This window comes from Dendrobates tinctorius, unplaced genomic scaffold (genome assembly GCF_039654945.1).
Source record: "Dendrobates tinctorius isolate UK_male_01 unplaced genomic scaffold, ASM3965494v1 ptg000051l, whole genome shotgun sequence".
Lineage (NCBI taxonomy): Eukaryota > Metazoa > Chordata > Amphibia > Anura > Dendrobatidae > Dendrobates > Dendrobates tinctorius.
In genome coordinates, this window is record NW_027361719.1 from 26,820,771 (window position 1) to 26,892,859 (window position 72,089).

Below are 72,089 nucleotides of genomic sequence, written 5' to 3' on the forward strand. Positions count from 1 at the left end.
AGAGTATCAGTACGCGGCAGGCACAGGCCACATCTAGCTCCATCGTGTCTAGAATGGAGTTACTCCTGTGAGGCATGACGTCAAGGGAAAGGGAGGAGCCTCATGGATTACACCGCTGTGCACTTGTGAGGGGAAAATGAGAGGAGTGGGGGGGGGAAGTGAGAGGAGTGAATGCGGCGGAACCACAGTTAGTTACTATTCCCGGGCAACGGCGGGCTCTTCAAGTAGTATTGTATAATCTTACAAAATACTAGTACATATTACTACAGTACTATATACATGCCAAATACTAGTGTATAATGCTTAAAAAAGCCACACAAAAAAACTTTTGAGTAATGTGAAAACTATATAGACTTTTGGCATTTTCACACGTTTGAAGCAACTTTGTGCTTACTGGTATTGCTACATGTTACATGTACTACTTCATGTATGTTATGGTACTGATACCCCTTCTGGGTATTACCATTGCTTTGTTTCCATGTTCTTTATTGTATAGAGTATGATAATGTTTCACTATGTTTTGTGCACAGTATAGGGAAAGCGTAGTGCTCTTAGTTGGACAATAGAGGGGGGCACTCTAGTACACAGAACAGTTAGTAGATAGTATAGGGTTAAGGGTAGGGGGCTGTCGGGAGTTAAGGTTAGAGCAGAAGGGAAGTTAATCAGAAGAGGCCAGGGTGCCCGAAGTGTCCACATGGGCTATAGGCCCAGGATGGCTCGGTAGCCACGCAACGTTAAGCAGCTGCAGCCCACTTTATCCATGGGCCCTGGGCATCATTGCAGTGGGCCAGTACAGTAGGGAGAAGAGTGGATTGGAGTGAGGAATAGAGGGAGGTTGAGGCTTCGTGGGGAGTGGTATAGATGGGCCGCATGCTTATCCAGAGGCAACTAAACCGGGTGGCAGATGATTTGAAGTCTGGGGAGAAACAGGCAGAAGGAGTTGTCATCATGGTGAGGTTAGGCCAGGAAGAATCCGGGAAGCAGTCTGGGACGGTCTGGTCCGGATGTGTGCCGTATGGAAGTGTCAGCGGAGTGGGGAAAGCTGAGGAGGCGAGTACAGCTGAATGTGGATTCCATGATGTGCCATCTGTGGATATAATGTGTGAGGTTCTAAATGGAGAAAACGTTCCTTTCCTGGACTGTGTCTCCATTGCTGGGGATCGCCTGGGAAGCGGCCAGGGGGATCTGAACCTGGAGACGCAGGTATGCTGAGCATTGGATTGCAGTTTTCTGTGAGAGAAGGTTGGGACCAGGATACTGCGGTGTCTCTGGCCATGACTACAGTCCTGGCCTCTCCTTACACGGAGGCGGTGAAATTCAGCATGAGGGTCGGCGATATTTCCTGCAGAAATGCTATGCCCGCTCCGGACCGGAGTAACACTTCTGGCGAGGAGCATGGAGACGATGCCACGAAGATGTGATGAAGTCATTACGTGGCGCCCCCTAACAAGTTTGGGTCATCACTTCATACTCAGACAAGTCCTTCAGTAGGAATGGCGTGTGCAACACCAGTCTGAATCAGTCCCAAAATTTCACCCAAAAGTCCCTCATCAGCCCATGACTACAGGCCACATGGTGTGAAATAACTGAACGAGAACTAAAATGACAGCTCTTAAAACCGCATCTGTCATTATCAGCGGTTTATAGAGTACGAGGCCTCGGTGTGAACAGACTGCAGTCATGAGAAAGAAGACGCTCACTGCTCGCATGGTAGTAATATAGCGCCATCTTGTGGAGAATCGCTTCACCCCGCGCGGCGCCATCATCTGCTCAATACTGCTGAGATCGCCGATTACCCTATTGGCGGCCAATATCCTGTTCTGTGGCCTCTCACGTATGAGCCACTGAGGGACTAACACCGACCATGTTCCGGTGATGGGGTTAATAAAACCCGCTGAGAGCGCAGTGCCAGTTAGAGCTAAGGAAGGAGATAAAACTACATTTCCCATAATGCCAATAGTAGGAACCGGAAGTGACGTCAGAGCGATGGCAGGATGCGTGGGCGTGGCCTGCTGTTTCCCGCGTAGTTTGTGTTGCTGCTGTCAGAATCGCTAGGTCCGGGCCGCAGCATGGATTTGTCGGTGTATGACCCGGCCAGTCTGCCGGACCTGCTGCCGCTCTACTACCGGAGGCTGTTCCCCTTCTACCAGTACTACCGGTGGCTGAACTACGGGGGCGGTGAGAAGAAGGCTTAGATTATAGCGGGCTGCAGCCGTCTGCGCTGGTTCTCCCACGTCGGGGCTTCCAGTGTTGGCGCGGTACCCGCCTCACCCTCTCTATGTTTCTGAGCTTTCAGATCTGGTGATAAGTGCTGGACAGAGGCGGCAGTGTACAGAGGACGCTTGGCGACGGCGTGCAGGGGGACGTGTGGCGCTTGGCCACGGCGTGCAGGGGGACGTGTGGCGCTTGGCCACGGCGTGCAGGGGGACGTGTGGCGCTTGGCCACGGCGTGCAGGGGGACGTGTGGCGCTTGGCCACGGCGTGCAGGGGGACGCGTGGCGACAGCGTGCAGGGGGACGCGCGGCGCTGTCCCTAAAATGTGGCTATACATCTTGCACATACCCCGCTGACCTGTGCTCCCACCATGCTGTGCGGTAATAAGTCTACACCAGGCGTCCTCTGCCTTTCAGGTGCTGATGGACACGTGCTGATGACATGTATCCCCGCCTGTAGCTCTGACTTAAGCACCGTGCCGTCCTCCGCACACCGTCCTCTTCACTATATGGACTCTCTTAATCGCTGAATTTGGATTTTGTGTTCAGTCCCATTGCCACAGGTGTATAAAATTCCGCTTCTGCCACAGTCTGCCCTTACTGATGTGTGAAAGGACACGTTCAGTATTTGGTCCGTATTCTACATCAGTGTTTATAAGCTGAAATCAGGAGTGGAGCAATCAGAGAAGTATAATAGGAACCCGTCACCACTTCTGGATTTATCACCCACTCCTGGTTTTGGCTTACAGATACTGAGGTAGAATACTGACCGTGGGCAGAGAATGGGTCGGTCTATAAAGCTTACTGATCCCAGCGCGGTTCTGTAAGACTCTGTTCACATGTCCATTTTGGAGTTCAGGTTTCCTGCTCCCTTTTAATACACAATTTCCATCCGTTTGCTAAGTGATGTGAACTGAGCAGCGGAGCTGAGTGTGAAGCAGAAGAGATGTCATCTATGGAGTGACGGATCGTACGTCTCAGTCTGATGGATGGGTTTGGCACATATGAGTGTTACCTGCCAGACTGCATAAAGTTTGCAGAACACCCTCTTCTGCTCCCAGTGCACAATTTAAGGGCTTGGTTGGGGAAGTTTGTTGTGGAAGAACTTGACCAACTGCACAGATCACTGACCTCATCCTATCGAAATCCCTTGGCATGAACTATAAAGGTGCTCTGTTGTGAATTCTCTCTCTGGCTTCCATCTGGTGATTACTGAAGGGAGTGGAGCTGGTCAGATTGACAGAGGGGTTGCCAATTCTCTTTCTGGGCTCCCTCTGGTGGTTACTGGAGGTAATGGAGCTGATCTGATTGACAGAGGCTTGCCACCTGATAATGAGGATGACGATTGGAGATCTGTGGTTTCTGATTGGGATTTAAGACAGCCGACTCCCTATATTCCTGCTGGTGATTTTCTTCCTGTGCCTCCTGAGGTCTGATGTCTCCTGCTCTTTCCCTGCATGATCAGCTAAGTGGTTCATTTGTTATTCTGTTTGCATTTGATCTGACTTTGTTAATCTCTGCTTTGTGCGGGTCAGCTAGCTCCGGCTAGGGCTGTGCTGAATCACCGCCCATATGTTACTGCATGTGCCAGTTTGTTTTGTCCCCTGTTATATTGGTCTCTTTTTGCTTTGCTTTCAGAACATACCAGAGTGCTGATATAGTGGGGGCGAAGTCGTGCGACTTCAGTGTTTTTTGTGCATCAGACATGTTGGTCTTTTTGCAGGTTTTTTTGCGTGATTGCAGACAGTGTCTTTCCTGTCCTGTCTAGTCAGTGTGGGCCCCATCGTTTTCTCAGTCTATTTTTCCGCCTGCGTTTGTGTTTTCATCTTGTCTCACCGACAATATATTTGGGGGCTATCTATTCCTTCGGGGTCTGCTCCGGGGCATTTTAGATTTCCCCTTTCTTGCGTTAGGCTTAGTTAGCTCTCTGGCTGTGCCGAGGCGTCTAGGATCATCGTAGGCTACTGCTAGTTGTGTGGACAGGATCAGGGGTCTGCATCCGCTTAGTTACCAACCTTTCTGGTTTTCTGTGGCATAGCTTGGGCCTGCTATCCTCCTTGGTGCCCACTCATAACAGTGCTCGCTCTTGTGGATGAATGAGCAGAGATTCCCACACACTCAAGAATCTTGCACACAGTGGGTTTGGGGTGGTGCTCTTGGTCACCCCTGTATATAGTTTTCTGTAATGCTCTAATAATATAGTTGCTGTATATGTAATAAACCTGTCGGTTTGTTTTTTAGTTGTAAAGAACTACTTCCCAAACAGAGAGTTCAGTTTCACCCTGAAAGATGACATATACGTGCGCTATCAGTCCTTTAATAACATGAACGAGCTGGAGAAGGAGATGCAGAAGATGAATCCCTACAAAATCGACATAGGCGCCGTGTATTCCCACAAGGTCATTACTATGTGTCATTACTATGTGTGTCATTACTAAAACACGTTATCTAGTCACCACGGCACAAGGCGCATGGCCGATTTTAATAAAAGACCTAAAAACAGCTCGCAGGTCACTGCTCCCAATAGTCAAACATGTGACTGCTACGCCAGTCAGCCATAACATTACAACATAGCATTGTCATCTAAAACGACAAGTCTGTAGTCAGTATATGTGTCTCCAGACTTGTAAATCCTCACAGTGCATGCACTTTCAGGACTCTGTCGTCACCACCGTGTATGGTGGTCATGTGACCGCACGTATACGATATGCACACTCCCGGTCAGCGTTCAACTATATTGTTTCCAGCACACTCAGTGCACAACTGTATTGTGTGAGGCTTGAAACAGTCTAGTCAGATTGTGGCCGGACATGTGCATATCGTATACGTACGACCACTGGTACCGACACCGTGCACTGTGAGGATTTACAAGTCTGTAGTCACATAGAGTGCAGACCACTCTTGCTGCCAGTACAGCGCTGACCCTTTTAGCAGTAGACTCCCTAAGACTTCTAAAGTTGACGTGGAACATCTGGCACCAACACACTAGCAGCAGATCCTGAGTTGCCAGATGGGTTCTTTATGGATTGGACTTATTTTTCCAACACATCCTACAGATTCTCAGTTGGATTGAGATCTGTAAGATTTTGGGGTTGACACCTTGACCTCTTGGTTATTGTTGAACAATGTTTTCCGTGAGGCAGGATGACTTATCCTTCTAATTGAGATCACTGCGTAGAATCCTATTGCACCTTATGGGGTGTACTTAGTTTACTGCAATCTTTAGATAAATGGTATGTCGCAGATGTCCTGTGATGTAGAAGAAAATGAGACCAGGGACCTCCTTCACTCCTTTGCGGTCCATTGTAGGTTCTTTTGGTGGTGGGCAGGGGTCGGCATGGGCACATCCATACACAGCTGCTATGCTCGTGTGTTCTGACATCTTTTTTGTAATAGCCAGAAACTTTTTCAGCAATTTTTGCTACAGTAGCTCCTCTGTGGGATCGGACCACTCGAGCTAGTTTTTTCTCCCAGGACATCAGTGAGGCATGTTCACCTGTCCTTTATGTACTAACCACTGCTTCCACTCCCATGACCTGCTGTTTAGAGATTCTCTCACCTGTTGCATACCTAATTACTATTTGTCTCATCTTCTTACATTTATCCATTTACCTACTTCCATCAAATCATTTTCAAGATCGGACTGTTCATTTGCAGCCTAATATATCCCACTCCATGACAGATGCCATGGGATACCCCATTGTACTCTTCATTGGTTTTAATATTGTGGGTGATCAGGGTATGTGGTTTTTAAACTACTGCCTGTCCAGGAAACGCCACATAATGTTTGTGAATCATTTCCACAGCCCAGTATGCACAACTCTGTGAAATCTGGAACCTTTCAAGCTCAGGAGAAGGAACTGGTGTTTGATATCGATATGACCGATTATGACGATGTGCGGAGATGCTGCAGGTAATCTAATCCTGACTCTGTGCCATCTCCACCTTTAAATCCGGTGTCACGTTTTCTTTACTTTTAGTTTATATCTGACCTTGTGTTTTGTATTTGCACTAAACTTTTAATGGGTTTGGGGACTATATTGCTTATGTAAATCAATGTTATTGATAATTATCAATGCTACTTACTAATATGCATATTGTTTCCCATTTTTTAGATTCAGGTCACACCCATTTTCTTAGCCATGTTTTTGTGAAATCTGGATGGCACTCCCATCTATAAGATGACGATGGTGGACCATGTGACTTTTTTTTTTTTAACCTTCTCCATATCTGTTTTACTCCCCTAGGAGCATTACGTGGCTTAGAAGTCTTCTTACACATTTTGGTACTGTTCAAAAGTAGTGATGAGCGAGTACACTCGTTGCTCGGGTTTTCCCGAGCATGCTTGGGTGATCTCCGAGTATTTGGAAGTGCTCGGAGATTTAGTTTTCGTCATCTCAGCTGCATGATTTGCGGCTACTTGACAGCCTGATGACGTGGGGAATGCCTGTTAGGGAATTCCCACATGTATTCCGACTGTCAAGTAGCCGCAAATCATGCAGCTGCGGCAACAGATTCTAAATCTCCGAGCACTTCCAAATACTCGGAGATCACCCAAGCATGCTCAGGAAAACCCAAGCAACGAGTGTACTCGCTCATCACTATTCAAAAGGAGAAACTTTACTCTCTAAACATCTATTGACAGCCTCTCACCCACCCTGCCAGTGTCCTATCTAGTACTGACAAGCTGCAGAGATCTACAGATGGAGGGAGGTCTTTCCCTTCGGTGAAGACTCTTGAATGGCTAAATAACCTAACTAATGTGGGAAACTTGTTATACTCGTATGGTCAGCTACCTCCAATAAATGGCACGAGAGAGCACTTCCTTCCTTTCTTTCTTACAAGAGGGCTAATTTGCAGACCTTTTTTTCCATAAGTCTCCCTATGCCAGCTTGGTGTTCTTCGTGGGAGAAACCTTACCCCCTAAGCCGCCTACATACGTATGTAGTATTATGCAATGTGTCCATAGGAAGCTAGCGCAGGCACTAGCAGGATGAATTGTGTGTGGTCAGATGTTCCTCCACTGGCGGCCACTTTACGGATGAAAGCGCATTCCTGGCAGGAAAAAAATGTCTCAAAAGGGCCCAACTTCAGAAATATAAAAATGTATATATTAGTAGTTAGCATGTAATCCTCATCCATATACGATATATTAGCTATAAAGGTGCGTTTTGGAATCGGTACTTTTGATGTCTGTTCTAAATGACGTTTCTAATCAATATGTCATGTCTAGTTCTGCAGATATCTGCAATAAATGCTGGACATTGATGACCATTGCTATTCGTATCCTGGATCGATCCCTCTATGGTAGGCATTTTATTAAATGTATTATAGGGCTGATGTGTGCTTACACCATTTGAACTGTATGAAGAAGACATCTGATGCTTGTCTTTCATTGTGAGAAGCTTCACAGGACTGTCAGTCATTTGACTTTTGGTAACACCACCACTGATATGTCAGCTGATTCCCGCAGGCTTGTGTAATTTCCTGATATCCCAAATAGTCTGCATTGCCTAATAATATGGGATTATGCCACTAAACTTTGTATCCAATATTTCCTTCTTAGACGACTTTGGCTTTGAACACCGATTATGGGTTTACTCTGGAAGAAGAGGTGTTCACTGCTGGGTGTGTGATGAGTCTGCAAGGAAACTTTCTCAAGCGGAGAGGTCAGCGGTGGCTGAGTATTTAACTGTTGTGAAGGTACAATGATGTCTGTTATAGTCTTCTGGATTAAGAAAACAGTGCGCCATACAGGGGAATGTAAAAGTTTGGACGCAGTCCAAAACAAATTACTGTGATTTTTTTGACCCCAAGTCATAATGGCGACATTTCTTCCAAGTGTGGACATTTCTCAAGCCGCTTGAGAGAGTTCCACATTATGACTTGGTGTCAATTAATCACAGTGAGGCTATGCCCCCACGTATGCAGAAAATTTCTGCTTCAGAAACGGACTCCTTCCCAGAAAACGCGCGTTTTTTTCCGTGCGTTTTTTGCACGTCTTCAGCGTGTTTTTGATGCGTTTTTTTCCGCGCGCCTTCTGGACTCAAAGGAAATGGCTAAAAACGCGTACTTTTCTGCAAAATTAATGAGCATGCTGCGTTTTTAACCGCTAAGCGTTTCCTATGCGGAAAAAAACGCATCCATTGGCACAAAAGGCCAAAATGCATTAAAATGAATGGGATGCTTATTTTAAGCGTTTTTGAAGCGGATTGACCCCGAAAAATGCTTCAAAAACGTTTACGTGGGCACACAGCCTAATTCTTGTTGGATATTTGGAGTGCTGCCTTTTCTTCATTGTATCTATACAAGGCTTGGTAATACATGTGTGGCCCTGCACCTGCTATCTCATTCCTGTGCTGCATCAAATATTTGTTAAAAATGATATATATTAATCTTTTACATTTTAAAAAGGAAAAGGGCCAGTGCAAAAGTTTGGGCACCCTTGGAGATTTGTGTGCTCAGATAACTTTGGCCAAGGTTTCAAACCTTAATTAGCCTGGTAGGCTTTTTGACTTGTTCAATCATTAGCAAAGGCCAGATGATGCAAATTTCGCAGCTTCATAAAAACCCAGCAACCTCTAACCTTGTGCCAAAGCACAGCAGCCATGGGTTCTTCTAAGCAGCTGCCTAGCACTTTGAAAATAGAAATGGTGGAGGCCCACAAAGCAGGAGAAGGCTATAAGAAAATGGCAACGCATTTTCAAGTTGACCTTTCCTCAGTTCGAAATGTAATTAAGAAAAGGAAGTTAACAGTAACAATGGAGGTCAAGATAGTCTAGAAGCACAATTTCAGTGTGAGCTGCTCTTAGGATTGCTAGAGAGGCAAATCAGAACCCCCCAGTTGACTGCAAAAGACCCTCAAAGATTTAGGCTTCTTTTGCACTTGCCGTGTTTTTCCTGGCTGTTTATGGGGCCGTGAAAACGGCCTGCAAAAATTAGTAGGAAGGCCGTGTTCCGTATGGCCGTGAGGGCCGTATTTGCGTCCGTAAAAAAATATCGAGCTTGCTTGATATTTTTCATGGCTTACGGACACAGCTGCAATGCATTTCAATAGTACAGCAAAAACGTTAAGTTTTTGCGGTACACCGTATTTGCGGATTGCTGTTTTTTTTCCCTGCTATTTGTTATAATAGGGAAAAACGGTCAACCGATGAAGGTTTTTTGCGGCCCGTTTTTGCAGAATACCGTGAAAATCATGGCAATATGGCCCTCAAAAACGTCTCGTAAAAACTGGCTGCAAAAAGCATGGCAAGTGTAAAAGCAGCCTAAGCAGACTCGGGAGTTGTGGTACATTGTTTTACTGTTCAGACACACCTGCACAAAAATAGCCTTTATGGAAGAGTCATCAGAAAAAAACCTGTGTCCTCCGCTTAAAATTCAGTGTCAGAAGTACTGATATATCTTAGAAACAAGTCCTGTGGACTGATGAGGTTAAAGTAGAATTCATTGGTCACAATGATTAAAGTTATGTATGGAGAAAAAGGGCACAGAAATTCTGGAAAAGAATTCTCACCAACCGTTAAGCATAGGGGTGGATCAATCATGCTCTGGCGTTGTGTTGCAGTCAATTGCACAGTAAACATTTCATGAGTAGAGGGAAGAGTGGATGCAATGAAATTTCAATAAATTCTTGATGCAAACATAACTCCATCTGTAAAAAAGATGAAGTTGAAAAGAGGATGGCTTCTACAAATGGATAATGATCCTAAACACATGTCAAAATCCACAATAGACTACTTCAAAGTTGTACAATGGTCCTACTTCAAAATGCGCAATCTGAAAGTTGTACACTGGCCGTCACAGTCCCTTGATCTGAACATCATTGAAAATCTGTGGCTAGACCTCAAAATAGCAGTGCATGCAAGACAGCCCAGGAATCTCAGAGCTGGAAGAATTTTCCAAGGAAGAATAGATGAAAATCCATCAAACAAGGATTGAAAGACTCTTGTCTGGCTACAAAAAGTGTTTACAAGCTGTGATACTTTCAAAAGGGAGTGCTATCAGGTACTAACTATGCAGGGTGCCCAAACTTTGGCATCAGCCCTTTTTCCTTTTTGGAATTTTTAAAATGTAAACAATGAAAATATATTTTACTTTTGCCTAAAATACAAAGGAAATGTGTCATCTTTAACTTTAGGCCTTTTAGAGATCACTTCTTATTAAACTTGCTTAAAGGTGCCCAGACTGTTACATGCCACTGGATACACCCTTAGAAATTGTAACTTACTGATGCTTTTTACATTTTGTTTGTTTCTCTGGCATTTTTAAGGTTTTTTTTTTTTTCTTTTTTCTTTTTTTTTATTCTTTTGCAAAGATGAATATAATGTATAAAAATCTGTTAACCGTTCACTGGTCTTTTGAATTATCTGGACAGTGCCACAATAGATCTGTTTCTGTAAGATATTGCAGTTTAGCCCCATTCCTTGTAATAGAGCCAAGCTTTAATATCTGATACAGTCTGGAAAGAAAGCTGCCATATTTTCTTACTCTGGACAATTTCTTTCAATAATATACACACATGGTAAAAATTGTTGGTACCCCTCATTTAATGACAGAAAACCCCACAATGGTCACAGAAATAACTTGAACCTGACAAAAGTAATAAATCAAACATCTATGAAAATGAACAAATGAAAGTCAGACATTGTTTTTCAACCATACTTCCACAGAATTAAAAAAAAAAAAAAACCTCATGAAATAGGCCTGGACAGAAATGATGGTACCCTTAACTTAATATTTTGTTGCACAACCTTTTGAGGCAATCACTGCAATCAAACGATTCCTGTAACTGTCAATGAGACTTCTGCACCTCTCGACAGGTAGTTTGGCCCACTCCTCAAAAGCAAACTGCTCTAGTTGTCTCATGCTTGAAAGTTGCCTTTTCCAAACGGCATGTTTCAGCTCTTCCAAAGATGCTCAATAGGATTTAGGTCAGGGCTCATAGAAGGCCACTTCAGAATACTCCAATGATTTCCTCTTAGCCATTCTTGGGTGTTTTTAGCTGTGTGTTTTGGGTCATTAACTTGCAAGACCCATGACCTGTGACTGAGACCAAGCTTTCTGACACTGGGCAGCACATTTCTCTCTAGAATCCCTTGATAGTCTTGAGATTTCATTGTACCTGGGGCAGATGCAGCCAAGCAGCACCAGAACATAACAGAGCCTCCTCCATGTTTCACAGCAGGAACAGTGTTTTTGTGATATGCTTAATTTTCCTCCTACGCCTCATTGGGGGACACAGACAGTGGGTGTTATGCTGCTGCCACTAGGAGGACACTAAGTAATCCAGAAAAAGTTAGCTCCTCCCCTGCAGTATACACCCTCTTACTGGCTGGGATTTCTCCAGTTCTTTGCTTAGTTTCTGTAGGAGGCACTTGGGTCTGGTTTCAGACCCCACCGTTTTTATTTTATTTTTGAATTTTCTGTAAATGTTTATTTTTTAATTAGCAGAGTGAAGGGGGCGACAGTTCCTTTCTACGTCCCGCTCTTCCCCGAACCAACAACAGGCAACCACGTGGAGTAACTCTTCACGTACACTTTCCTGCGACGAATGAGGCTGATTCCTCTGATGATGGTTCCATTATGGTCGGTACTCCACGGATATGAGGGCTAGCGCAAAAGGAACGAAGCACAGGAGTGCATGGAGAAGGACTTGAGCAGCGCTTTCTGATGCCCTGAATCAGCCCCACAGCTTTCCATCCCCCTACCACAGGGTGGATCGATTGAGCAGTACCCCTTTAAGACCTCCTTCAGCCCTGCTGCATCGCCTGGAGGATGAAGACCCTGCAGCTGGAAGAACGTGGAGCGTGACCTGCCTGAGCTCAGAGTGGAGGTATGGAGTCGGGTCCTTACCCCCGGGAGAAGCGCTGACTGGTGCATGTGCGTGGGTATGTTGCATCTGCCCTCAGATTAAAGCTTAACCCCTTCCCGGCACATTCTCTGCAGCTGCAGGCAGACTGCCGTTAACCCTTTCAGGAGCGCTATGCCTCAATCTAAGGAGGCTAAACAGGCGGTTAATGAGCACACTGCGTTTTTATACCATGTGCACCATTTGCACGTCTGCATTACCCAGTGGACAGACTAATCCGTTATACACGGACTGTGACCCAGCCTGCGCCCCGACCTGCGCTCCAACAACCCTCGCCGCGCTGCTGATGGGCCTCCTGCGCTTAGTTCCCCTGAGGTGGCCGCGTCCCTCTCACGGTCGGTGAAGTCTCTGACCCAGGGTATATTCTCCCTCCGGGAGGACTCTTTAAGTCAAAACCACCAGCAGGGGCCATCCTCGTTCAAGGGATGGTCAGGTCTCTGGAAAGTGGACCCATGACGCGTCCCCTAGTCACGTTCGCACCTCAGCATCGTCGCCTCCTGTCTCTAGCTCGCCTTTTTCTGAGGTTCACAGCGAGCACGACACTTAATTCGAATCTGACTCATCAGCCCCTCAGAATCCCCCATCTGATCAGGAGTCGCTTGATTCTCTTATAGAATCAGTCAACAGGATTCTGAAGCTGGATGAGGAAAATATTCCCGCTCCAGCACATGCTATCTCATTAAGAAAACCAAGCGTGTGCGTAGGTTGTTTACCAGCCGTCCAGAAACATAGGAACCGGCCACATAAATGGTTCTCAGGGCAACAGTCTACTCAGGCTAAAAACCCTATTGATACAGACCTAATGAAGGATTGGTTAGTCCCCTCCGGTGGACCCTCCTGTATTGTGTCTTGCTTCTAAAAAGCTCCTATCTGTTTCTGAGGGTTCCTCAGTCAGAAACTCCTCTGATCGTCACATTGACTATCTTGCCTTCTTTCGCTGCAATTTGGGTCTCTAAGGCAATGGCCGCTTAGGCAGAAGCCTAAATTGCTTCTCTCCAGGGCACCATTCTTCCGGAGGCAACCACTGTCGCCAGGCAGATAATTCACGCAGCGGACTTTGTAGTAGACGCTTCTGGTGATGCCGCCAACTGTGCAGCTCAAACTGCCGCTAATGCGACCTCCATTATAAGAGCCTTATGGCTCCGCGGCTGGCGGATGCCACATCTAAAAGAGCATTGTCTTCTCCCCCCTTTCAAACGGGTCGTCCTTTTGGGGACAAACTGGACTAGCTCTTTTCTGATACTACCGGAGGGAAAAGTAAATTCCTTCCTCAACACAAGGGCTGTTCGGCCGTTTCGCAACCAACAGCTGACGCGTCTTCGATCTTCTCGCAACAATTCCGGTTGGTCCTCCTCTTCTTTCGCTTCCAGATCAGGTCGGTCCCCGCGAGGAGACAGAGGCTCCCTGGTCTCATACAGGCCTAACCCTTCTTGGAAACCCAGGTCTAGGGCTTCTGGATCTAGGGGAGCCAGATCTCATAGATCTACCCAATGGCTTGTTGCGGTTTCCTGCAGGCACCGACAAAGTTGGATGCCGCCTACTTTCTTTCAGCCACACTTGCCTCACAGTTGCCCACGACAAGTGGGTCAGGTAGTTGGTGTTCTCCGGATACAAGATAGAAGTTTCTCCCCTCCAACTCGGTTTTGTCTTTTCCTTGGGGGATAGGAAAGGAAAGAGCCTTCCTTCGGGCTGTTCAGGCTCTGATAAGGGACGGAGTCATCATTCCGGGCCCTCATCACGAGAGGTTCATGGGTTTTTATTCAAACCTTTTTTTGTGGTTCCCAAAAAGGATGCGATGATCTGACTCATTCTGGATCCCAAACTGTTAAATCAGTTTGTCAAAGTACGGCGACTCCGAATGGAATCCCTCCGGTCAGTTGTCACTGCCATGGAAAAAGGAAAAGTTCCTAGCATCCATCGACATCAAGGACGCTTACTTTCACATGCCGGATCTGCCCGTCTCACCAGCAGTTCCTGCGTTTTTTGCAATTCACAAGCAACACTTCCAGTTCCTTGCCTTGCCCGTCGGACTCGCCAACGCCCCCAGGATCTTTACTAAGGTCATGGCGGCTGTCATGGCCATTCTCCACTCGCGGGGAGTGGCGGTGTTACCGTATCTGGACGGCCTGCTCATCAAGGGCCCGTCCCTTCCAGCCTGCGAGGAATCCGTGGACACAAGTGATACACTTTCTCGCCTGGGCTGGAACATAATTTTTGAAAAGTCTTTCCCAAAACCGGCTCAGCAGATTGTCCTTTTTAGGAATGATCTTGGACACTTCCTGCAAGTTGGTCATTCTCCCTCCAGAAAGAGCCCAAGCCTTACTACAGGCAGCGTGGACTCTTTAACTACCGGTTTCTCGCTCTATTCATTTCAGCATGGGAGTTCTCGGAAAAATGGTGGCAGCGATGGAAGCAGTTCCATTGGCACGGTTCCACCTCCGTTCCTTACAACATGCGTTGCTGTTAGCTTGGAACAAGAACCCGTTCTCCCTGGATCGTCGGATCCTTCTGTCCCTGTGGGTCAGGCAAGCCCTCAGGTGGTGGACACTGAGGTCCTCCCTGAATCAGGGGAAGTCTCTTCTCCCAGTAAAATGGTTGGTAGTAACCACCAACGCAAATCTTCTCGACTGGGGTGCGGTCTTTTGTCACCACACGGCACAAGGGTCACTGGTCGACCCGAGAGTCACGTCTCCCCGTCAACATCTTGGAAATACGAGCCATCAGATTAGCTCTACGGCGTTTACACCATCTCCTCGCAGATCACCCCATCAGGATCCAATCCAACAACGCCACAGCTGTAGCGTATATCAACCGCCAGGGAGGTATCCGTAGCAGGATGGCCATGCACGAAGTGAGTCACATCCTCCATTGGGCAGAGTAGAAAATTGGACGGCAGATTTTCTCAGTCGCCAAGGCATCACCTCGGGAGAGTGGTCCCTTCATCCGGAAGTCTTTCAGCAGATTTGTCATTGTTGGGGGACTCCGGATGTGGATCTCATGGCCTCAAGACTAAACAACAAGGTTTGTTGCGCGATCCATGCGCCATCAGAGCGGACGCCCTAGTTCTGCCATGGCTCCGGTTCCCGTACATCTTCTCCCTCTTTCCTTGCTTCCGAGGGTCATCAAAAAGATCAGAGCGGAGGGAGTACCAGTGATCCCAGTCGCGCCAGATTGGCCGCGCCGAGCATGGTATGCAGAACTAATACAACTGGTCGCCGACGTCTCCTGGCGACTTTCAGATCGCATGGATCTACTTTCGCAGGACCCGAGTTTCCACCAGAACTCCGAGGTCCTGTCTTTGACGGCGTGGCCGTTGAATCTTGGTTTTTACCACAGGCTCAGTTCTCTCACGACGTGATTTCCACCATGATTAGTGCTAGGAAGCCTGTGTCCATGCGCATCTATCACCGCACCTGGCAAAACCTTCTTTTCGCGGTGTAAGGATCATGGTCGATCACCTCTGGTGTTTTTTCATTCGGGCCATATTGGAATTCCTTCAATCCGAATTAAAATCAAGCCTTGCGCTTAGCTCGCTCAAAGGCCAAGGTTCGGCCTTGTCAGTACTTTTCCAACACATAATTGCCTCCAAACTTCAGGTCAAGACGCTGATTCTGGGAGTTTCCCATGTGGCGCCTCCTTATAGAAGGCCATTGGAATCATGGGACCTTAACCTGGTTCTTGGGGCCTTACAGGAGGCTCCTTTCGAACCGCTGCAGGATGTGTCACTGTCCGTCCTCTCTTGGAAGGTGGTCTTCTACTGGCAATTACGTCAGACGAGTTTCAGAATTGGCAGCCCTGTCCTGCTGTTCTCCGTTCCTGAATTTTCATCAGGAAAAGGTAGTTCTCATGACGTCCCCCGTCCTTCCTGCCCAAGGTCATCTCCTCTTTCCATCTCGACGAGGAAATTGTTTTGCCTTCCGTTTTGTCCGGCGCCAGTCCATCACATTCAGAAAGCCCTCCACACCCTGGATGTGGTTAAGGCGATGAGATGGTATATCTCACGGACAGCTCCCTTTCATAAGTCAGATACCCTGCTCATGGTTCCAGAGGGGCATAGGAAGGGTCTAGCAGTGTCAAAACCATGCTAGCCAAGTGGATTCGCTTGGCAATTCATGAATCCTACTGTGTCAGGAACGCGCCTGTCCCAGCGGGGATTAAGGCGCACTCTACCCGGTCAGTGGGCGCCTCTTCGGCCATTCGGCACCAGGCCTCGACAGAACAAGCCTGCAAGGCTGCGACTTGGTCCAGTCTGCATACTTTTTACAAAACATTACCAAATTCATTCTCGGGCCTGTCCACAAGGCTGTGACTTGGTCCAGCCTGCATACCTTTACAAACATTGCTTAATTCATTCTCAGGCCTCTGCGGATGCAGCTCTCGGCAGATGCAGCCGGCAATCGGCAGTACCTCAGTGGTACATGGGGTATTAGCAGATGTATGCTCCCCACCCAGGGACTGCTTTAGGACGTCCCACTGTCTGTGTCCCCCAATGAGGCGTAGGAGAAATAGTGATTTTTGTGTACTCACCGTAAAATCCTTTTCTCCGAGCCAATCATTGGGGGACACAGCACCCACCCTGTATTAGCCTATTGGCTCACTGTAGCATTCTTAGGCTTTGACTTAGTTATGGTTATTGTTGACTGTTTATGCTCCTACTGCTTTTTTCACCGAACTGGAGAAATCTCAGCCAGCGAGAGGGTGTATACTGGAGGGGAGGAGATAACTTTTTTTTCTGGTTTACTTTGTGTCCTCCTAGTGGCAGCAGCATAACACCCACTGTCTCTGTATCCCCCAATGAGGCGTAGGAGAAAAGGATTTTACGGTGAGTACACAAAAATCCCTATTTCTGTCTGTGAACATAGAGCTGATGTGCCTTGCCCAAAAGTTCATTTTTGTCTCATCTGTCCATAGGACATTCTCGCAGAACCTTTGTGGCTTGTCAACGTGTAGTTTAGCAAATTTCAATCTGGCTTTTTTATGGGTTTTTTTTTTTTTTTTTTCTTCACAATGGTGTCCTCCTTGGTCGTCTCCCATGAAGTCCACTTTGGCTCATACAATGATGGATGGTGCAATCCATCTGACACTGATGTTCCTTGAGCTTGATGTTCACCTTTAGTCTGGTTAGAAGTTTTTCTGGGGTCTTTGTTACCATTCGTATTATCCGCTTCTTTGATTTTGTCATTAATTTTCCTCTTGCGGCCACGTCCAGGGTGGTTGGCTACAGTCCCATGGAGGTTAGATTTCTGAATAATATGTGCAACTGTAGTCACAGAAACATCAAGCTGCTTGGAGATGGTCTTATAACGTTTACCTTTTAACATGTTTCTTTCTAATCTCCTAAGACAAGTCTTTCCTTCGCTTCCTCTGGTCCATGTTGATTGTGGAACACACCATGTCACCAAACAGCACAGTGGTAACTGTGGCCCTCTATATAGGCCCACTCACTGATTCCAAGATTGTTGACACCTGTGATGCTAATTAGTGGACACACCGCGATTTAACATGTCCCTTTTGTCACATTATTTTCAGGGGTACCATCATTTTTGTCCAGGCCTATTCAATGAGTTTTTTACTTTTTAAAAAAATTCTGTGGAAGCATGGTTGAAAAGCAATGTCTGACTTTCATTTGTTCATTTTCATAGATTTTTGATTCATTCTTTCTTTTTGTCAGATTCAAGTTGTTTCTGTCACCATTGTGGGTTTTCTGTCATTAAACGAGGGGTACCAACAATTTTGACCAAGTGTGTACATTACAAGGTAACACAAAGCATCATTCCAGCTAATAATGAAGACTGTGACATTCACCATTCTGTTGTCTGGAGCAGACTCTTGGTTGAATCTATTACTTTGTTTTATAAGAAAGAAGAGACCATTAGCCATTCCTTCTTTTTATCAAATATGCAACCATTCACCTATATGTATATCCTTACCCTTCATGTCCACTGCTCAACATTGAAATTGCAAAATCAAGAAGGAAAAGTCATGGAATTATGGAAAGAACATGATCGCTAGACATGTTAGTGATATGCAAATGATAGAAGAAGAAAAAAGACATTAGGGAAAATTTCAAAATGTTTATTCAGCATAGAATGAGTGCATCACACAGAAATCCCTGCACTTACACTCCTTGGTTGCCATCAGTGAGATTAATAATGGGTCTCTGCTGATTGTTCTGCCATGGTGAATGCACTTGGGCAGAAAATCATCAAGATCCACTGTTGGCAGCTAGATTTGCAGTTGACAACCAATGATATCCCAGATATGCTCAATGGGGAGACCATTCAAGAGATTTTGCTGGCCGTGGTAGCACGTCTAGCCCACACAGCCTGCTCCCAGTAGTATGAGCAACATGTAGCCTGGCTTGTGACTGTATAATTCTGCACGTGGCGCTCATGCTCAAAACTCAATAAAAGATGTTTTTAAAAGGTTCAATTTCTTCATCATTTGCATATTAGTAACATGTCTAGCCATCCTGTGGGTTACGTACTTGCACAACTTTACCTCCTGATGTGGTCATTTAAATTTTTAGGAGAGTATAAAGGTAGATAAATGTAAGTCTCATTGAATGCACAACATTTGGAGGGATTTTACAGGGCTTCATTGTTTTAAACAGAAACCCTAAAAATGAGATTTTTGCATATATATTCAAGTCGTCACTTTATCCACTGTTCACTGACCCTCCTACAAAATATGCCAATGTCTCATCATCTTTCTGCCATGTATCCTAATAATGGTACTGCGTGATCACCAGTTTTGTAAAAAATAATCTCCTTTGGTCGCTAAAACTCATTAATTTTTTTTTCCTTGCAGGGAGGAGAAGAAACCATAAAGAAAGTACAGCTTTCTGATCCAATTCATCCATTCATAAAGTATGTTCATCATTCTTCATTAACCCTGCTGATATTAGGGCCACATTTACTGATGGTCAAGTGCCAAGGAAGAAAAACAAATCCAGGGGTGCACCAAGTGACACAGACATCTGTGTCACTCTACAAATCACCACTGAGAAGAGACCAAATGTTTTGTACAGTTTTCGGCATCGGTGCACATGAACATATTAGAGCTTGAGCAGGTTCAAAGACATGAAACTAAAAATAAAAAAAAGTACTACAGTACCATAAAAAATACAGCTGAAGGGTGTACTAACTGTCTAAATGTATCAAAGATCAATACAGAGATCTTATAGTTTATAACAAGTCAACAAGATATAGTTCTCTAGGTTTCTCCACCAACATAGAAGGGTTTTTTACTCAAACAGCAGTGAAACTATGATTAACTCTTCTATAGAAAATTGTCATAGTAAATGCTCTAATAGAGTTCAGAACTGTTCCAGATGTCTTTCCCGAGTGCAGTGACTATTGGAGATGCATTTCAGACCCAAGGATCGAGCCACCATTTATATGTTTGGGTTCATTTTTTTTTCTCGTATGCGATAGCAATGGATGTATTTTCCTCCGTGTGCTGAAACAAGTTTTTAGCATTTGGTCAGTGTTTTTGTTTCCCCTTTAGTTTTAATAAGTTTTTTTTTTTTCTTTTTTGTGTGTGCCAAAAAAAACCCCCCCCCGAAGATTTCTCAAGTTTCTCCTATCAAATAGTGTGTGCCGTCTGAGTTTTTCTTGTACCCACAAGCTTGCATGGGAGAGTTTATCCATGACTCCGATCAAATCTTTATTTTTTTTAATTTATTTTTTCTGGACTCTCGATCTTCAAAAAAAAAAATCAGCCTTAGATTATAATGAGCTAGAGTAACTAAGTGAAAGAAGGACATGTGAGTGAGGCCTCTGCTGTGTATGAAGCTGAGAGTACCAAAAATCTACTTTTTCTGTCACCCATGACGGCGCCACGAGAGGGGGCATCCGCCCTTCAAAGACAGGAAACCTTCAAGATAAAAAGGGGCGGCTCCTCTGCATCAGTTGGTTTCCTGTCCTTGATGGGGAATCCTCAAGATAAGATCTGCTGTGTATGAAGCTGAGAGTACCAAAAATCTACTTTCTCTATCGCTTCATTGGGGGACACAGAGACCATGGGTGTATGCTGCTGCCACTAGGAGGCTGACACTATGCACAAAAAAGGTTAGCTCCTCCTCCGCAGTGTACACCCCACTGACCGGCAGGAAATTCCCCAGTTTAGCTTAGTGTCAGTAGGAGGTGGACACGGGTCTTTCATTAGACCCATATCTACCTCGATGTGCGTCGTTCCTTTTCAGGTTTCCGGAGGGATACAGTGTGAAGAGTCACAACTGTACTCCCACAAAGAGACTTAGTACGGCGTGTAGTGTTCTGCCACCCCGTGTCCTCATAGCTCTCCGTGCGGACCAGAAGCTCAGCGCAGATGCGTGCCAGCGACGGATGGTCCTTGCCAAACGCCTCCCACCCACTCGCCCACCAGAGCAGCGCAGCAGGCTCTTAGACGCGGCCCGACTGCGGGGCGGGCCTTGTTCCCCCCCCCCCCTGTATTCATCGGGGACTACATCTTACAGCGCGGTTCTGGCGGCGTCTTCCTTCTGGGTGGCCGCGGCAGCGTTGCGGGACTTCCGCGTCGCCCAGTGCTGACAGGCGGCCGCCGTCTCAAATTTAGTCCCTGGCTTCATTTTAGGCCTTCGCGCCCGTCGTGGCCACGCCCCCCGCTCACTCTCATAGGCCGGCTGCGCTCCCGCCCCTTCCTAGGCCCTTCCACCGCCTCTCTTGGCCTGTGGCTGGGTAGGGGGGGCGGTTTCCTTTACTTCAGGCGGCTAACTCCGCCCTTTTTGTCCCTCCTGAACCGCGTTTTTTTCCTCCACCTCAGGCTGCCGCCATCTTGGCAGCCTGTCAGCCGGAGACTATAGACGGATGTCAGCTATCCCCTGCTGGGGCCCTGCAATTTTCACGAGCCTGGTACATCGCTTTGAGGGACACCGGACCGTGAGTAGTTCTGCAACTGCAGACTGACACCCTCCTCAGCCTTTCTGTCCCCCAACCTTCCGGCTTTTCTTCAGGGTCCTTCTGTTCCTCCTTCATTATGTCTAACTCTAAGTCTGAGCGTAGCCGTCCGCCTGCCCCCACGGGCTCTCTAGTCCAGTTCTTCGCATGCTCCTCTTGCAATCGCAAACTTCCCTCAGGTCAGCCTACTCCCCTCTGCCTGGACTGCAGCAATCCCATTCAGCATGACCCCGTTCAGGAGCCATCTGTTGTGCCACGTGAAAGTGAACCCCCCCATCCCTGGCTGGGCCTCGTCTCTTTCACAATCTGTGGCAGACCTCACCAGAGTGTTTCAGTCCCTAGTGGCCATTCTTGATAAGTTGCCCCTGGACACTTCTGCAGGGTCCAGCAGGTCGCAAGACATTCCATCTGAGCCAGCCAGCAGAAGCCGCAAAAGACCCAGGCAGGATCTCCGGCCGGAATCCTCTCCTGGCCTCACATCCCCACATAGTCCTTCCCAGCAGTCGCCCTCCCGTGCCTCCTCACCCGAGTCAGGTGAAGCGTTTTCGAATGTGTCATCCAAAGGGTTCTTAGAGCTGGATTCGGACCAGGACACGGACATGAAAGTTACAGTACAGAACCTCATTGCTGCAATTAACCACACCTTCGAAATCTCAGACTCCCCTGCGAAATCCTCAGATCAGGAGGTTTCGTTCAGACGGGCAGAAACACCTTCCAGGGTCTTCGCCTCCCACTCTGAGTTTGGCAAGATTCTTACCAGGGAAAGAGAAAATCCAACCAGGCGCTTTCAAAGAGGGAAGCGCCTCGGCATGCTGTACCCGTTTGCCAAAGAGCTCACGACAACTGGTCTGCTTCCCCCTCGGTAGACGCACCCGTGTCCAGACTTTCTAACAACACGGTCCTCCCAATTTCAGGTGTGGCGTCACTAAAGGATTCTAATGATAGAATTATAGAATCTTTAGCAAAGTCAGCATTTGAAGCGGCTGCAGCGGTGCTAAGCCCAGCCTTCGCTTCATCTTGGGTGGCGAAGGCCATAGCCACTTGGGCAGAGGATCTCCACAAGGGCATCCTAGATAAGGCCCAACCAGAGCATTTGGCCGCCAGGATAGGAGGAAAAAAGTGTCTTTCAGACCCATTCCCTCCTGGCGATCTCACTCCTCCCAGGGCAGATCCTCCATGTCCAGATCTGGACGGTCCACATCAGCATGACTATCCACGAACTCCCGGGGGTCCTTCCCAATTGGGAGGTCGACTCCTTTTCTTCAGAGACGTCTGGCTTGCCTCAGTAGACAACGCTTGGGTCAGGGAAGTTGTATCATCAGGATACAAGATAGTTTGTTTCTCATCCCCGAGATCGTTTCTTCGAGTCCCGACCTCCAAAAGATCCTGCCTTAGTTCCGGGGTTCTTTGCGTCCATCGCCTCTCTCCTCAGTTCTGGAGTGATTGTGCCCGTTCCCGAATCAGAACGTTTCACAGGGTTTTATTCAAACCTGTTTGTGGTGCCGGAAAAAGGCGGGACAGTTCGCCCCATCTTGGACCTCAAGTTACTCAACAAGAGAGTCCGACTGCGTCATTTCCGAATGGAGTCTCTTCGGTCGGTAATCGCTTCCATGGAGACGCAGGAGTTCATGTGTTAAATAGACATTCAAGATGCCTATCTACATGTTCCCATATTCTCCGGGCATCAGAAATTCCTGCGTTTCGCGACTTGCCAGGAACATTACCAGTTTGTTGCACTGCCTTTCGGTCTCGCCACCGCACGCAGAGTATTTACAAAGATCATGGCGGCGTTGATGGCCTTGTTGAGAATCAGAGGTCTCGTTCTTTTTCCGTACCTCGACGACATTCTGATCAAAGCTCCATCCTTTCATCAAGCTCGCCAAAGTCTTACCCTCGTCCTAGACACCCTGTCCAATTTCGGGTGGCTCATCAACAAAAAGAAGTCATGTCTTGTCCCGACACAACGTCTTGTGTTTCTGGGTCTATTGTTCGACAAGAGAAAATTGGCTCCCTGCAGCGGGATGTACGATCGCTACAGATCATACGACTTCCATCTCTCCGGACAACCATGAAAGTCCTGGGAAAGATGGTGGCGGCGACAGAGGCGGTTCCCTTTGCCCAATTTCACTCCAGACCTCTCCAACACGCCATCCTGTCTCGGTGGAACAGGTCTGTCCTTTCCCTGGATCACCCATTTCGTCTTTCATACCGGGTCAAGCAGTCCCTCAATTGGTGGCTGACGTCTCCTCTCATCTCCCTAGGACGGTCATTCCTTCCCATTCCCTGGCAGATTGTGACAACGGATGCCTGCCTCCTCGGCTGGGGGGGGCAGTGTTCCGCAATCATACTGTTCAGGGTCGATGGTCGACTCAGGAGTCAGCCCTGCCGACCGACGTCCTAGAGATACGAGCGATTTATCTGTCTCTTGTTCACTGGGAGAGACTTCTCAGGGGCCTGCCTATCCGGATTCAGACAGACAATGCCACAGCAGTGGCATATGTCAACCGCCAGGGGGGGGACACGGAGCGTCTTAGCCCTGGCAGAAGTGTCCAAGATTCTTCATTGGGCAGAGGTTTCAGTCCCGGCAATATCCGCGGTGCACATTCCCGGCGTGGACAACTGGGCCGCCGATTTTCTCAGCCGCGAGGGTCTTGCGGCGGGAGAGTGGTCCCTACATCCGGAGGTATTTCTTCAGCTTTGCCGTCGTTGGGGAACCCCGGACGTAGATCTGCTAGCTTCTCGTCTCAACAGGAAAGTCCCACAGTTTGTATCCAGGTCTCGAGATCCTCTCGCAGTGGGCGCCGACGCTCTGGCCATTCCTTGGTCGCAGTTCCAGCTCCCCTACCTTCTCCCTCCCCTGCCTCTTCTTCCCAGGCTGTTGAAGAAAATCAAGGCGGAAGGAATTCCATTCATCCTCATCGCCCCAAATTGGCCCAGAAGGTCTTGTTTCGTGGACATCGTCAACCTTCTCTCGGACGCCCCCTGGAAGCTCCCAGACAGGGCTGATCTGCTGTCTCAAGGTCCGATTTGCCACCCCAATTCTCGACCGCTCAATTTAACGGCGTAGCTGTTGAGACAGGTTTTGAAACGATCAGGCTTTTCGGATCGAGTTATTCATACCATGATCCGGGCCAGAAAGCCATCGTCTTCCAAAATTTATTACCGTACTTGGAAGGCCTATTTCACTTGGTGCGAGGCCAACGACATTCCGCCCATGCTTTTTTCGCTCCCTTCTGTCCTGGCGTTTCTTCAGGCAGGGCTTGATGCAGGCCTTGCCCTCAGCTCTTTAAAAGGTCAAGTTTCGGCGCTGTCCATTTTATTTCAGAAGACGTTGGCCTCCCGTCCTCAGGTCAAGACCTTCCTTCAAGGAGTGGCTCATACGGCTCCTCCGTACCGAGCACCCGTAGATCCTTGGGATCTTAATCTGGTTCTCGAGGTTCTGCAAGGCCCTCCCTTTGAACCTCTTAGGGAAGTTTTCCTAGCTCTCTTTTCATGGAAAGTAGCCTTCCTAGTAGCCATCACCTCCATCCGGCGCGTGTCGGAATTGGCGGCCCTCTCTTGCTGCTCTCCTTTCTTGGTACTCCACCAGGACAAGGTAGTTCTGCGGCCTCCGCCCTCTTTCCTTCCTAAAGTGGTGTCCACTTTCCACCTGAATGAGGATATTGTTCTCCCGTCCTTTTGTCCGGGTCCAACTCACCCTCGGGAGCGCTCCTTGAACAAGCTGGACTTGGTCAGGGCGATGAAGGTCTACCTAGCTAGGACGACTCCTTTGCGGAAGACAGACTCTCTCTTCATCATTCCAGATGGGGCGCGAAAAGGTCAGCCGGCCTCCAAAGCTACTATTGCTCGCTGGATCAGATCGACAATTTTGGAAGCCAACTGGGTCAAACATCGATTGGCCCCTCCGGGAATTAGAGCTCACTCTACCCGGGCAGTGGGTGCCTCCTGGGCGGTGCGCCACAGAGCTTCCGCGCTGCAGCTTTGCAAAGCTGCAACCTGGTCATCGCTTCACACGTTTGTGAAATTCTGCAAAGTCCACACCTACGCTTCGGCGGATGCCAGCCTAGGTAGAAGGATCCTGCAGGCAGCGGTGGTGAGTCCGCTGGCCTGATGGAAGTTTGTTCTCCCTCCCCAGGGACTGCTTTGGGACCTCCCATGGTCTCTGTGTCCCCCAATGAAGCGATAGAGAAAACAGGATTTTTGGGTTGCTTACCGTAAAATCTGTTTCTCGGAGCCTTCATTGGGGGACACAGCACCCTCCCATGTTCTACAACTCCTGTTCTTATGGTTGTTAGTTAATTACAGTTGAGTTGTCTGTTCCGTTTTTCAATCTATTGTTACTTCTCATACTGCTTTCTCACTAAGTGAGGAATTTCCTGCCGGTCGGTGGGGTGTACACTGCGGAGGAGGAGCTAACCTTTTTTTGTGCATAGTGTCAGCCTCCTAGTGGCAGCAGCATACACCCATGGTCTCTGTGTCCCCCAATGAAGGCTCAGAGAAACAGATTTTACGGTAAGCAACCCAAAAATCCTGTTTTTTGCTCTATTAGAGTCTGCAGGTCTGGATCAACGTTGCAGGCTATTACACTGAACTGGATGGACATTTTGTTTTTTGTTTTTTTCAGACTTACAATCTATGTTACAATGTTTTTTGCCAATATATGTTCTTACTTTTGGGGGGTTAGGCCTGTTTCACATTGCAGTTTGACGTCAGTCAAAATCCGCCGTTTTTAGAAAAAAATGGATCTGTCAATTTTTTTTTTTTTTTTTTTGGTGGTTCCGCCTTTTTTTCCCATAGACTTGCATTAGCGGCGGATTTTGACGGATGGTCATCCGTTTTTTGACAGATCCGTCATAATTTTGGCGTCCGCTGTCTGGAATGGACGGACAATGGAACGTTTTTTATCTGCGTTAAAATAGCGGATAGCAACGGATCCGTCGCTGTCCGCCATATTTTATAATGGACGCCTATGGGTGACGTACCCGTTGCAAACCGCTAATTGATGGAATCCACCAACGGATTCAACTTTTTTATACTGAGCATGCCCGGAAGAATTTCCTTTCATGAAATTTAACCCCGAAACCCGTTCTAGCAGCAAAAATCAATCTCTCTTGTCCGGATGCTTTAAATTTCAGACATTGGCGGCTGGAGCGGATCCATCCAAAAAAACAACGGATCCGTTTTTTCACACTTTGATGGTTTGCAACTGACCTCAAAAAACTGAAGTGTAAAGCAGGCCTTAGTATCTTGATAAAAGATTGTGTTATAGTTTACATGTGTCTGCTTTTTATTTTCTGCTTTGTACATCTATAAATAGTTTATCCTTTTAGCATATGTGATCCTGGCAATAATCCTGGTTCTGTATCTTACAGGAAATCCATTATGATTGTAGAGAAATACTTTGAACAATACGCCTTGGTGGATCAGGACATCCTGGAGAATAAGCAGGGCTGGGACAAAGTGTTGTCACTTGTTCCTGAAGATATCCTTTGTCTTATCTGATCATTACATGTAGCATTTTGTTGTTAGAACATTTTCAACAATCTTACAAAAATACCCTTAAAATATATCCTTTATAAGGACTACCTAAAAACACCCTCCCTATAGGTAATTATACACACACACATCACAAATATGGAAGATAAGTTTCCAGTACCACAGGAAAGGATTTGCAACCCACCAAAAATAGTTACTGAAGAAACCAAAAGCTCTTCCACCAGAAAAAATACATCTGATCTGTGAGGACAACTAGATAACCACAGAGACACTGCTATCTTCGCAAAGGCTGTCATGATTTGATGCCATATTGTCTAAAGGGGGTTTTACACTAAGCAATATCGCTAGCAATATCGCTAAAACGTCACTGGTTTTGTGACGTTATAGCGATATTGCTAGTGATATCGCTATGTGTGATACTTACCAGCGACCGGCTCCCCCGCTGCTCATCGCTGATCGTGCGAGAATGTCCGGCTCCATTTCTCGTCGTCTGCTTCCTGCTGTGACGTCCAGCGACGCGTGGAGGCGGGCGGGAGGACTCGGGATCGCTGTGTGTGAATGGTAAGTATCGTGCGCTGCGTCGCTGCTGCATCGCTGTGAGATCTTTCTGTATGAAAGCTCACTAGCGATCATTTAGCGATGCACCAGCGATCCTGACCAGGTCGGATCGCTGGTTGGATCGCTGGTGCATTGCTAAATGTAAAAGGGCCTTAAGAGCCTCCTGTTGAATGACGAGGGAAAACCCTTAGAGCAGGGGTCTCAAACACGCAGGCCGCATGCTGCCCCTGAGGCAGACATTTGCGGCTTGCGGTGCACCACGTCTCACTCCCTGAGGCAGGGGGAAGGCACGCATTCAGGAGCGACGGTGGCATTGGCTGTTCTGTGTTCACACTGCATAGGACCTGTGATGATGTGACAGGAGGGGGAGAATTTAGGGGTCACATGATCAGGGGCCTCAGTGTGTGCAGGACGGACGCTGCGGTCTGTGTGCTGGTTGTCATGGTACTGGATGAAGGTAAGTTTATGCGTGGGTTCAGGAGGTGTTTACAGGGAGGATGGAACAGAGCCCTGTGTGTACGAGGTGTATGGAGGAGAGCCCTGTGTGTACGAGGTGTATGGAGCGGAGCTGTGTGTGTACGAGGTGTATGGAGCGGAGCCGTGTGTGTACGAGGTGTATGGAGCGGAGCCCTGTGTGTATGGAGCGGAGCCCTGTGTGTACGAGGTGTATGGAGCGGAGCCCTGTGTGTACGAGGTGTATGGAGCGGAGCCCTGTGTGTACGAGGTGTATGGAGCGGAGCCCTGTGTGTACGAGGTGTATGGAGCGGAGCCCTGTGTGTACGAGGTGTATGGAGCGGAGCCCTGTGTGTACGAGGTGTATGGAGCGGAGCCCTGTGTGTACGAGGTGTATGGAGCGGAGCCCTGTGTGTACGAGGTGTATGGAGCGGAGCCCTGTGTGTACGAGGTGTATGGAGCGGAGCCCTGTGTGTACGAGGTGTATGGAGCGGAGCCCTGTGTGTACGAGGTGTATGGAGCGGAGCCCTGTGTGTACGAGGTGTATGGAGCGGAGCCCTGTGTGTACGAGGTGTATGGAGCGGAGCCCTGTGTGTACGAGGTGTATGGAGCGGAGCCCTGTGTGTACGAGGTGTATGGAGCGGAGCCCTGTGTGTACGAGGTGTATGGAGCGGAGCCCTGTGTGTACGAGGTGTATGGAGCGGAGCCCTGTGTGTACGAGGTGTATGGAGCGGAGCCCTGTGTGTACGAGGTGTAAGGAACGGAGCCCTGTGTGTACGAGGTGTAAGGAGCGGAGCCCTGTGTGTACGAGGTGTGCGGAGCCGTGTGTGTTCGGAGCCGCGCATGTACAGGGTTTATTAAGTTTGAAAGGAATGCGGCCCCCCAGCTCAATTTTTTTTTTTTATGTGCAGCCCATTTACTCTGCCGAGTTTGAGACCCCTGCCTTAGAGGCACTGCATGTGATTCAGAGGACACTTGCTTAATAAAAGTATTATTGGATAGACATAACCCACCTGTTGAACATTTTTTCTGTCCCATGTTACCCTGGTATATAGCGCTACGCCTTTAGCACTTACCTGGTATGTGGATCTTTGGTTTCGCATGTTGAATTAAGATTGATCTATATTATGTCCTGGGGTTCCAGCCTCCACGAAAGGGCAGTGATCTATATAGAGCTTTAAAGGGACTAATAGGTTCCTTCTGTAACTATTTTTGATGGGTTACTAATCCTTTTCTGTGGTACTGGAAATGTATCAATTCCATATTTGTGATGTATATGTGTTTATAATTACCAGAGCCGGACTGGCCATCTGACATATGCCAGATGGGCCATTGTCGGCAGTGGGCTGCCCTGTCTCTCTAGAGAAGCACTCCACAAGTCCCTCCAGTGATTTAATATTTAGATCCCTGCTCAGGGATGGACTCCAGCACTGTGCCCAACCTCCACTCGCTATCATGCAACACCCTCTTCCTTCTATTTACCTTTATGATCTGAAAAAGGACAGAAGCACCAGCGGCCACTCTGACACTGCCAGTCAGCATCACCGCTAGCTGTCCACATGACAATCTGGCATTTCCTGTGCCTGAAATCACCAATTAGAGACTGGAGTAAGATTTGTGGCAAAGCACACGCCACTTGTCAGATGCTCTTGTCATTGAGGCAGACCCTCATCAAAACTGGTCAGAAAATCGTCGGTCTTGATTAATCGGGGCTTTTGTATGTAACCTAAAATTATACCATTTTAAAAAAAATGATGGCGCCTCTTGCAAATATTTTTTTTTTAAAAAAAAAGCCCTCGCACAGCTCCATCAGCGGAAAGGCAAAAAAGTTACGGGTCTCCCAAGAAAATGGCATCACAAACCAAATTTATCTTTTTAACAGTGTTCAGAATTTTTTAAGTCATGTACATTACGTGGTCAAATGAATTGTATCTTTCAAAACCTCAAGTTGTCCTTCAAAAACGAGCTCATATATGCTGGTCAATGGAAAAATAAAAGTTATGCTCCTGGAAGAAGGGGAAGAGAAAATGACTTGTTAAAAAAATAATTTGCCATGGTGCAAACCGTAAAGGCGCTGTGGTCATAGTGATGTGTTCCCTGCCAGTCAGTGAAGCAAAGTTCTGTTCTATTTTGGAGCGTCTAGTAATTGGAAGCAATACTTTTCTCCTTAATTTCAGTACCCACCAGCCCGGGAGAATCTGCTGCGTGACTTCCAGAAAGCGCGATCCTCTGTAGATCGCTGGGAGAAGTTAAAGAAAACTTTACCTGGTTTGGTGCGTAATCCTACTGTAAAAAGCTCATGGGTAGGGTTTGAGTGGGTGCAGGACAGCTGCAAAACGTTATTAGCCTGCAGATTAACCCCATATCTGCAGGTTAAATGTTTTTAACATGACAGATTCAGTTTAAATTTACAGCATTGGTCAATTTATGTTGGTATTTTTACAGCTTGTGTGTGAGATTCCTTTAAATGCTTGTAAAATACGGCTGATTTTCTGTATGTGGGAATGTACCCTTACTCCTGGAGAGGGGATGAGGACAAAAGAAGGGAGAAAAAGCCATCTAATTCGGTAATCTTCTGCCCTATAATACCTTTGCTGTCTATTGTGAGCATAGTACTACTATGCTGTGCATGTGTAATACTTCAGTTTCTTTTGTCTTTGTTTAAATTAAGGTAAAACTTGTGGATTCATCTTTGTTTTGTTCCTGTTTAGGATAAAAAAGGTGCAAATTCAGTGAAGGAAATTATGTTACAATATTGCTATCCCCGCTTGGATGTTAATGTCAGCAAAGGGGTAAACCATTTGCTAAAAAGTCCTTTCAGTGTCCACCCCAAAACAGGCAAGTGCTCAGAGTTCCCAAGCGTATAGTTCTTAGTTTCAAATTTATTGTTTATTTTTTTGGATTGCTATTGCAATTGAGTTTGAATCCTGCCTAAGAAAACCTGAGAGGCTGTTCATACATTGCGTTTTTGTTGTGTATTTTTTTATGCAAACTAAAATCTGTTTTTTACGGTACCAGCAAAAGCTGAGATTTCAGAACTCAAGTTTTTTTTTTCCCCTGACTGAACTGGAAAACTAATGGTTTTTTTTTTTTTCCAAGACTGCAGAATGTTAATTCTTTCAGTGTTTTTTTTTCAGCATTTTTTTTCACCCATACAAGATATATAAGCGCAAATAACGTTGCCGTCGGTTTTTGCAGCATTTTTAGTTAAACAAAGAGCAGGTACTGCCCATTTATTTTTGTGATTTTTTTTTTTTTTTTTTTTTTTTTATTTTTTTTTTTTTTTTTTTGTTATTTTTTTTTTTTTTTTTTTTTTTTTTTTTTTTAAATCAAGTTTACACCATAATATCTTGGTCTCCTCACCTGAGAATGGCAGTTATGGTTAGTACGGTGTCAATAAATTAGTGATCTGTCTGAAAATAAACTAGGCCTGAACATCTCAGCGCCCGACCAATGTGTGAAAGGGAATAATACCTGACCAACCCAATGCACTGCCAATGTCTTGCTTTTACATTTGCTATTGCGCATTTTTTCAGACGGATAAAACTTTTTCTACTAAATTTCATCAAACTGTGTGTGTATGTAATATATACGTGCACATACGCACGCACGCCTGAACTTTTGGATCCTGAAAAACGTAGTAAAAAAAAAAAAACTCAAAGCCTGCTTTGTTTTTCACCTTTTTTATTGCCAAGGTTTTGGCTGCAGAAAAAAGTGACAAAAAAAGCAATGTGTGAACAGAGCCATAATCGTGATCAGCATTGTCTGCACATTCAATTTTCCTGACTCTGCTCTTATTTTAGGTAGAATATCAGTTCCGATAGATGTGAAGAAGTTGGACAGTTTTGATCCATTTGCAGTCCCAACAATAAGGTAACCTCAGAAAGCCAGAGCTGCTCACTTTTGGCACAGTGAAAATGTAATCTGTACTGTAATGTTCTAGTCGATTACAACACTGCCTGTCAGTAAGCCACCAGAGAGTTAAGGTACTGTCACACTTAGCGATCTACCAGAGATCCCGACCAGCGATATGACGCGGTCAGGATCGCTGGTACATCGCTAAGTGGTCGCTAGTGAGCTGCCACACAGGCAGATCTCACCAGCGACATTGCTGGGGACGGGGGTCGCTTCTTACCTGTCACACTAGGCGATCCTGAGGTCCTCCCGCCCGGCTCCACGCTCGTCTCCACAGGAAGCTGACGACGAGAAACGGTCCTGGACGTTCTCGCGCGATCAGCGATAACCAGCGGGGAAGCGGGTCGTAGGTAAGTATCAGACACAGCGATGTCGCTAGCAATATCACTATAATGTCACAAGTTATAGTGATATTGCTAGCGATATCGCTTAGTGTGACAGGCCCTTAACAGACTTTTTTTTTTTTTTTTTTTTTTATATATTGTGGAGTTGGAGGTTATCGGAGATTATATTAAAATTGGAAAACCTTCCATATTCTGTAGAAAAAAGTTGTGGCCCTTTAAAAAAAAATTGTGATATTCTGCAATCCTATGCTTGTATTTGTCATCACTGTTATTTTTTGGGGGGGTCTTAACACAATATCCTGCTGTCTGCACAGCATAGTTCCTGTTTACCTATGACACTGCTCCATTCTTACAAGATGCAGGAGAAGAGCAATTTACAGCCAAGTATTTTTCAAAGAGTGGTTGAATGGGAGTAAAGCCCCCGTCACACACAGCGATCTCGCTAGCGAGATCGCTGCTGAGTCACAAGTTTTGTGACGCAACAGCGATCTCACCAGCGAGATCGCTGTGTGTGACACTTATCAGCGACCGGCCCCCCTGCTGGGTATCGCTGATCATGCTCGAATGGCCTGGACATTTTTTTGATCGCTGGTTTCCCGCTGGCCAGCACGCATCGCTGGCAGCAGGACACCATCGATCAGCGAGCTGGAGCTGGTAACCAAGGTAAACATCGGGTTTCTAAGCGCCGTGCGGCACTTAGAAACCCGATGTGTACGTTAGATACCAGCGCGCTGGTGCTGGGAGCTGGTAACAAAGGTTAACATCGGGTTTCTAAGCGCAGCGCGGCGCTTAGAAACCCGATGTTTACCTTGGTTACCAGCTCCCTGCACCAGCGCGCTGGTATCTTAACGTACACTGCGGGTAACTAAGCGACGTGCGTCACTTGTTACTCGCGTGTCGCTGTCCTGATCGCTGCTGAGATCTGCCTGTCTGACAGCTTACCAGCGATCATGTAGCGACACACCAGCGATCCTGACAAGTTCATATCGTTGTCGGGATCGCTGGTGAGTCGCTGTGTGTGACGGGGCCCTAAGGCTAGCAGCAGTAACAGCCTCAAGATGTCTTTTGTAGCCATCTGTGAGTTTCTTTCACCGTGTCTGTGGGTAGCTTCTTCCACTCTAGTTCCCTCAATCTACTGTATGTTTCCAGGATTCTCAACATTCTCAATAACAGATTTCCATCCTCTGAAAAGATTTTTGTGGATTGAGATCAGGACTCATTGCTGGCCAGTTTAAAACACTAAAAAAAAACCTTGCATAAAAATGAGAAAAGTCTTGGTCTAGAGGAATTCTGGTATGAAACAAATGCATGGACTGCACCAATGAAGCTCTTCACAATGAGAATAGAAGCTCATGTCACAGACAATGATGATGGCGCAGTGCCTGTCACACAGTTATGTTGATGATCACAGTTCAGCCTCCCTGTCAATTTACTGATAATATATTAGTTAATTTAATTAAAAAAAAAATACAAAGTAAGGACAGTCGGTGTCATCCCAGCAGATAGATGATTCTGGCTGCAGCAAGTTCTGTTGCACTGATGCATTATGGGATTTATAGCATCAGTGCAACATAACTGCAGGATGAAAATTGACAATTAAAGTTGAGGCTGAATTACATGGAAATAGGTACATAATGAAAAGAGAGACAATCAAATGAGGGTGTAGGAATAGAAAAAAAAAGTGCTGCTTTAAATGGAATTAGCAGGTTTTTGCAATATAATCTGAGAGCAGCATAATGTATGAGAAAAGATCCTGATTACAGCAGTGTGCCAATTACTGGACTGTATTGTGCTGTTTCAATGCAATCAGTGTTTTATCAGCAGGAGATTTTCATTACAGGACAACTGACCACCACCCCCAGCTCCCTGTCACTATACAGTGTACACGAAAAGTTGTGGGGGGTTATACACAGCTCAACAACAACTGATCTCTGCTAGATCTGCAGCGGAAAAAACTGTTTCATAACTGCTTCACCCAGTGTGATACATTGTTGGAATCAAAGTCCCTGCCCTTACACCGTGCTGTTTTCAGATTACATAGCAAAACCTGCTGACAAATTTCCTTTAATGTTCAGGACTGGAAATAATGTTGACTACAACAGTACTTCATGAGCGTAGACTTACACAAGTAGATGCATACACAATGTGCAGTTGACCCAAGGAAGACCTTCTGTTTAGTCCATGATGCAAAAAGAAAAATCTCAATTTACCTACTAAGTCAATGACCTAACTAAACTTGAGATTACTGCTGTAAAAGGTGTTTACGTCAGAATTCTGGTGTAAAACGCCTTAAATTTTGCACCTTTTGGAGTACATCTCTGATGGAGACGCAAGGCTCTTGTATGAGGCACCTAATTCATTAATGGATGTTCAACTCTTTATGAAATAGAAGAAAACCATATAAAGGAAATAATAGTGTCAATATTTGTATAAACAACTGTCAATGTAGAAGGATTAGTCCAACAGGTTCAGTGCATAGCATATTAAAGCATATAGAGAAAAAAAGCACCAAAAGGAACCATAGGGTCATAATAGAAGATAGTACTTTATTGAATTATTAAAAAATATATAGTACAGAGCTTGTAGGGAAATGAACAGTGACAACAACCAGAAAAGGGACTTCAGCGAAACGCGTATTGGGTTGGTGGCACCGCAGGCCTCAGGATTTATACAACCATCTACATGATCTATATGCTCTACCTTATCTAGCTTTACATATACATAAGTCTATGTTCATTGATGGGTTAACTTTTCCCTTGATGTGTTAGGTACTTACTGCACTATATATGTGATTTTTAAAACTGTATCATTGTTCTCTTTAGCCTAATTTGTAGTGAGCTGGACAATGTAAGCACAATAGAGGAGGACCATGTGAGCACCAATGAGGGCGAGCCGAGCGTCAAACGGCGAACTAGAGGTGATTTATATCTAGAACTAAATGTATCAGTTTTGTAATTGTGCACCTGTAAAATGTTGGAAATCAATGTCTTTTTTTATGTTGAAGAATAATTGATTCTATTTGACTGGCACAGCATTTATATTGTAGATCAATTTCAATATGACTGCGTTTATTCTGTATGTCACTTCTTTTGATTTGATACAGCAGGTCACTTCAGTGCACATTTCCCTTTGCCCCCTTTTCATTATATATTCAAGAAGATATTTAAAATGTTTAAAAAGGTAAAGCACCACAGACAGACAAAGGTGGGTGATCCTGGAAGCCCGCTTAAGTCACAACATATTGTATAAGGTAACAGGAATATTACAAAGTCGCACATCAATCAAATGTATAAAAGAAAGTGACAGTATATGACTTGCAGAGATACAGTCCATATTATAGCAGCAAAATAGTTGTTAACAAACACATGTAGTCAGCAAGTGCATTTAGAAAGGTAAGTATCCATAGTGTTAGTTAAACATCATATATAGATAGCTGCATATGTGTCAGACCATACGGTAGAGCTAAGTAATACCCACAAGTAAGAGGCTATCCAGGCACCCACCACACCTGACGCACGTTTCGCAATGAAATGATTCTCCATGCCATGTTGTCCACTGTTTTATCAAGGCCAGAGCCAGCGCAGCAGTCTACCAGGAGATTTTAGAGCACTTCATGCTTCCCTCTGCTGACTACTTTTTTGGAAACGGACATTTCATTCTCCAGCAGGACTTGGCACCTGTCCACACTGCCAAAAGTACCAATACCTGGTTTAAAAACAACAATATCACAGTGCTTGATTGGCCAGCAAACTCGCCTGACCTTATCTCCATAGAGAATCTATGGGGTATTGTCAAGAGGAAGATGAGATACCAGACCCAACAATGCAGATGAGCTGAAGGCTGCTATCATAGCAACCTGGGCTTCCATAACACCTCAGCAGTGCCACAGGCTGATCACTTCCATGCCACGCCACATTGATGCAGTAATTGATGCAAATGGAGCACCAACAAACTACTGAGTGCATTTACTGAACATGCATTTCAGTAGGCCAGCATTTCAGATTTTAAAATATTTTTTCAAGCTGGTGTTATAAAGTATTCTAATTTACTGAGATAATGTCTTTTGGGTTTTTATTGGCTGTAAGCCATAATCATCAATATTAACAGAAATAAGCACGTGTATACAAAAAGTGAAACTCATTATATAGTCATTACAAAGAGTGATGTATTTCAAGAACTGAAATAAATTAACTTTTTTTGATATTCCAATTTTGTGATAAGCACCTGTATATAGCCTGCAGAGCCCTATAGTGGACTGCATTGCAATACTTGGTTCATACATTCACCCTATATAAACACGCAGCCCTACTGGTAGGATCCTCTCACCTTACCCCTTTCTTACCTCCTCACCATCATTTACAGGTCTTAAATTGGTTTTGCGGTAGCCTCCCTTTCCTTCTTGAAGGTCATAGCCCCTGTCTTTTTACATGGTTTTAATTTTGCGAATTAATAAAAATATACTGTTTTATCTGCATCTCTTATCAGGTGGAGGTACAGACCACCTGACTCTGTTGCTCTGCCAATTTATATTTATTTGCAATATGAAATGGAAAGAAATAACCACTTGAATTTCATACAGCAATAGGATATTTTCGATGTACAATAATATTTTTGAAAGGTGTTGTCCTGGCTTGGGATGATATTCTGCCAAGTTTTGAATCCTGACCGCGTGCAGAGCGCACACTGCTAGGATTCTCCGTTTTGACCTGTTGCAAGCAGGCAGTCGCGTGACGCCAGGTATGCGATTTTTATGCTTCCATTCACATTCCAACTAGATATGCTCATTCTCTCTCAATGCACTTCGGTCGACGAACACATCTATTTGGCTTTGACCCCAAGTATTCATATTGTGTACCTGCAGTCACATGACTGCTTGCTCCCATCAGAAATACCGGAGAATCATGACCTCGTGCACACCACACTTAGTGACTGCATACTTTCATTCCAAGGCTGGATAATCCCTTTAGGCAACATCTATTTAATGTTGATTTGCACATAAACGGAGACTGAACACTGATCCAGAATATTCCCTTGTATTAAAAAAAAATATATATTAAAAAATAAACTTGTATTTGCTCCTCTGTGACTGATGTCTGATTCTGTGTTACCTATTCGGTCCCATGATCACCAAATGAAAGGTATGGAGTTCCGTCTTTTATAGTGTTAAATTCTCAAACGTTTACTTAATACTTGTTTTTCAGATTATAAAAGAACCAGTCTGGCTCCATACGTAAAAATATTTGAACAATTTCTTGATAAACTTGACCATACTCGAAAAGGAGAAATGTTGTTGAAAAGTGGTAAGTAGAAGCAAGTTACTGTGGATCTCCCTCGGTGTTAAGACCATACTACAACCATAATGAACTTTCCTTAGGCCTGTTTCACACATCCGTTTGTGTCCATCAGTTAAAATCCGCCATTTTGCAAAAAAAAACGGATCCGCCATTTTTCTTGGCGGATCCTTTTTTTTCCCATTGACTTTCATTATCGGCGGATCTTGACGGATGGTCATCCGTTGGATCCGGTTTTTTACGGATCCGCCAAAATTTTGGCGTCCGCTGACATGACAGGACGGACAATGCAACTTTTTTTGGCTGTCCGGATCCGCATTTGTCACTGCGCATGCCCGGAAGCATTGCTTTTGCCGGAAATTTAACCTTAAATCCCGTTCTGGCGGCTCTCTCTCCTCTAAATTTCGGATCCGTCAAAACAACGGTCTGCTACCACACGTTGCTTTCAAAACGGTTGCGGATCCGTGTCCCGCCATTTTCGCGGATTGCAGCTGATGTAAAAGACAGATGTGTGAAACAGGCCTTAATAAAGTATGTACACTGCGTGCAGAATTATTAGGCAAGTTGTATTTGAGAGGATTCTTTTTATTATTTAATAACAACTATGTTCTCAATCAACCCAAAAGACTCATAAATATCAAAACTTAATATTTTTTGAAGTTGGAGTGGGTTTTTTATAGATTTGGCTATCTTAGGAGGATATCTGTTTTTTCAGGTAACTATTACTCTGCAGAATTATTAGGCAACTTAATAAAAACCAAATATATACCCATCTCACTTGTTTATTTTCACCAGATAAACCAATATAACACAAAATTTAGAAATAAACATTTCTGACATTCAAAAACAAAAAAAATCAGTGACCAATACAGCCACCTTTCTTTACGATGACACTCAAAAGTCTTCCATCCATAGATTGTCAGTTGCTTGATCTGTTTACGATCAACATTGCGTGCAGCAGCCACCACAGCCTCCCAGACACTGTTCGGAGAGGTGTACTGTTTTCCCTCCTTGTAGATATCACATTTTTTGAGGAACCACAGGTTCTCTACGGGGTTCAGATCAGGTGAACAAGGGGGCCATGTCATTATTTTTTCTTCTTTTAGAACTTTACTGGCCAGCCACACTGTGGAGTATTTGGATGCATGTGATGGAGCATTGTCCTGCATGAAAATCATGTTTTTCTTGAACGATACAGACTTCTTCCTGTACCACTGCTTGAAGAAGGTGTCTTCCAGAAACTGGCAGTAGGTCTAGGAGTTGAGCTTCACTCCATCCTCAACCCGAAAAGGTCCCACAAGTTCATCTTTGATGATACCAGCCCATACCAGTTCCTCACCTCCACCTTGCTGGCGTCTGAGTCGGAGTGGAGCTCTCTGCCATTATTGATCCAGCCCTGGGCCCATCCATCTGGCCCATCATGAGCCACTCTCATTTCATCAGTCCATAAAACCTTAGAAAAATGTTTTCCTCAATTCATGGGAAGTTATTTTGCTCCTTTTTTTTCAACACACTTCTTGCAACCCTGTTGGCTATTTGCCATGAAACGCTTGATTGGTGATCACGCTTCAAAAGTTTGGCAATTTCAAGACTGCTGCCATCCCTCTGCAAGACATCTCACAATTTTTGCCTTTTCAGAGTCCGTCAAATCACTCTTCTGACCCATTTTGCCAAAGGAAAGGAAGTTGCCTAATAATTAAGCACACCTTATATAGGGTGTTGATGTCATTAGACCACACCCCTCCTCATTAGAGATGCAAATCACCTGATTTACATAATTGGCAGTCGGCTTTCAAGCTTATACAGCTTGGAGTAGGACAACATGTATAAAAAGGGTGATGTGATCAAAATACTCATTTGCATAATAATTCTGCACACAATGTAAGTTCATATAACCTTCCTACTTTTCATTCTATAGTAAATGTTTATTTCAAACAGCGTGACATATAAACATATTACACTGAGGTTGAAATGGCTTTTACCATTGCATTGTATTATACTAATGTCTTTATTGTCTTATTTTGTTTCTTTAGATCTAAAGAAAGAATTTTGAAGTTTATGAAAAGACCTCTTTGCATTGCACACTTGCTTTCTTGATGGTTGGAAACTAAGAAGTCTTACATTTTAAAGATCTCTGGCTTACCTTTCATGCTTTCTACAAAGTAGAAATGGCTGATGTGACAGCTCAACCACTTAATGTGTTAATGGGACATTGGATGCAGTTTTATGAAAAGCTTCAACCTGGATAAAATAATTGACCAAACTTGAACTTACAATTTATTTGATATTATGGTTTAGTACAATTTTTTTATAACTTGTGGTCACAATAAATATGTATGATTATATTCCGCAGTGTACAGAGAGGTGTAAGATATTGTACATCTATCCTAGGCTGTCAGTCCCTTGGGCTCACTCCCAGCGCTGGCGCTATTATCAGTAGATGTCTGCGCGATATGTGGCAATGAACACAATCTGGGTTATTTCCAAAATGGGGTCACTGGAGGGGAGGATTCTGGTCTTCTGGCGCTTAGGAGGGCTGTATATGGAGTCCACAAACTATTCTACGATAATTTGTTCTCAAAGAGTCAAATAGCGCTCCATTCATCCCAAGTCTCGCCATTCAGCCTAGCAGTACTGTACAGCAACATGGAGGTTTTGTATAATTCATCAGTGTGTGACACATTTTGGTGCCATTTTTACCCATTTCCCAGTGTGAAATATAAAATTTTGGGCTAAAACAAAATTTTTCTGTCAAAATGTAACTGTCTTACAGAAACAGGAAACACAGACGTCAAACAGCTCCCCATTTCCCCTCTGTAGTTTTTCCTGTCCCTATGGAACATGAGGAGGTCCTCCTGCAGTACTCTATGGCCGGCGCCAGAGACTGCCTAGTTTTACCTTTTTTGAGCCAGGGAGTTGAGGTCGATCGCACCAGCCTTCCCCTCTTGTGAGCTGCTCCTTTCTCCTCTGGACACAGAACTCTTACTCCCTTCCTGTGCGGCGTTCAGGTAAAGCAGAATGGCAGGAGCCAGGGGGCCTCTGAGCTCCCCGGTTCTCCACCTTTCTTCTGCCTTGCGCCGTCCCAGGGGCAGTAGCCAGAAGTGACGTCAGATGCGAAATCACATACATGTGACATCACTTCTGGTTGTGTTCCACAGTGGAACGCACCACCAGAAGACCTCATCTTGGAGATTTCTGGAGTGCTTGCGATGGCACTTTCCCTTGACTGAGGCAGAATCTTTCGGTGCACTCCGAGGTGGAGCACACCAGTAATAAGCAGGAATCATCCACACCTGGAGACGTTCCAAGTAGAGGGGGGACTATCCTATCAGGATGTCGCGCTTGGGATCTTTTCTTCTACTTAAAGAGCCCAGATTAAAGACACCACAAGGTAGGACCTTTGCTCTTTTTAGCGAGACAAGGATCCTGCTCCAAAAAGGAAAGACAACTTGTACTATAAATGTGCCATCTGTCTTAAAAAACTACCACTTCACAAGAAAGGACTGTCAAGATTGCACATAGAAATTTGTTAAAGAAGAGCAGCCCTCTTTGATAGAAGCTTTAACGGGAATGGTTCGTCAGGAAGTCCAGACATCACTTGCCTCTTTTTCCCAGTCTTTTCCAGTAATGCCATCGGGCAAAAAAGAGTAAGACTTCCATGGAGGAGCAGTCTGACTCTCAAGGAGCTCTGGGATCCTTCACTAATGAGTGGTGGGAAGAAAGCGAATCTTTCAGCGGCTGAACAATCCCAAATCGGTAAAAGATATTACTTTGCATCAGAAAATATGGAAGTGAGAACCACTATAAATGTAGAGGAGGAAGAAATCGTTCAGGATGGAATGTTTGGGGGTCTAAGAACTCAGAAGTTAGTGTTTTGAGTACATGAGAACGTATAAAAATTGATACTGGATGAGTGAGAACTGCCGGAAAAGTGTTTAGTAACACCTAAAGAGCTGAAAGACTCTCACTGGTGGAGAAAATATCCAAATGCTGGACAGAAGTACCAAAAGTGGACATTCAAGTGGCAAAAAAAAAAAAAGACGACCTTGCCTTGCCCTTTGAATATTCCTCCTAAGTAAGAGAACCTGTGGATCGCAAGACTGCTGAAAAAATCCTGGGAAATGTTTAATGCGAATGCTGTATACACCTTTTGTAGTCAGGTCAATGTTCCGGTGGCTAAATCAGGTGGAAGAACACCTCAACATGGGTACTTCAAAAGAAAAATTATTGGGGTCTATTCCTCTTACAAAAAGCCACATGGTTCCTCGCCAACGCCTCCGCAGAGTCTGTAAAGATAGCAGTCAAATCTTTGTTCTTACCAAATTCAGCTAGAAGAGCATTATGGCTGAAGTTATGGAGCGGAAACATCGCCTCAAACATTCCCTACAAAGGGGAGTATATGTTTGGTCCAGCCCTGGACAAATTACTGGAAAAGAAAACGCTGCCAGAACCCAAAGTGGCCAAGAAGCGGTGCTTTCGTCCCCCACAGAATCAACCGTCCTCTTATAGGGGAAAAACGGATGCTGGAGTCAAAAAAAAAAAGTTTGACCCGTGGAAGCGCTCGAGTAGTGCGAAACGGCCGTTGTCAGCCATTTGACACTCTCACCATCACATCCCCGACGTGACATGTAATTATGTGTCAATAGACATTTATAATCATCCTGCAATGTGTGCAATAATTGGTCCAAACTAAGGTAAAGATCAAATTCTCCAGACCACCACAAATATTGAGAGTAATCTCCCTGTCATCTCAGGCGTTATGAAGCGCCTTAATGTCCTGACTCCAAAAGCTCTTCTCTGCTGGAGTGGTATCCCCAGTACCGAAAACTGTGCGGAACAGGACATTATTCCCATGTGTTCCTAATAAAAAAAAAAAAAACTGAACGGAACACACAGGATAGTAATGAATTTAAAACCTCTAAATATGCATATACAGAACAGGAGCTTCAAGATGGAATAGTTAAAAAGCACCATTCCATTGATAGGACAAGGCTTTGTAATGGGGCCCATAGATCTACAGGATGCTTACTATCACATCCTCATTCACTTGACACATCGAAGATATCTGAGGTTTGCAGTAACTCAGGGATGGCAAATACATCACTATTAATTCAATGTCCTCCTGTTCGGCATTTCTTCGGCACCATGGGTGTTCATCAAAATAATGGTCAGAGGTGATTGCGTCCATCCGGAACAAGAAATCTCTATCGTGCCTTACCCAGAGACGACCTGCTACTCATAGGCCAGCCAATCAAACTGTCCTCAAAGGCCACGTATGAGAAGTTCTGGGTCTTCTTACGTCTTTGGGATGTTTAATAAACTATCAAAAATCCAATCTGGTTCCATCCACCAAGAGAAACTTCTTGGGAATAATGATACTCATAAGACCTGGTGTCTCAGTTGCTGAATGAGAAACAAATCCTGATACGGTCCAAGATGACAGCCTTGCTGGATAGAAGAAAAATATCTCTCAGGTCGGCAATGTCAGCACTAAGATCTATTGCATCCCAGCGGTACCTTGGGCTCAGGCCAAACAAGATGTTTGCAATCCCTCTTTCTATTGCTGGGACGGTGCCCTCGGTCCCTGGGCAAAATGATTCACTTACCAGGCCCAGTAAGACCCTCTCTCAGCGGGTGGCTCAACCCGAGGAACATGAGCAGGGGAGTAGCCTGGGATCAAAATTCCGTATAAACTGCCACAAGAGATGACAATGGAAGAGGATGAGGAGCCACGGTCTCCCATGCCACATTCCAGGGGATATGGTCCCAAGGTATCAGTCTTTACTCTTCCAACTTCAGGGAGTTGAAGGCGGTAGAGGAAACATTAAAAGCTGAACGGGACTTGGTAAAAGAGACCCCCATATAAGTACGGTATATTCGGACAATATGACCACAGTGGCTCAGCTGCGACACCAAAGAAGTACAAGACTAGAGATGAGCGAATTTGTTCGGTTTTGTCCCCGAAATCTGATTTTGACCTATTTGGACACTATTCGTTCCGAATGTGTCTTATGTTCGGTTCCGAACATATTCGATAACTTTTACTCCCATTGACTCTGACGTTCGCCTATTATTGACGAATATTGCAAAAACAATATTCGTGTCCGATTGTATTCGGAACCGAATCTGAACAAATTCTCTCATCTCTACATGAGACACGAAAGCCTGAAGGTAATTTCCAGCAGGCTTTTTGCTTGGGCCGAACGACACGTGCTCATCCTGTCTGCATTTCATCTAAAAGGATCTACCAATGTTTAAGCAGACTTCCTCGGCAGAAAGCAGATACACCCAGGAGAATGGAACCTAGATGGCGGAGTATTTCAGTTGTTATCAGAAAAATGGGGTCTCCCAGAAGTAGACCTGTTTGCTACTCGTCTAAATACAAAAGCGGGCAAATACTTCCCTGTAGACCCTAACGTAACATGCACAGCAGTGGATGCTTTCTCCCACTGCTGGAACTTCAAGTTGGCGTACACCTTTTCTCCAATTCCTCTCCTAACAAAGACGTTGCAGAAAATCAGAAGGGACAAGACAAAGACTATACTAATAGTGCCTCATTGGCAAAGAAGAAGCTGGTTTGGCGCTCTGAACAACTTAAAAATAGATGACCCGCTGATCCTATCACCAACCAGCAACCTTCTCCACCAAGGGCCAATTTGTCAACCAGATCCTCAAGCCTTACAGCTTGCAGCCTGGCTTCTGAATCCATCATCCTAAAGGCTAGAGGTCTCTCGGATAAGGTGGTAAAGACACTTCAAGGAAGCAAGAAACCAGTATCTTCATGCAATGCCGTTCTCCTTGCTTCGTGTAGATGACACGTCTATGTGTCATCCACACACAGTCTCCACAGTATCGAGCTCATGCACAGGTGTACTTCTCTGCCCTATTGAGGACAGAGCAAAGTACTGCAGTGCGCAGGCGCTGGGTCTCTGACCTTTCCTGGCACCTGCGCACTGCAGTACTTTGCTCTGCCTTCAACAAGGCAGAGAAGTACACCTGCGCAGGAGCATGACACAGAGCAAGCAGGAGGACAGCAACGCATGAAGATGGGAGGCGCCGGACCAAGAAGAGCGAAACCCCTCAGACCAGACCACCCCACAGGTGGGTATAATAAGTTATTTTTCAGTTCTAGGTCAGGTTGGGGGCAGATATAAATCATTATAGAATGTTGTATATCAGCCCTGAAAGGTGATGACAAGTTCCCTTTAAAGGAAAACAAAGGAGAGCAGACAGCCATGGTATAAGCAGTGGTTCATAAGGGCTGAATAGTGTGGCGATTATAACTGATAATGGCAGTGTGATGGCTGTAGCTCATTAAGGTAGACTGTGTGGGAGAAATAGATTATAAGGGCAGACAGTGTGGAGGCCATATACAATAGAAGACTTACAGTGCTTTGTGAAAGTATTTGGCCCCCTGGAACTTTTCAACCTTTTCCTACATATCATGCTTCAAACATAAAGATAACAAATGTAAATTTTTGGTGAAGAATCAACAACAAATGGAATATAATTGTGAAGTTGAACGAAATTTTTTGGTTATTTTAAATTTTTGTGGAAATTAAAAAACTGAGTGTGCAATATTATTCGGCCCCTTTACTTTCAGCACAGCAAACTCACTCCAGAAGTTCATTGTGGATCCCTGAATGATCCAGTGTTGTCCTAAATGACTAATGATGATAAATATAATTCACCTGTCTGTAATTAAGTCTCCGTATAAATGCACCTGCTCTGTGATAGTCTCAGGGTTCTGTTTAAAGCACAGAGAGCATCATGAAGACCAAGGAACACAACAGGCATGTCTGTGATACTATTGTGGAGAAGTTTAAAGCCGGATTTGGATACAAAATGATTTTCCAAAACTTTAAACATCCCAAGGAGCACTGTGCAAGCGACCATATTGAAATAGGAGTATCATACCACTGCAAATCTACCAAGACCTGGCCGTCCCTCTAAACTTTCATCTCTAACAAGGAGAAGACTGATCAGAGATGCAGCCAAGAGGCCCATGATCACTCTGGATGAACTGCAGAGATCTAGAGCTGAGGTGGGACAGTCTGTCCATAGGACAACAATCAGTCGTACACTGCACAAATCTGACCTTTATGGAAGAGTGGCAAGCAGAAAGCCATTTCTCAATGATATCCATAAAAAGTGTTGTTTAAAGTTTGCATAAAGCCACCTGGGAGACACACCAAACATGTGGAAGAAGGTGCTCTGGTCAGATGAAACCAAAATCGAATTTTTTGGCAACAATGCCAAACGATATGCTTGGCGTAAAGGCAACACAGCTCATCACGCTGAACACACCATCCCCACTGTCAAACATGGTGGTGGCAGCATCATGGTTTGGGCCTGCTTTTCTTCAGCAGGGACAGGGAAGATGGATGGAGAATTCTTGATCAAAATCTGTTGAAGTCTGCAAAAGACCTGAGACTGGGATGAAGATTTGTCTTCCAACAAGACAATGATCCCAAACATAAAGCAAAATCTACAATGGAATGGTTCACAAATAAACGTATCCAGGTGTTAGAATGGCCAAGTCAAAGTCCAGACCTGTATCCAATCGAGAATCTGTGGAAAGAGCTGAAAACTGCTGTTCACAAACATCTCCATCAAACCTCACTGAGCTCGAGCTGTTTGCCAAGGAAGAACGGGCAAGAATTTCAGTCTCTCGATGTACAAAACTGATAGAGACATACCCCAAGCAACTTGCAGCTGTAATCGCAGCAAAAGGTGTCGCAACAAAGTATTAAGTTAAAGGGGCCGAATAATATTGCACGCCCCACTTTTCAGTTTTTGAAGTTCCACAAAAATTTAAAATAACCAACAAATTTCGTTCAACGTCACAATTGTGTCCCACTTGTTGTTGATTCTTCACCAAAAATTTACATTTGGTATCTTTATGTTTGAGGCATGATATGTGGAAAAAGGTTGAAAAGTTCCAGGGGGCCGAATATTTTTGCAAAGCACTGTATTTAGGGCATTGTATGGACCGATATTTTTTCTGCAAAGGCATTTTAATAACACTCGGGCACTGTGTTGGGATGTGCTCCAGAAAACCAAAGAAGAGGGAAATCTGCATTGAGCTGTGGATGTGAAAAGTCACTGATGATGGTTCTGGTGCCATATTCATGTACTGATGATGGTTCTGCTGACGTAGTCATAGGCTGTTGATGGCTTTAAGTGTTCTATTTACTGATTATGATTTTGGTTTCATATTCATGTACTGGTGATAATTATATCACTAGAACCACCATCAGTACATGAATACATCACCAGAGCCATTGATAGTACACAAATACAGCACTAGAACCACCATGAGAACAGGAATATGGCACCAGAACCAGCATCAGTTTTATCGCAAACGGTATTTGTCGCATGATGGACACAAAAAAGCATCAGACGTATCCCTTTAACCATAATGGGGCTATTTGGTTTCATTTAAGGTATCCGCCAAATGCTGCCAGTGTAATTGAAACCAACTAGCTTCCATTACAGGAAAGTAATATTAGTTTCCATGACTTGGATCTGATAATTAAATTATAGGCTGTCAGTGACAATAAAACACTTATAAATGCTGCTTCAAATCGGTACCAAAATTGCATCAAATAAGAGGTAAAAAGATAAAAATATCAGCAAAAATGGAGAATTGGCTGGAATTGAGATCGGATGCCATTTTGCATTTGGAGAGCTCCTGATGTGGAACAGTGGAAACCCACAACAAGTGACACTATTTTGGAAACTAGACCCCTTAAGGAACTTATCTAGATGTGTGGTGAGCACTTTGAACCTCCAAGTGCTTCACAGAAGTTTATAACGTAGAACCGTGAAAATAAAAAATCTTATTTTTTCCACAAAAATGATCTTTTCGCCCTAACATTTTTATTTCTGCAAGGGTAACAGGAGAAATTAGACCACCAAAGTTGTTGTGCAATTTGGCCTGAGAACGCCCATATGCCATATGTGGGGGTAAACCACAGTTTGGGCGCACGGCAGAGCTCAGAAGGGAAGGAGCGTCGTCTGACTTTTTCAATGCAGAATTGGTGGAATTAAGATTGGACGCCATGTCGCGTTTGGAGAGCCCCTGATGTGCCTAAACAGTGAAAAAAACGCACAAGTGACACCATTTTGGAAACTAGACCCCTTAAGGAACTTAACTAGATGTGTGGTGAGCACTTTGAACCCCCAAGTGCTTTACAGAAGTTTATAACGCAGAGCAGTGAAAATAAAATACCATTTTTTTTCCTCAAATTATTTTTTAGTCCACTATTTTTCATTTTCACAAGGCTAACAGGAGAAATTGGACCACAAAAGTTGTTGTACAATTTGTCCTGAGTACACTGATACCCCATATGTGGGGGGAACCACTGTTTGGGTGCATGGGAGAGCTCGGAAGGGAAGGAGCGCCATTTTAGAATGCAGACTTTGATGGAATGTTCTGTGGGCATCATGTTGCGTTTGCAGATCCCCTGATGTGCCTAAACAGTAGAAACCCCCCACGTTACCCCATTTTGGAAACTAGACCCCCCAGGGAGCTTATCTAGATGTGTGGTGAGCACTTTGAATCCCCAAGTGCTTCACAGAAGTTTATAACGCAGAGCCGTGAAAATAATAAAATCATTTTTATTTCCACAAAAATGATTTTTTAGCCCCCACATTTTTTATTTTCCCAAGGGGAACAGGTGAAATTAGACCCACAAAGTTGGTGTGCAATTTGGCCTGAGTACGCTGATACCCCATATGTGCGGGGGGGGAACCACTGTTTAGGTACACGTCTGGGCTCGGAAGGGAGGGAGTACCATTTCCAATGGTGGCGCCATGCTGCGTTTGAAGACCCCCTGATGTGCCTAAATAGTGGAAACCCCTCAATTATAGCTTCAATCCTAATCCCTAGTCTCAACCCTAATCCTAATTCTAACCCTAATGTAAAAATGAAAATAAGTATATTTTCTTTATTTCATTATATTTCCCTAACTAAGGGGGTGATAAAGGGGGGGTTATTTACTTTTTTTTTTATTTTGATCACTGTGATAGGGTTTAGCACAGTGATCAAAATGTACTTTGAATGAATGAAATCTGCCGGCCGGCAGATCTCAGCGGGAGCACTGCACATTCGCCCGCCATTTTCTAACCGGAAGAAGATGGTGGCGCCCATGGAGGGGACTCACGTGGGCTGAGGACCACCGGGGGGGATCGGGGACCCTATTTCTCTCTCCTCTGATGTGCGATCACATCAGAGGAAAGAAATTAATTAGCACAATGGGCTTTTTTTTTTTTTTGCGGTCGCCGTTATACGGTGGTTAATGGCGATTGCAAAAGCAACTAACTAACCAACCCGAATCATGTTCTCTGGGGTCTCGGCTACCCTCGGCAGCCGAGACCCCAGAGAAAATCCGACTCTCGGGGGTGCTATTAATTAACGGCGCTGTGGTTTAAGCACCCTTAACTACCGCCGTTAAAAGGCGTATCGGCGGCTGTTAAGGGGTTAACCCCTTTACGACCTGTGATGTGTATATCCATCAAAGGTCATGCGCCGGACCCCCGCAACCTTTTCTGGCACATGACAGCTGATCTGATCAGCTGTAATGTGTCCCTAAAAGCTGCGGGTGGAAACATGATACACTTTTCGCTTTTAACTACTTAAATGCTGCTGTCAATCTCTGACAATGGCATTTAATTTGTGCAAACCAGATGCGCATCTTAGATCCGCCCATCCGTGCCCCGGACACGAGATCGTGGGATGCCGATGGGTTGTCAGGAGACCCCTGTGGTTGTCATTGCTGAAGTTCTATGAGCATCGCCTGGTGATCTGCGCTCATAGTAGATGAGCATTTTAGCTACACATAAGTAAAAAGCGATCAGAAGATCGCAGCTTTTTTTCTCCCATGGAGACTAATGAAACAAGTTAAAAAAAAAAAGTTTTTACAAATATTAACCCCTTTACCCCCAAGGGTGGTTTGCATGTTAATGACCAGACCAATTTTTACAATTCTGACCACTGTCCCTTTATGAGGTAATAACTCTGGAACGCTTCCGTGGATCCCGGTGATTCTGACATTGTTTTCTCGTCACATATTGTACTTCATGATAGTGGTAAAATTTCTTTGATAGTACATGCGTTTATTTGTGAAAAAAAAAGAAATTTGGTGAAAATTTGGAAAATTTTGCAAATTTTCCAACTTTGAATTTTCATGTTATTAAATCACAGAGATATGTCACATAAAATACTTAATAATTAACATTTCCCACATGTCTACATTACATCAGCACAATTTTGGAACCAAATTTTTTTTTTGTTAGGAAGTTATAAGGGTTAAGAGTTGACCAGCGATTTCTCATTTTTACACCATTTTTTTTTTTATTTTTTTTTTAGGGACCACATCACATTTGAAGTCACTTTGAGGGATCTATATGATAGTAAATACCAAAACATGACACCATTCTAAAAACTGCACCCCTCATGGTGCTCAACACCACATTCAAGAGGTTTATTAACCCTTCAGGTGCTTCACAGGAATTTTTTGAATGTTTAAAAAAATGAACATTTACCTTTTTTTTCACAAAAAAATTACTTCAGATCCAAATTGTTTTATTTTCCCAAGGGTAACAGGAGGAATTGGACCCCAAAAGTTGTTGTACAATTTGTCCTGAGCATGATGATACCTGATATATGCAGGTAAACCACTGTTTGGGCGCATGGCAGAGCTCGGAAGGGAAGGAGAGCCGTTTGACTTTTCAATGCAAAATTTCCTGGAATTGAGATCGGACGCCATGTCGTGTTTGGAGAGCCCCTGATGTGCCTAAACAGTGGAAACCCCCCCACAAGTGACACCATTTTGGAAAGTAGACCCCCCAAAGGAACTTATCTAGACATGTGGTGAGCACTTTGAACCCCCAAGTGCTTCACAAAAGTTTATAATGTAGAGCCGTAAAAAATAAATCATTTTTTTCACAAAAATGATCTTTTCGCCCCCAATTTTTTATTTTCTCAAGGGTAACAGGAGAAATTGGACCTAAAAGTTGTTGTGTAATTTGTCCTGAGTATGCTGATACCCCATATGTGGGGGTAAACCACTGTTTGGGTACATGGCAGAGCTCGGAAGGGAGCGCCGTTTGATTTTTTTCAATGCAGATTTGGCTGGAATTGAGATCAGACTCCATGTCGCACTTGGAGAGCCCCTGATGTGCCTAAACAGTGGAAACCCACCCAATTCTAACTCCAACCCTAACACACCCCTAACCCCAACCCTAATCCCGACCATAGCCCTAATCCCAACCATAACCCTAACTTTAGCCCCAACCCTAACCTCAACTCCAACCCTAAGAGTATGTTCACACAGTGCAGATTTGCCTGCGGATCCTCAGAGGATTTGCCTCTGCGGATCCGCTGCAGATCTGCAAGTCATGAACAGTACAATGTTAATCTATGGAAATTAAAAACCGCTGTGCACATGCTGCGGAAAAATCCACTTGGAAACGCGGATTCATTTCCGCAGCATGTCAATTCTTTGTGTGGATCTGCAGTGTTTCTGCACCCATTGACTTGCACTGAACCGCAGCAAAACCGCAGGTCTAAAAAAGATCTGCGGTTTTGCTGCGGATGAAATGCTGCAGATCGAAAGGGGGGAAAAGTGTTGGCGGTGACTGTGTGCGTGTATGATGTGTGGGCAGTGACTGTGCATGTATGGTGTGTGGGCGGTGACTGTGTGCGTGGGGGGGGTGTGCGGGGGTTGCCGGGACTGTACGGGGTCTTGCAGGGATCATTGGGCTGTGCCGGGGTCATCGGGCTGTGCGGGGGTCATCGGGGTGTGGCGGGGCTATGTGTGTGTGTGTGTGTGTGTGTGTCTGAATAGGCATCGTCCGATGGGACTACAAGTCCCATTGGGCTATGCCTGCTACACTGACAGTGAGTGACACATTAGCCAATGATGGGACAGTAGTAGTCCCATCATCCGGCTAATATGTTGAATGTAAAAAAACCATTCAGAACATACATGTAACATACAGCACATAACATAGAGTACATACTTACCAATCACCTAATTCCCCGAAGCCATCGATCACCTGTAATAAAAATAAAATAATAAACCAACCTATACTCACCTTTCCGCCGTAGTCCAATTAATAATGAGTGTCCCACGACGATCTCCCGTGGAGAGCTGCCACATCAGCTGATGTGACCGCTCTCCAGGGGCTCCAGCAATGAAATGACAGGCGGAGGTAATCCTCCGCTCTGTATCCCTCCGCCGAGATACAGATGTCCCGTAACCCTTACCCTAATTCTCACACAGCATTGCTGTAAAGTGAGACTCTGAACCCAGGTAACCTCAGTGATAGACTGCAGGAGACATTGTCTCCTGTCATTTCATCACTGGGAAGCCCTATAGAGCAGTGACATTACCTGATGTCACTGTTCTATAGGGGAGATCGTCGTGGGACACTCGTTATTAATTGGACTGTGTCGGACAGGGAGTATACGGTTGTTTTTTTTACTTTTTATTACAGGAGACTGAGTGCGTCGTTTGGATCTGGGAGTTAAATAAAAAGATGAAAACCGTGTTGTGTTTTATTTCATTAAAAGATTTTATTCTTATGTTTTTTTAACCCTTTCAAAAGATTAATAATGGAGAGGCGTCTTATTGACGCCTCTCCATTACTAACCGGGCGTAATGTCACCTTACAATATTACCCCATATCCCACCGCTACACGGGAGTGGGAAGAGGGACTAAGTGCCAGAATTGGTGCATCTTAAAGATGTGCCTTTTCTGGGGTGGCTGCAAGCTGGTATTTGTAGCCGGGGGGGGCCATGGCCCCTTCCTAGGCTATGAATATTAGCCCGCAGCTGTCTGCGTAGCCTTTCTGGCTATAAAATATAGGGGGACCCCACGTCATTTTTTTTTGGGGGGGGGACTATTTTAATAGGCAGTAAAGGCTATGCAGACAGCTGCGGGTTGATATTCATAGCCTGGGAAGGGGCCATGGGTCTTAAGGCCCCGTCACACAGCGAGATCGCTGATTTTGTGACGCCACAGCGATTTCGCCAGCGACATCGCTGTGTGTGACATGGATCAGCGACTGGCCCCCCTGCCGGGTATCGCTGATCGCGCTGGAACGTCCTGGGATGGTTTTTGATCATTGGACTCCCGCTGGCCAGCACGCATCGCTGCGAGAGATCAGCGACGCTGGTTTCCAATGTAAACAGCGGGCATCTAAGAGCCGCACAGCTTTTAGATACCTGCTGTTTACATTGGAAACCATCTTGCTCGCTGGTCCTGATCGCTGTAGGTCTGTCTATGTGACAGCTCACCAGCGATCAGCTAACTATGTCCCAGCGATCCCATCCATGTCGGATCGTTGGTGAGATCGTTGGGACATTGATACGTGTAACGGGGCCCTTACCCCCTTCCCAGGCTACAAATATTGTCCACCGGCCATTGGCCTTCCCCCTCTGACACAGAAAATTGCGCGGGAGCCCACGCCTTTTTTTTTTAAAGCAAAAATTTGGTTCATTAATGAACATGGATATATCTATGGATAGATATATCTATCCATCTATCTATTATCATCTGTCTATCTTTGTCTGTAATGGAGTGTGGGTTGGACAAAAGAGGAGGTTGGACCAGAAATGACATCACAAATCTTTTTTTTTGTTAAATTACATATCTTTATTTAGCTTACAAAAACGCATACAAATCAGCAGGTAAAACCGCAACAAAAAGCCGCATCAAATCCGTGGCAAAAACGCACCTGCGTTTTCTGCCAAGAGCTGCGGTTTTTGTGAGGAAAAATCTGTGGGAGAATCCGCACTGTGTGCACATACCCTAATGGGAAAATGGAAATAAATACATTTTTATTTTATTATTTTTACCCAGCTAAGGGGATAATAAAGGGGGGTTTGATTTACTATTTATGGCGGGTTTTTATGTTTGGCAGCTGTCACACCCTAAAAGACGCTTTTTCTCTTCGCCATGACAGCACCCACTGAGAGAGGGGATCCGCCCCTAGGAACAGGAAACCTACAGAGAGATAAATGGGGCGGTCCCCCTCGCTCCCTCAGTTTGGTTTCCTGTTCCTAGAAGGAACCCACAGAGAAGAGGATTCCTGGCCTGGTAGCCGTCCGCGGCATCATATGAGCAACGGGGGCCCCAGAGCTGGAAGCAGCGACAGGCGGATCCAGGATAGGAATCCCCCCTCAGCTGGTAATGCGGGTGAGGCCTTGGTGAAGAGTGCCTTGCTCACCAGGGGGTGCATTGGAGCAGAACCCGAGAAATTTCTCAGCATGGGATGCCGCATTACGGAGTGCGGCACAGCGTCGGGGAACCAGGAGAAAACCCCCTCCCCCTTAACACCCGGGATGGCGAGGCCAGGGAAGGTAACGAACCCCTGAGCTTGCGCAGGACGCGATGGGTGACAGGAGCGCTGAAGGGGAGAATCGACATACCTGATGGTATTCAGCGGTATGTCGCTCGGGGGGTGCAGGGGCAGCGGTCGGCAGATGCGCGGCGACCAGAGGAGATAGCTGGCGCCATTGTACAGAGACCAGGTGGCCCGGAAGTGGAGGAGGAACTTCCGGGGCAGGAGGAAACATCGCGGGACCGCGGGCGCGATCCCGCATGCGCAGTAGCGCAGAAAGGAAAAAAAAAAAATTTTCGAAAAAAAGGGAGGGGGAGAGAAAGTGAAACCGGGAGGCTGCATAAAAGCACCAGCCAGAGGCACACCGGTGCGCAGCCATGTCGTTAGCAATCGACCCGGTTTCACTCCAAGAAGTACAGCCAGGAGAATCCTCTCAGAGCGGTACTAGGAGAGGTGATAACACAAGAAGAAGTAGCAGCTCCAGGAGAGAGACTAGCGGACGCTCTAGGCAGAGCGAAGCCTAGGAGAAAAAGCGGAAGAAGGCACCTCGCTCCTCGCCTCAGCCTGAGTCTCCAGCCCCGCAGCCGGTATTAAAGCTGACGAAATTCACGGGTGAGTGTTTTGGAGTCAAGCTCCTAGCTGATGGCGTTCCGTTTTTGTCTGTTTATATACCCATAGGCCAAAAGAACGGAGAAAAATAAACACAGGGAATGTGCCCTGTGCTCCCAACCCCTCCCGGATAGTCACCCTAAGCGGTTATGTCAGACATGTATTGATCAGACCCTGCGGGAGGAGTCCTCGGGTAGAAAGGAGGATATCCATATGATAATCAGAGAAGAGCTGCAGGCCTTAGGCAGTTCTAGTAGTCAAGGTGGACAGACCTCCATTAGGGGGATAATGTCACTGGCGTCTGGGTCGCCTTCAGAGGCTGGGGAACTGGACTCAGATGGGTCTCAGGAATATCCAACCTCAGAAGAGGAAGAGCAGACTTGCTTTCCCACAGACAGCGTGAATAATTTGGTCAGATCTGTGCGGAATACCATGGGGCTATCTGATATTAAAGAGCCTAAAACCCTTCCCACAGCCTTCCCCGTAGTGCCAGCAATTAAAGAACTGGTAAAAAAGGAATGGGAGAGACAGGGGCAAAGAACCTTTATCCCCTTAGCTTCCAAACGGAAATACCCATTTGACGATGACGAATTAGCATCTTGGTCAAGAGCCCCCAAGGTGGATGCGGCAGTGGCCTCCACCTCCCGCCGGTCCTCCTTGCCAGTAGAGGACGCAGGAACATTGTCTGATCCATTAGACCGCAAAGCGGATACTTTCCTCAAGCGGTCTTGGGAGGCATGCACAGGGGCCTTTAAACCGGCTATAGCAGCCACGTGCACGGCAAGGTCCATGATAGTATGGTTGGACGAATTGGAGGAGAAAATAAAAAGTGGAGCATCCAGAGACAGGCTCCTTTCCTCTATTCCCCTGATTAAGGGTGCAGCCGCCTTGCTATCCGATGCCTCAGCTGACTCCCTCCGTCTATCTGCCAGAGCGGCAGGTTTAACCAACGCAGCCCGGCGGGCCTTATGGTTGAAGGGGTGGAGAGGCGATGTGCAGACTAAAACTAAACTCTGCGTTATGCCCTGTCAGGGAAAGTACCTGTTTGGCACACAGTTGGACGACATCCTGACGAAAGCAGGTGAGAGGAAAAAAGGATTCCCTAACCCATACATTCCCTTTAACAAGAGAGCCTTCAGGAAGCCTCCATTTGGGAAAAAGAAAGATTTCAGACCCCAAGAACGTTGGGGTAATAAAGATCCCAAGCAGAGAGGCAGCCTATTTGAGAAACGTCCCTTCAGATCGGGGGACAGGATCCGGTAGCGATAAATCACTGGTAGGTGGCAGGCTACTAAAATACAGCCACCAATGGGAGAAAATAACATCATATTCCTGGGCCATTAATATTGTGTCATCAGGCCTAAGGCTAGAATTTGTTCGGTACCCAACGAACTCCTTCATATTGACTTCTTTGAAGTCACCAATGCAGCAGGAAGCTTTGGAAATAGAGATAATGGGGCTCTTGTCTAAGCATGTACTGGTAGAAGTGCCCAGAGATGAATGGGGAATGGGATTCTATTCTCCCCTGTTTCTAGTCCCTAAGGCTACTTTCACACTTGCGTTTTTTTGCTGTGCGCTTTTTGCGCACACAAACGCATGAAAAAACGCATCATGACTTTAATGGGAGTTTTGCTGTAAAAAAAAACGCATTGCGTGCGCATGCTTTTTTTGGGGCAAGTCAGACGCACAAAAAATGCAACAGGATGCATTTTGTGCGCCTGAGCGCACACTACAAAAAACGCATGTGTATGCGCACCTATGCGCACCCATGAAAAGATATGGGAAAAAAACGCATGCTTTTTTTGCGCTAAAAAACAGCGCAAAAAAACGCAAGTGTGAAACCAGCCTAAGCCGGATGGTTCCTTTAGAACGATAATTAATTTAAAAAAGCTTAATTCATTTCTGAGACTGCGGTCCTTTGAGATGGAATCAATACGTTGCGCAATAAAACTCTTGTTTCCTAGGTGCTATATGGCAGTATTGGACCTGAAGGGTGCCTACTACCATCTCCCTATATACAGAGAGCACCAAAAATTCCTACGAGTGGCGGCCTCGTTAAAGGGCCAGATACAACATTTCCAGTTCACGGCGATGCCGTTCAGGTTATCCATGGCACCCCGCGTGTTTACCAAGCTAATGCTAGAGGTGATGTCGTATTTAAGGCTAAAAGACACCTTAATAGTCCGGTACTTGGACGACCTACTCATAGTAGGAAATTCGGTTTCCCAATGCGAAAGTAGGATAGCTGACATTATCTCATCCCTGCAGACACTAGGCTGACTGGTCAACTGGGAAAAGTCCAGACTGCAACCGGTAACCTGTCAGACGTTCCTGGGCCTTCAGATAGACTCTGTAAGTCAGAAATGTTTTTTGCCAAAAAAAAAAAAAAGGGCGATAATTAACAAGGTACGGATGGCGGGTGAGAAGAACACGATGTCCTTGAGAGAAGGCATGTCCTTATTGGGGTCCCTAATATTGTGCATTACGGCAGTGCAGTGGGCCCAATTCCACTCCAGAAAATTGCAATGGGCCATTTTACAGGAAATAGATAGGCTGCAGGGGCGGTTGGATGGGAAGAGGTCCCTATCACCAGAACTAATCAGCTCCTTGAGGTGGTGGTTGAACCCTGACAATCTAACAGGAGGGGTTCCATGGTGGATTGTCCCCTCTAGAGTAGTCACCATGGATGCTAGCCCCATGGGGTGGGGGGCCCATCTAGAAGAAGACATGGTGAAGGGTCGGTGGTCCGAACTTGAAGCAGACAGCTCGTCTGATATGAAGGAGCTAACAGCGATATATCTTGCTATATCTAAATTTCTCCCGCAGCTAAAAGGTACCCACACGAGAATCCAAACAGACAACATCACCGCAGTGGCATACATAAACCGGCAAGGAGGTACGCGATCAGGACCACTCATGTCTATCGCGGAGGGAATTCTAGAGATGGCCGAATTACATCTCCGCTCCTTAGCCGCTATCCACATCAGAGGAGTGGACAACTCCAGAGCGGACTATCTCAGCCACCAGACTTTACATCAAGGAGAGTGGGTTCTCAGCCGGCACAACTTCGAGATGATAGCGGCCAGATGGGGCAGACCAGACATAGATCTGTTTGCGACAAGAGCCAACAGGCGCGTAGAAAAGTTCGCTTCGCTATACAGAGAGGACAATCCAGACGTCCTCGATGCCCTTCAAACACCCTGGACATTCCGACAGGCCTATGCCTTCCCTCCAATGGTATTGTTACTAACAGTGGTCAGGAAAATAAGGGAGGAAGGGGCAAAGGTCATCCTAATAGCCCCATTTTGGCCCAAGAGGCCGTGGTTTTCATGGTTGAGAGCAATGTCGATAGCCAATCCATGGATTCTCCCACTACATCGGGACCTTCTTTCTCAGGGACCCTACCACCATCCCTGAGTCAAATTCTTGCACCTAGCGGCATGGAATTTGAAAGGAGGTTATTGAAATTAAGAGGATTCTCAAATAATCTTATTAACACGCTACTACAGAGTAGAAAAGAATCCACAACAAAAATTTATGTGAAAATATGGAAGAAATTTTTAGCTTTTCACACTGCAAAACTTTCCAGTGAAGTGCCCATTAGAGTTATTCTAGAATTCCTGCAGAAGGGCCGAGAGTTGAAGCTCTCAGTTAACACCCTAAAAGTCCATGTATCGGCTCTAGGAGCCTTATATAACCACAATGTGGCAGGCAATAGATGGGTGGCCAGATTTATTTCGGCTTGTCAGAGAGCAAATCCAGTCCACATCCCTCAGCTACCAACATGGAACCTTAGCTTGGTCTTAGATGCCTTAACTCAGGCCCCGTTCGAGCCTATGCTCCTAGCATCATTAAAGTGCCTTTCATTGAAAACTGCTCTACTAGTAGCCTTAGTCTCGGCAAGAAGAGTAGGTGATCTCCAAGCACTGTCGGTAGATCCCCCATTCCTGTTAGTAAGCCAGGACAAACTGGTATTGAAAACAGACCCGTCTTATCTTCCCAAGCGTGCTACTAGATTTTATAGATCCCAAGAGGTCTGCCTCCCCTCCTTTTATGAGAACCCAGTGATGCCAGAAGAGGTTAAATTTCACACATTAGATGTGAGAAGAGCAGTCCTGATCTACCTAGATAGAACCAGTCCTTGGAGGCAGAGTAGGACTCTTTCTATCTCCTTCCAGGGTAACAAGAAGAGGTCTAAGGTTATGAGACGCACGCTGTCCAGGTGGATCAGAGATGCGATCACGATGGCATATTCGGCAAAGGGAGAAGACCCTACACAGGGTATAAAGGCGCACTCTACGCGAGCCATATCATCCTCCTGGGCGGAGAGGGCAGACGTCCCAATTGAGCTAATATGTAAGGCTGCAACTTGGTCTTCTCCATCTACGTTTTATAGCCACTATAGACTAGATTTATCCTCCTCCGAGGACTTGGCCTTCGGTAGAGCGGTCCTTAACACAGTGTGCCCTCCCAAGTGACTATCTCTGAAAGTCTTTCAGTGGGTGCTGTCGTGGCGAAGAGAAAAAAAACGGATTACTTACTCTTTTGTAGAGTCCACGACAGCACCCGTTCACTTCCCTCCCCTAATTTAGAAACTTGCACGTGGTTCTCCTTGGTGGCGGAAAACAAGAAGTAAGGAGTAAAAATATAGTTTTGTATAGCAAAAATATAAATATGTATAGATGCCAGTCATTTACCTAGCAAATTGACTAAAACATGTATGGCGGTTCCTCTTGGTTCTCTGTAATCCAAACTGAGGGAGCGAGGGGGACCACCCCATTTATCTCTCTGTAGGTTTCCTGTTCCTAGGGGCGGATCCCCTCTCTCAGTGGGTGCTGTCATGGACTATACAAAAGAGTATTACCGGTAAGTAATCCGGTTTTTTATTACAAAAAATAGTTTACGCATCACCACATTTTGAGAGCTATAATTTTTCCATATTTTGACCCACCGAGTCATGTGAGGTCTTATTTTTTGCGGGACGAGTTGACGTTTTTATTGGTACCACTTTCAGGCACGTGACATTTTTTGATCGCTTTTTATTCTGATTTTTTGGATGCAGAATGAACAAAAACCAGCATTTCACGAATTTCTTTTGGGGAGTGCTTTTACACCGTTTTGCTTGTGGTAAAATTGATAAAGAGGTTTTATTCTTTGGGTCAGAACGATTACATCGATACCTCATTTATATTATTTGTTCATGTTTTGGCGCTTTTATACAACAAAAACTATTTTATATAAAAAAAATAATTTTTGCATCACTTTATTCTGAGAGCTATAATTTTTTCATTTTTTGCTGGATGGGGGACTTGTTTTTTGCGGGACAAGATGACGTCTTTTTATTCGCGTGTTATTCCACTTTTTGTTTGGCGGCACGATAAAGCTTTTTTTTAATGGTGTTCACTAAATAGGTTAACTAGTGGGACAGTTTTGTAGGGCGGGTCGTTACGAACGCGGTGATACCAAATATGTGTACTTTTATTGTTTAGATATTTTTTAATTCAAAATATTCATTCATTGATGGAAAAGATTTTTCATTTTTTATAAATATAAAAAAAATTTTCATTCTTACTTTTACACCCTGTCCCACTATGGGACACTCATTTTGTGCAGGCTGATCGCATATATGGCACTGCATGTAATTTGTCACTAACCTCAGAGACTTCCTGACATGCACTGCGCATGACAGGAAGTCTCTCAGCTCTGTTAACCGGATGTCATCATGACGACATCGGATTACCATGGAAGCGATCGGGACCCCGCGTCAGGGGCTGGCTGGCACTTTTCAGCCTGGGGGGCAATCACAAGGCAGTGGCCCTCCAGTTGCGGTGCTTTTGCCCTGTTTGTCTCTGGCCGCTGCATTAAAGAAGCGGAGATAATAGGCTTTAAAAACAGGGTGGTACATAGTTATGGGAACAGAACGGAGCTAGCTGCATATATATGGAAGCAGAACCGAGCTTACTGCCTACATAGATACTGTAACAGAAGCAAGCTGACTACATAGACACGAGACCGAATGCAAGATTAAGTAGATAAGGAAATGGACTGGAGCTTACTACAGAGATATGGGAGCAGAACCAAGCTTACTACAGAGATATGGGAAAAGAACCGAGATTACTACAGCGATATGGGAGCAGAACCGAGCTTACTACAGAGATATGGGAGCAGAATTAAGCTTACTACAGAGATATGGGAGCAGAACCAAGCTTACTACAGAGATATGGGAGCAAAACCGAGCTTGCTACAGAGATATGGAAGCAGAATAGAGGTTACTACAGAGATATGGGAGCAGAACCAAGCTTACTATAGAGATATGGAAGCATAACCAAGCTTACTACAGAGATATGGGAGCAGAACAATGGTTACTACAGAGATATGGGAGCAGAACGGAGCTTATTACAGAGAAAAGGGAGCAGAACCAAGCTTACTATAGAGATATGGGAGCAGAACCGAGCTTACTACAGAGATATGGGAGCAGAACCGAGCTTACTACAGAGATATGGGAGCAGAACCGATCTTACTACAGAGATATGGGAGCAGAACCGAGCATACTACAGAGATATGGGAGCAGAACCGAGCTTACTACAGAGATATGGGAGCAGAACCGAGCTTACTACAGAGATATGGGAGCAGAGCCGAGCTTACTACAGAGATATGAGAGCAGAACCAAGCTTACTACAGAGATATGGGAGCAGAACCAAGCTTACTATAGAGATATGGGAGCAAAAAAGAGCTTACTACAAAGATATGGCAGCAGAACCTTGCTTACTACAGAGATTTGGGAGCAGAACAGAGCTTACTACAAAGACATGGCAGCAGAACCGAGCTTACTACAGAGATATAGGAGCAGAACCGAGCTTACTACAGAGATATAGGAGAACTGAGGTTACTACAGAAATATAGGAGCAGAACGGAGCTTACTACAGAGATATGGAAGCAGAACTGAGCTTACTACAAAGATATGGGAGTAGAACCAAGCTTGCTGTGGAGGTATAGATCAGAATGGAGAATACTCCAGAGATATGGGAGCAGAAAGGAGCATACTACAGATATATGGGCGCAAAACCAAGCTTACTACAGAGATATGGGAGCAGAACCGAGATTACTACAGCGGTATGAGAGCAGAACCAAGCTTACTACAAAGATAAGGGAGCAGAACCGAGCTATCTACAGAGATTTGGAGCAGAACCAAGCTTACTACAGAGATATGGGAGCAGAATCAAGCTTACTACAGAGATATGGGAGCAGAATCAAGCTTACTACAGAGATATGGGAGCAGAACAAAGCTTACTACAGAGATATGGGAGCAGAACAAAGCTTACTACAGAGATATGGGAGCAGAACAAAGCTTACTACAGAGATATGGGAGCAGAACCAAGCTTACTACAGAGATATGGGAGCAGAACCAAGCTTACTACAGAGATATGGGAGCAGAACCAAGCTTATTATAGAGATATGGGAGCAGAAAAGAGCTTACTACAAAGATAGGGCAGCAGAACCGAGCTTACTACAGATATATGGGAGCAGAACCGATCTTACTACAGAGATATGGGAGCAGAACCGAGCATACTACAGAGATATGGGAGCAGAACCGAGCTTACTACAGAGATATGGGAGCAGAACCGAGCTTACTACAGAGATATGGGAGCAGAACCGAGCTTACTACAGAGATATGAGAGCAGAACCAAGCTTACTACAGAGATATGGGAGCAGAACCAAGCTTACTATAGAGATATGGGAGCAAAAAAGAGCTTACTACAAAGATATGGCAGCAGAACCTTGCTTACTACAGAGATTTGGGAGCAGAACAGAGCTTACTACAAAGACATGGCAGCAGAACCAAGCTTACTACAGAGATATAGGAGCAGAACCGAGCTTACTACAGAGATATAGGAGAACTGAGGTTACTACAGAAATATAGGAGCAGAACGGAGCTTACTACAGAGATATGGAAGCAGAACTGAGCTTACTACAAAGATATGGGAGTAGAACCAAGCTTGCTGTGGAGGTATAGATCAGAATGGAGAATACTCCAGAGATATGGGAGCAGAAAGGAGCATACTACAGATATATGGGCGCAAAACCGAGCTTACTACAGAGATATGGGAGCAGAACCGAGATTACTACAGCGGTATGAGAGCAGAACCAAGCTTACTACAAAGATAAGGGAGCAGAACCGAGCTATCTACAGAGATTTGGAGCAGAACCAAGCTTACTACAGAGATATGGGAGCAGAATCAAGCTTACTACAGAGATATGGGAGCAGAATCAAGCTTACTACAGAGATATGGGAGCAGAACAAAGCTTACTACAGAGATATGGGAGCAGAACCAAGCTTACTACAGAGATATGGGAGCAGAACCAAGCTTACTACAGAGATATGGGAGCAGAACCAAGCTTATTATAGAGATATGGGAGCAGAAAAGAGCTTACTACAAAGATAGGGCAGCAGAACCGAGCTTACTACAGATATATGGGAGCAGAAACAAGCTTACTACAGAGATATGGGAACAGATCCGAGCCAACTACAGAGATATGGGAGCAGAACTGAGCTTACTACAGAAATATAGGAGCAAAACGGAGCTTACTACAGAGATAATGGAGCAGAAAGGAGCTTAGTACAGAGATATGGGAGCAGAACCAAGCTTACTACAGAAATATAGGAGCAAAACGGAGCTTACTACAGAGATAATGGAGCAGAAAGGAGCTTACTACAGAGATATGGGAGCAGAACTGTCATGATCTCAGTGCGGGTTTGACTCGCACACGTGGGGTTAATGTTTGGAACCAGTGCTGATGACTGGCATTTCTGGGGTTAAAGGTTGTGATCCCGATGCAGGCTTACTTGCACACCTGGGGCTATGATTGTGGCCTCTCCCTGGTTCTGGGGGAGGCTTCTTATAGCCTCAGGACGCTCCCATCCCTGTCAATTATACTCTTGCCCTTGGCATTGTGTGGTGACCCCTGAGTGTGTTAGTGCTGTGTTCTGGTTGCTTGATTCTCTGTGTATGACTCGGTCTGTTCCCTGGATATCGCTTTGGATTCTGCCTGGTACCTCCTATGTCTGTTTGGTTTTGATCTCTGCTTGGCCCTGATTATCCGCTCTGTCTCCTCCCTGGTACTGTACTGATATCTTGTGTATGACCTTTGGCTTTGTCTGACCTCCCATCTGTTTATCCCTCCTGTACCTCGCTGGTCTGTACCGTGCATGACTTCTGCTTTGCCACAATCTGAGTTCTCTGGCTTCTCTGACACTATTAGTTGAAGCACGCTTTGTCACCTCTGCTGCCCTGCTCCCCAGGTAACTCTTAGCACTGCTTCTGTACTCAGGACACGTGCACTGGCTCTATGAGCAAGTGTAGTGCGGTGTCTCTGACATTATAACTGACCAATTCAGTTTTTTTTGGGTTTTTTTTCTGAAGAAAAAAAAAAAAAAAAAAAATGTGTTATCCTCATGGATCCCATACAAGCCTTGGCTGATCAGGTCAAGCACCTGACCCAAATGTTCCATAAGCTCAATGTGGAACAACGCACGATGGCCCAGACCCAGCAACAGTTGGTGGTTACTGTGCAGGGGGCTGTCGATGCAGGGGCTTCTGGTTCTGGGGGTAGGGATGTGTCATTAGCGTCCCCTGAATCTCCGGTCAAATTACCAGACCTTTTCTCAGGGGATAAAAAGGAGTTCAGGTCTTTCAGAGAAGGATGCAAGCTTTTTTTTTCTCTAAGGCCCCGCTCCTCCGGGGATGAGTTCCAGAGGGTGGGGGTCATTATTTCCCTACTTCGGGGGGCTCCGCAAGCATGGGCTTTCTCACTGTCTTCCTCTGCTCCTGAACATATGTCAGTGAACGCATTCTTTGAGGCCCTCGGGCACATTTATGATGAACCTGATCGAGTGCGATTGGCAGAGGACATGGTGATGAGTGTCTGTCAGGGGAAACACTCAGCTGAGTGGTTTTGTTCTGAGTTCCGCCGCTGGGCGGCAGAGGTCTCTTGGAGCGACGCTGCACTCCGAGGACTCTTTCGCAGAGGCTTGTCCGAGCGGCTGCAGGATGCCTTGGCGTTGCATCCCCCACCTAACTCTCTCGAGGACGCCATGACCCAGGCCGTCCGGATGGACCGCAGGCTGCGGGCCAGAGGGGTCATGCAGGTGGATACTCCATTATTCCCCAGTGGAAAAGAGACTGCCCCTGAGCCCATGGATGTAGGCGCCCTCTCCCTGAAGGATACGGAGAGGAAACGCCGGAAGGACAAGCAGTTATGCTTTTACTGCGGTAAAACGGGACATTGGAAAAGGGAGTGCCCGAATTGCCCGTCTTCAAACCCGGTCGGCGGGAAACGACTAGGTCTGGGTAGTCAACGGGGAGGCTGCTCAGACCCTCAGGTACCATTTTCCTCGTTTTCTAAAGTAGTACTGCCTGTGGAACTGTTTGTGGATGGTAGTTCTTTTTCCTCTACAGCCTTCGTGGACTGCGGATCATCTATTAATCTTATTGACTCCCAATTGGTCACACACTGCAAGATAGGGACAGTTAGGCTCAAGGTTCCGATCAAGGTGATGGCCATTGACTCATCTCCCCTCACTAAGGAGGGAATTCGCTTTATGTCTGATGTGTTTTCGCTCAGAGTGGGCGCTACTCATGTGGAAAACATAAGTTGTTTTGTGCTGGACAATCTACCTGCAGGGTTGGTGTTGGGCATGCCCTGGTTACAACACCATAACCCAGTTATTAACTGGAAAATGGGGGAGATTGTACAATGGGGGTTTAATGATTTTGAGTTATATGATAAATCCGCACTGCTGGTTGAACCTGTTAAATCTGTGTCTGTATCATCTGTCGAGCTGGAAGGTATTCCGGAATGCCTGAAGGACTTCGAAGATGTATTCTCCGAAAGCGAGGCCGAGACGTTACCGCCACATAGACCCTTTGACTGCGCTATTGAGCTGGTCCCGGGGGCTAAATTACCCAAAGCCCGGCTGTTTAATTTGTCCGGTCCTGAGCGCTTGGCTATGAAGGAGTACATTACTGAAAGTCTGCGCAAAGGACACATACGTCCTTCAGTCTCACCTGTGGCGGCAGGTTTCTTTTTTGTAAAGAAAAAAGATGGCGGGTTACGTCCCTGTCTCGACTTCCGGGAGCTTAATCAAATTACTGTACGGAATACGTACCCCCTTCCGTTGATTCCCGATTTATGTAACCAACTATCAGGGGCAAAGTGGTTTTCTAAACTGGACCTTCGGGGGGCATATAATTTGATAAGGGTCCGAGAGGGGGATGAATGGAAAACCGCGTTCCTCACGACCGAGGGACTATTTGAAAATTTAGTCATGCCGTTTGGTCTTACCAACGCCCCTGCCATATTTCAGAATTTCATCAACGTGGTATTCTCGGATCTCATTGGTCGTTTTGTCGTTATCTACTTAGATGATATTTTGATATATTCCCTCGACAAGTATTCTCATTTGGAACATGTACGAACTGTGCTCCAAAGACTGCGAGAAAATCATTTGTATGCTAAATTGGAAAAATGTGTATTCTGTGTACAAGAGTTGTCCTTTTTGGGGTTAATTGTATCCGGTGAGGGTTTTCGCATGGACCCCAAGAAGGTGCAGGCCATTGCGGATTGGGTGCAACCCCGAGATCTTAAGAGTCTTCAGCGCTTCTTGGGGTTCGCCAATTATTACCGCAAATTTATCCGGGGGTTTTCGCAAGTGGTCAAACCTCTCACGGATCTAACATGCAAAGGTGCGGATGTGAGAAATTGGTCCTCACTCGCAAAAGAGGCCTTTGCGACGCTGAAAAAATGTTTTATGTCTGCTCCTGTGTTAGTGCAGCCAGATCCGTCCAAACCATTCGTCGTGGAAGTGGACGCCTCTGAAGTGGGGGTGGGGGCGGTGTTGTCCCAAGGGCCTGCCACTCTAACCAACCTCAGGCCATGTGCTTTCTTTTCCAAGAAGTTCTCTGCTGCGGAAAGAAATTACGACGTAGGCAATAGAGAGCTTCTTGCGGTCAAATTGGCGTTTGAAGAATGGAGGCACTTTTTGGAGGGGGCCAGTCACCCGGTTACGGTGATCACGGATCACAAAAATTTGTCGTACATTGAGTCTGCTAAAAGACTAACGCCCAGACAAGCCCGTTGGTCACTTTTTTTTTCCCGTTTTCAGTTTACAATTACATTTCGTCCAGGGTCTAAGAATGTCAAGGCTGACGCCTTATCACGCAGTTTTCAGCCGGTGTCGCCCCCTGAGCCACCGTCCTCCATTCTTCACCCTGGGGTTGTGATAGCAGAGGTCTCATCTGAATTGGAACGGGAGATTCAGGGGGCCCAGTCGCAGGCCTCAGCGGCCAAGCCGGAGGGGAAGTTGTTTGTCCCAGAGCAACTTCGCCTGAAACTCTTGCAGGAGTTCCATGAATCCAAGCTGAGTGCTCACCCTGGTATTTCAGCCACACGTCTCGCGGTGGCTAGGATCTTTTGGTGGCCTACCCTTGGTTCGGACATAAAAAAATTCATTGCTGGTTGTGGGGTCTGCGCTCGTTCTAAAAGCTCTCATAGCCGGCCGGCAGGGGAGCTGATACCCTTGGCAGTGCCCGAAAGGCCATGGACTCACTTATCCATGGATTTTGTTACCAATCTCCCTCCATCTAAGGGTAATACAGTGGTATGGGTAGTGGTGGACAGGTTTTCTAAGCCCCCTACATTCGACAGAAACTACACTCATCAAAGTGACCAATGACCTTCTGACAGCAAAACGTAATGGTGACCACTCTCTGCTCATTCTTCTCGACCTTTCTGCAGCTTTCGACACTGTTGACCATCCTCTCCTACTCTCTAGGCTCCAGTCACTAGGCATTAAGGACACTGCTCTTTCCTGGTTCTCCTCCTATCTTTCGACCGCTCCTTCAGTGTTCTGTTTTCTGGCTCCACTTCATCTCCTCTTCCTCTCACTGTTGGGGTACCTCAGGGCTCAGTCCTTGGCCCCCTTCTCTTCTCTCTCTATACGGCCCCAATTGGACAGACCATCAGCAGATTTGGCTTTCAGTACCATCTTTATGCTGATGACACACAACTGTACACATCATCCCCTGACCTTACCTCCGCTGTACTACAGAACGCCACTGACTGTCTGTCTGCAGTCTCCAACATCATGTCTGCTCTCTATCTGAAACTCAATCTCTCCAAAACTGAACTTCTTCTGCTCCCACCATCTACTAACCTCCCTAAATCTGACATTTCCCTCTCTGTGGGTGGCACCATAATAACACCCCGACAGCAGGCACGCTGTCTGGGTGTTATGTTCGACTCCGATCTCTCCTTCACCTCCCATATACAATCTCTTGCCCGCTCATGCCGCTTACACCTAAAGAACATCTCTAGAATCCGCCCTTTTCTCACCATGGAAACAACAAAAACTCTCACTGTCGCCCTGATCCACTCCCGCCTGGACTACTGTAATGCTCTATTAATTGGCCTCCCTCTCACTCGACTCTCTCCTCTCCAGTCTATCCTTAATGCAGCAGCCAGGGTTGTCCATCTGGCTAATCGTTACTCAGACGCGTCCGCTCTTCGCCAGTCGTTACACTGGCTGCCAATTCATTACAGGGTACAATTCAAAGTACTTGTTCTCACCCACAAAGCTCTCCACAGTGCGGCACCCCCTTACATCTCCTCCCTCATTTCTGTCTATCGGCCTAACCGACCGCTGCGCTCTGCAAATGACTTTCGACTAACCTCTGCCCTAATCCGTACCTCCCACTCCCGACTCCAAGACTTCTCCCGTGCTGCGCCAATCCTCTGGAATGCTCTACCCCAAGATATTAGGATCATCCACAATTTGCATAGTTTTAGGCGCTCGCTCAAAACGCATTTGTTCAGAGCGGCCTATCACATTCAGTAATCAAAGTCATGTTATGTTTGTGTGTGTGTAGCCCATTCACTATCTCCATCTAACCCCCACCCCCTGAAGATGGCTGGACCGTCATTGTAAATACATCATTGTAAATACAAACCTATGCTTTGTATCTCCCCCACCTCATTGTAGATTGTAAGCTCCACAAGCAGGGTCGTCTTATTTTGCTTTAATTATTGTATTGTTAACGTTGTTACTTATGACTGTTGTGTTTGAAACTGTTCAACTGTAAAGCGCTGCGGAATATGTTGGCGCTATATAAATAAAGATTATTATTATTATTATTATTAAGCAGGCTAATTTCGTACCCCTGTCCGCACTACCGTCAGCTGAGACGTTGTCCAGGTTGTTTGTGCAGCATGTGATCCGGTTGCATGGGGTACCCCTGAATGTGGTGTCTGATCGTGGTGTGCAGTTTGTGGCTAAGTTTTGGCGTGCTTTCTGCAAAAAATTAGGTATGTCTCTGTCCTTTTCGTCTGCATACCATCCTGAGAGCAATGGGCAGACGGAGCGCACTAACCAGTCCCTGGAACAGATCCTCAGGTGTCTAACCTCTGCTAGACAGAGTGACTGGTGCGATGCACTGCCGTTGGCTGAATTTGCCTTCAATAGTCGGGTGAGTCAATCCACTGGTAGGTCCCCTTTCTTGATTAACTATGGGTTCAGTCCTCATTTTGGTGAGTTTTCTCGTCTGGATTCGGGGTGCCCCGGGGCTGAGGACTCTGTTCAGCGGTTAAAAGATACATGGGCAGAAGTCCAGCGGCGTATATCCAGGTCTCAAGGCAGGTATAAGTTTTTCGCGGACAGGAAACGAACACCTGGTCCCATGTTTCGGGTGGGAGAGAAAGTTTGGCTCTCCACGCGAAACATTAAGTTAAAGATTCCGTCAGCCAAGTTAGGACCCAAATTCATTGGCCCGTACAAGATTGTGGAAAAAATCAATCCAGTGGCGTATAGGCTGTGCCTTCCACCCTCTTTCAAGATCCCTAATGTCTTCCACAAATCTCTACTGAAACCTTTTGAAGCAGTCCGGGGAGACTCCGAGTCTGCTGCTTCTCCTGTTTTGGTTGAGGGGCAGGTGGAGTACGAGGTTGGTCATATCGTAGATTCCAGGTTGGTAAGGCGGTCGGTACAGTACCTGGTTCATTGGAAGGGGTATGGACCGGAGGACAGGTCCTGGGTACCGGCCCGGTTGATGCATGCTGATCGCCTGGTACGGGCTTTCCTGCTAAGTACCCGGGCAAGCCTGGGGGTCCAGAGGCCCCCCGTTGAGAGGGGGGTACTGTCATGATCTCAGTGCGGGTTTGACTCGCACACGTGGGGTTAATGTTTGGAACCAGTGCTGATGACTGGCATTTCTGGGGTTAAAGGTTGTGATCCCGATGCAGGCTTACTTGCACACCTGGGGCTATGATTGTGGCCTCTCCCTGGTTCTGGGGGAGGCTTCTTATAGCCTCAGGACGCTCCCATCCCTGTCAGTTATACTCTTGCCCTTGGCATTGTGTGGTGACCCCTGAGTGTGTTAGTGCTGTGTTCTGGTTGCTTGATTCTCTGTGTATGACTCGGTCTGTTCCCTGGATATCTCTTTGGATTCTGCCTGGTACCTCCTATGTCTGTTTGGTTTTGATCTCTGCTTGGCCCTGATTATCCGCTCTGTCTCCTCCCTGGTACTGTACTGATATCTTGTGTATGACCTTTTGCTTTGTCTGACCTCCCATCTGTTTATCCCTCCTGTACCTCGCTGGTCTGTACCGTGCATGACTTCTGCTTTGCCACAATCTGAGTTCTCTGGCTTCTCTGACACTATTAGTTGAAGCACGCTTTGTCACCTCTGCTGCCCTGCTCCCCAGGTAACTCTTAGCACTGCTTCTGTACTCAGGACACGTGCACTGGCTCTATGAGCAAGTGTAGTGCGGTGTCTCTGACAAGAACCAAGCTTACTATAGAAATATAGGAGCAAAACGGAGCTTACTACAGAGATATCGGAGCAGAACGGAACTTACTACAGAGATATGGGAGCAGAACCAAGCTTACTACAGAGATATGGGAGTAGAACGGAGATTACTACAGAAATATAGGAGCATAACGGAGCTTACTACAGAGATATGGGAGCAGAACGGAGCTTACTACAAAGATATGGGAGCAGAACGGAGCTTACTACAAAGATATGGGAGCAGAACCAAGCTTACTGCGGAGGTATAGATCAGAATGGAGAATACTCCAGAGATATGGGAGCAGAAAGGAGCATACTACAGATATATGGGCGCAAAACCAAGCTTACTACAGAGATAAGAGAGCAGAACCGAGATTACTACAGCGGTATGGGAGCAGAACTAAGCTTACTACAAAGATAAGGGAGCAGAACCGAGCTATCTACAGAGATTTGGAGCAGAACCAAGCTTACTACAGAGATATGGGAGCAGAATCAAGCTTACTACAGAGATATGGGAGCAGAATCAAGCTTACTACAGAGATATGGGAGCAGAACCAAGCTTACTACAGAGATATGGGCGCAGAACCAAGCTTACTACAGAGACATGGGAGCAGAACCAAGCTTACTATAGAGATATGGGAGCAGAAAAGAGCTTACTACAAAGATATGGCAGCAGAACCGAGCTTACTACAGAGATATGGGAGCAGAACCAAGCTTACTACAGAGCTATGGGAACAGATCCAAGCCAACTACAGAGATATGGGAGCAGAACTGAGCTTACTACAGAAATATAGGAGCAAAACGGAGCTTACTACAGAGATATGGGAGCAGAACCAAGCTTACTACAGAAATATAGGAGCAAAACGGAGCTTACTACAGAGATATGGGAGCAGAAAGGAGCTTACTACAGAGATATGGGAGCAGAACCAAGCTTACTACAGAAATATAGGAGCAAAACGGAGCTTACTACAGAGATATGGAAGCAGAACAGAGCTTACTACAGAAATATAGGAGCAAAACGGAGCTTACTACAGAGATATGGGAGCAGAAAGGAGCTTACTACAGAGATATGGGAGCAGAACCAAGCTTACTACAGAAATATAGGAGCAAAACGGAGCTTACTACAGATATATGGGAGCAGAACGGAGCCTACAGAGATATGGGAGCAGAACGGAGCTTACTAAAGAGATATGGGAGCAGAATAGAGATTACTACAGAAATATAGGAGCAAAACGGAGCTTACTACAGAGATATGGAAGCAGAACAGAGCTTACTACAGAGATATGGTTGCAGAAACAAGCTTACTACAGTAGTATAGGATTGAACGGAGCTTACTACAGAGATATGGGAGGAGAACCAAGCTTACTACAGAGATATGGGAGCAGAACCGAGCCCTAAGAAAAAATAATGGAACCTGAGTGCCCCTATCACTAACTACGGTAATAATGTCCCCATTTATAACAAATAATGTCCTCTCAGTGCCCACAAAGCTCTGAATATACAGAATGATGGTCCTACATACCACAAAACACAATACGATGGTCCCCAAAGCCCTTTATTATACATTGAGGTCCCCAGATCTCCCTATATATGGTAAAATGGCTACATAGCCCCTATATAAAATAAGATGTTCCCATTGCCCCTAAATATAGTATGATGGACCCCCAATGACCCTATACAGCATGAAGGTCCCCCTGCCCCCTATATATCAATGTGATCAATGAGTGGAACAGGCTGCCACGAGAAGTGGTGAGTTCTCCTTCAATGGAAGTCTTCAAACAGAGGCTGGACAGACATCTGACTGGGATGATTTAGCGAATCCTGCTTTGAGCAGGGGGTTGGACCAGATGGCCCAGGAGGTCCCTTCCAACTCTACGATTCTATGATTCTATATATAGTATGAAGGTCCCCACTGCTCCCTGTATATAGTATGAAATCCCCACTGCCCCCTATGTATATACAGTTGAAGCAAGAAGTTTACATCCACTATATACTGTATAAAAACACAAATCTGCATGTTTTTCTCTATCTGAAATCAGAATAAACCTTTCCCGTTTTAGGTCAGATGTGCCTTTTTATATAGTGTATGATACAGGAAAGATGTATATCTTTGTACCGTGTTAGCCAGTGGATAGAAAAATATTCAGGATTGAGAGTCCTCAGTAGTTGATACCTTTTAATGGCTAACTGAAAAGATGGTAACACATTGCAAGCTTTCGAGACTACTC

At 45.7% G+C, this 72,089-nt stretch overlaps 1 protein-coding gene across 1 annotated transcript; it reads left to right on the plus strand.

The window, feature by feature from the left end:
• Positions 1 to 1,946: 1,946 nt before the first annotated feature.
• On the plus strand, positions 1,947 to 39,404 carry PRIM1 (DNA primase subunit 1). The gene is made up of 13 exons (XM_073576896.1): positions 1,947 to 2,178; positions 4,455 to 4,612; positions 6,020 to 6,126; positions 7,447 to 7,520; positions 7,780 to 7,916; positions 18,895 to 18,953; positions 26,375 to 26,484; positions 29,694 to 29,782; positions 30,221 to 30,351; positions 31,317 to 31,382; positions 34,591 to 34,685; positions 36,970 to 37,068; positions 39,093 to 39,404. Exons 1-13 carry the CDS (start codon positions 2,070 to 2,072, stop codon positions 39,110 to 39,112), a joined length of 1,254 nt encoding a protein of 417 aa, XP_073432997.1. The 5' UTR covers positions 1,947 to 2,069; the 3' UTR covers positions 39,113 to 39,404.
• The last annotated feature ends 32,685 nt before the right edge of the window (positions 39,405 to 72,089 follow it).

Coding starts and splice junctions, on each gene's coding strand:
- PRIM1 (XM_073576896.1), top strand. CDS start 2,070: ATGGATTTGTCGGTGTATGACCCGGCCAGTCTGCCGGACCTGCTGCCG. Junction 4,613..6,019: donor GCGCCGTGTATTCCCACAAG/GTCATTACTATG, acceptor TCATTTCCACAG/CCCAGTATGCACAACTCTGT. Junction 7,521..7,779: donor CCTGGATCGATCCCTCTATG/GTAGGCATTTTA, acceptor TTTCCTTCTTAG/ACGACTTTGGCTTTGAACAC.